Source organism: Suricata suricatta, chromosome 15 (genome assembly GCF_006229205.1).
Source record: "Suricata suricatta isolate VVHF042 chromosome 15, meerkat_22Aug2017_6uvM2_HiC, whole genome shotgun sequence".
Lineage (NCBI taxonomy): Eukaryota > Metazoa > Chordata > Mammalia > Carnivora > Herpestidae > Suricata > Suricata suricatta.
Genome location: NC_043714.1, coordinates 8,629,052 through 8,701,140, shown reverse-complemented (window position 1 = coordinate 8,701,140; position 72,089 = coordinate 8,629,052). Strand labels below are relative to the sequence as shown.

The window sequence follows — 72,089 nt, the reverse complement described above, 5'->3', positions numbered from 1 at the left end:
GCTTTGGATTTAATCTTTTTCCCTGCTTTTGACAACAGTAAGCACTGTGCCAGGGGCTTTGGAAATGGAAGAATGAAGTAGGTAGGCACTGACCTCCAAGAGTATTCACTGAACTAAAATAAATGAGACATGGACATTAAATAAATTAAAGATGATAAATATTAGAAAAAGGGGTAGTCATATAATCAGTAGTTCATAGGAAGGTGGATTGTATCCAACTGGGAGGGCCTCATGGAGAGAGAGTGCGATTCCGATGGACCCGCATTTTGGGAAGAAAGACCAGCTTTGGTCAGTTCATGGAGGCACTTTGTTACAGGCAGGGCTCCCCTGAGAATAGACCCTGAGATGGGGACTTGTGTGCTTTATTTGACATTTACTGGGGCAACGCTCTCTGAGGGAGGGAAGGAGTGGGAGGATCAGAACTGGTGGAAGATATTGTTGAATTGATACTGATGCAGCTACAACAAAGGTCACCCCAGCATTTCAGGGTCAAATGGAGAAATACGAGGAACAGAGAAGGGCAAGAGACGCAGAACAAGAGAGCATCCCTTAAGCCAGTGGAGAGGTTTTCTAGAGGCACGCGTGGTTGCTCCACAGATATTTGTTAGATAAATGGACCAGTGAATAAAATGACCAAATAAACAAGCACCAAGAGTTTCGGTCACAAGCTCTTTGTTTTCTAAAGGCCCACATATCTCAGTTTATTTACCCCACAGGTTAGCTCACTGACAACAAAGCAGTAGAGTTTTCATAGGGCCGAATTCCAAAGAATGGAATTCTCTACCTATCTGTCCTCCTCAGATAAAAGTTGAAGTGGGAACTCTATCTAGCTCTCTGTCAGAATGCACGAAATATCGAGAAGCCTACCGAAGCTACAATGGTCTGGTTCAATCTTCTGGGTGTAGGTGGTAGGAGAAGGTGGTTTTGCTGGAAGGATCCAGGCCCCAGCTGATGTTTGGGATGTTTGCTGAGAGGTGGGTGCCTAAGAGCCCCTGTGTTACTTTATGAGGTGCCCCCAGCCTTTGGGTTTCCTGAGGACAAGAACCATACTTTATCTGATGCTTGAAGACCCAGAGCTGTGCAGGCACATGACACAAAATGAATCCCTCCCCACCTGTGCCCTGCCATCTATGGTATATGGGACACTCCATATCAGATAAACAAGTTACTCTAAGGCATCAGCTACACTCACTAGCCTCTACAGTTTTAGGACATTTCAGCCTAGACCTGGAACTTCAGGGAAGCTATGGAATTTTATCATGTAAATAATGACTTCATGATTTTAGACAATAGGATGAAGAAAGTTACCTCAGACTGGGGTGGCCCCCTTGAGAGACCAGCCAGAACAGATAGATGTGGCCTTTGCACACTGTCAGAATCTCTGAGTTAGTCTTCTTCCATAAACCTGGAATTCTGGAAAATATAGTAATTACTACGCCAATCATACTTAATGAACTAGAGAATTAACATAGCTCTTGAGAATTTAGTGGAGGAGGCTATGATTGATTGAATTTCCTTTTCATCCCTGTCCCTCTCAAGAAATCAATATTCTCTATATGGTCCCCATGAAGGTATTTGAAAAAATCATCCCAATGTGTAGGTGCAATTTGTTCACTCTCTCTATTTCATCCTGGCTGGGGCCTGAGAAGGAACTGACTGGGAAGCAGTTATAAATGTCGGCTCTTCATTTGACTAATTTTATATAAAGTTGTGAGTATCTTTCTTAGAAGACCTGTCTAAAGGTAGTGGGAAGTAAGGTTCAATAGAGGATAATGACTTTAAGATGGTATTATTAACTGCTCTTTTCTTTGTAATTTGTGTAGAATGGACCTAACTAATTTGATCAACAGTCTCATTTTAAGGTAGATTTTGGTATAGAGGTAGGTATTTCCTCTTATCTTTCTACATATCCAACCCATTTCCCTTATGGTCAAAGAAGCAATAAGTCCTTGTCAAAGAGTGGCTTTCTATATGGCCTGAGAGAGTCTAGTCATCAGTTTAAAAAGTAGGAGAATCTACATGAAAATCTCATTCTTAGTTTCTCTTAAAAGATGAGGTCTAGGGGCACCTCGGTGGCTCAGTCGGTTAAGTGTCTGACTCTTGATTTTGGCTCAGGTTGGGATCTCATGGTCGTGAAATTGAGCCCCGCGTCAGGCTCCATGGTCCGAAGCATGGAACCTGCTTGAGATTCTCTCTCTTCCTCTCCCTATTCTCTGCCCTTCCCCAACTTGTGCTCTCTCACTCTCTCACTCTTTCTGTCTCTCTCTCAATTAAAAAATAAAAAGACCAAATCTAGAAACTGCCGAATTCCTTTGTGAGTAAGAGCTGAGTAAATGGCTTCTCCCTTGGCTGGTTTGTTACAGTTTCCATAGCTGATGTTTCTCTCATTCCAAGTTCTCAAGCATGTGTGAAGTCAGCCCAGCCTGTGTACAATCCCTGGCTCACTGGGAATTCAGGAGGCAGGCACTTGTCATGTCGACTGTTATTCCACTTTCTCTGTGTGACTTTTTACTGTGAATCTTATCTGTATTAAGGCTATATGTATTACAGTACCAATCTTTTATTCAAGTTGGTCTCCTAGATAATTTTCTGTTTTTCACTTGGAGTGCTCACAGCCTTTCTCAACAATGGGCTTTTTCATCAGGTCCGATTATGTTGGTGGATATTCCAAAGCCATGGTCAGAACAAAAGTCTCAACAATGCTTGTTTGAAGGCTATGTGAAACTTTGAGCTACAACACAAAAGCATTAAATCATAGAGAGTGTTGAAGTGTAAGCACAGGGACAGGAAATATGATCATTTTGTGCACGACTGCCAAAATTGTGTTCCATAGCGCAATTGGCTTTTCAATCTGGAAAGAGATGCAAGTTGAGGTACATACTTCAGGAAACAGTCTATGCTGGGTTCAAGTTGTACTTTTATCTCCTGGATGAGGGATTTGCTCTTCATGGGTCAAGTCTCAGTCCTCCTCCAGGGGTGACTGCATGATTGGACGCTTAGGGAAGTGAAATTTTTCCCATATCTGCTTGCCATGCTTTAGTCTAAAGAAACACTTTTTGTACTTTTCCCATGTCTCCATTGTTATCTTTTTCTCATCCCTCTAGGCTCCCCCCGACAAGGACTCTCACTCTTCTGGAAGCCTCTGGACCCACTAAGGTGAGAGGAAGTGCTCTGCTATGTCCACCCATAGAACTCTACGTGTGCTTCTAAAATGACATTTTCACACTGTTTATTATACCTGCTTCCTTTCCCATCTGTCTTCATCGCACACATGAGATTCTTGAGGACAAGAGCCTTGTTCTTCAATACTAGTCCTATTATGATTTGATAAGTAAGACACAAATTATTCCTTAGGTGTGAGATTCGATAACCTTCATCATATTTTTACATCAAAATAGAATTCTTTGACTTTTGCCATTTTAAAATTAGGTCAAGTACATAACAATATTTTGTTAAATAAGTCTTCAGAATGGGAAACAGTGAAACTATTTTCATTTTTGCTATTACTTATAATATTTGTTGTGGCTCCTAATACATCTACCCATTATTACTCCTTTGGGAAGCTATTGTAAAACTTTAGTATGTGTTCTTCTGTGTCATTTAAAATTGGATCAGGTTCTGTGGGGCACAATCATAAATAACTCTAGTTGTTACAAACTCTAAAAATTATAGTGTCCTAAAGGAAATAGAATGAGTGTTTCTCCTTCACATAAAATGAATCTGGAGGTAGTCACTGAGGACTGGAAATGCAACTATTGAGGGTTCTACAATTTTCAGAGGCTTGGGATGCTTCTACTCCAGTTAGCTCTAATGCAATCATATCCCCTTTATTCCAGCCAACAGGGTGAAGAAAGGTGAGAGGAAGATCCCATGACTTCCATATTAAGCAACCCACTTACCACCTCCCAACATTGTTGCTCGTACCTCATTGGCCAGAACTTGGCCAATGGCTGTACATATCAACAGGGGAGACAGGGAAATGTGCATTTAGCTCAATGACAATGTGCCTTGAAAATAAATACAGTGTTCTATCTGCTTGTTTCCATTTTTATTTTGTTTTGTTTTTTCTTTAAAACATTTTTTAATGTTTTTTAAAAAAATTTTTTTGACAGATAGAGAGAAACAGAGCATGAGCAGAGGAGAGGCAGAGAGAGATGGAAACACAGAATCTGAAGCAGGCTCCAGGCTCTGAGCTGTCAGCACAGAGCCTGATGCAAGCTTGAATTCGTGAACCACAAGATCATGACCTGAGCCAAAGTCAGCCAGTTAATCAACTGAGCCACCAAGGTGCCGCCTTGTTTTGTTTTTTTCTAAAGAAAAAGAGCAAAGGGGAGAGTTGATGCCATAAGGTAACACTCCCTGTCATACCTCTTCCAATTATTTTATAGTAAGATATTAATGGTAAGAAAGTTAATACTAATAAATATTTAAAGACATTCATGTTGAAATATATTGATTTCACACAATTAGGTCATGTGATTTATATTGTTTGATTCTAATGTTAGCGTATTAAAAAATCTCTAACTGAATAATTTTCCGCAGTAAGCAGTTACCATTACTCAGTTAATCATTTGTATCTTTTTTGTTTGTTATCTGTTTGCCCTTTTGGGGTTAACAGCTGCGGTTTATCTCTGGGAATCTACGAATGGTTCCAATAGAGAAAACTCACCTTTCCATCTTCCAGCTCGATATTCAGAGTGTAAGGAATTGAATTGTGACTGATAAGGGCCTTGGTTTCCCCTGGCCTCAGTGGTGGACTGGAGAATGGGTGTGTCACAATCAAAGTCAAGGTGAATGATGATGAGATATTTGCTGGAGCTTTTAGAACTGAGAGGCGTACATCCTTTTCCTTTGCAGTGTCCCTGGGAACATGTCACTGTCACAGTGTCTCTGGTCACACATGAAGTACAAGAGAATGAGACCCCGTACGAAGGGACAGGCATGAAAGACAGAAGACACCAGGCCTTAACAATTTCACTGAGGTCCTGCTCAAACCCCGTGTGCATTTAGCCCTTTCTCTGGAATTTTCAGGTATGAGACATAATTAACTTCATTTTGATGAGCCAATTTGGTTGGGGTATTCTAGTGCTTATGACATTTCATGGGAAGGGATAGATTCAAAGTTATTATGAGAAGTGGACAGTGAGGTGACTAATAATACCTTCCCTTACATTTCTGGGTATATCTCTTTTCTTGCAAAACCTACACATTCCTATGAATGTGCTCCCTGATACAGAGAAGCACACTTTTAGCTGAGGTGAAATAATCAGGAATTCCTTAAGTAATAAAAAGAAAGGGGTGCAGGGGGGAGGAAAATATGGGTGATGGGCTTTGAGGAGGGCACTTGTTGGGATGAGCACTGGTTGTTGTGTGTAGGGATGAATCATGGGAATCTACCCCCCAAACCAAGAGCACACTGTACACAATGTATGTTAGCCAAGTTGACAATAAATTATATTTTTAAAAAAATAAGAAGAAAAATAGTAATAGTGTTGGCAATGTTTGCATGACTGGAATGGCTCCGTGCCACACTCTTCATGTTTTTGCAGCCCAACGGGCATCTCGGAGGTCAGGCATGAGAGGACTACAGAATCAGACATTGAAAACGACCTTCCGCCTTTTAAGAATGAGAAGTGGGCTTTCTTTCCTCGTGCTCTGCTCCCTCCGTCCCCCAGAGAAATACTCTTATTTTCATTACAGGCAGTGTCAGGGGCTTGGCTTTCGTCACACTCTGACAGGTTTTTGTTTATCTTGAGTGAGAAATGGACAAAAGGAAACACGAAACAGATGAATGGGCAAAAGTATGAATAAACAACTCGGGCGGCCGAGCAGCTGATGGTCGTGGGGCCTCCATCACTAAACAAGCTGCGTGGTTTCTGGAAGGAGATACCTGCTAATGTTTTTCTCAGCAAAAGTTGCAGTGATAGAACAAAAATGACCTCATCGCCGACTGTAGCCTTCTATAAACAACAAAAGCAAGAAAAGGTTTCAGAGAAGCAAATAAAGGCCCTGTTGTTTAAGGCACCCCTTCTTTTCTCATTTATATCACATCTCCAACAAACCTCTGGTACCTGGGGTGCCTACAACAAACCGACTCCCCCATCAACCCCATCTCCTTTTCCCCCTGTAAAAAAAGTGTTCCTAGAGGAGTTGAGAATGTCTCGCCAACACATACATGATAATGCACACTGCAAGAATTCCACGGTGAAGGTATGCAACAATTTCATGGCAAATGGACTAGAATAAATGCAGACAGACCCAGAGTGCCCAGAAGCCTCTGTCGTTTGAGCATGCAGTTCTTGATTTCAGCTCAGGGCATGATTTCAGGATCATGAGATCCTGAGCCATGGGGCTCTGCACTAAGTGTAGACCCTGCTTAAGAGTCTCTTTCTCCCTCTCTCTGTCCCTCCCCAGCTCATGCTCTGTCTCAAAAATTAAAAAAAAAAAAAGCAGATAGGCTTGACTTTGAATCTTGAGTGGCTCTGCTATGGCTTCCTTAGCTTCTCAGAGCTTCCATTTTTTTTCTTGCAGACTTAAAATACTAATACTTCTCCCTTTATCTACTCAGCCAACATTTATTAAAAGCAGTCTCTGGCCCTCAGACACATGGGGTGGAATGAGAGGGCAGATGAAGGAGCACATCCTTAAGGCATCACCTTTTCTCAGGGACTGTGCTGAGGATGCCTCAGGGGTATCCTAGGAGGGCAACTGTGCTTGGAGCCTATGCACCGTGGAGCCAGATTCCTGCCTGAAAATTGCAGCTCTGAGCTGTGTGACCTTAGACAAGTTACTTAATTTCTCTGGGCCTCTGATTCCTCCTTTGAAAGAGGGGGCTGATCCACAATCTTACTGGGTTATTATGAGAATTAAATGACCTAATAACACACATAGAGACCTTGGCATAGGTCCTGGCATCTAGTAAACCCTAAAAGACGGGGAGTGTTACAAAAGTACCATAAGATAACATGCAAAGCACAGAGGGAGGGTCTCTACTCATAAGAAAAACACTGTCTAGTATATTTTACTTCTGGTAAAACAAATAAGCCCAGCACATGTTAAGTGTTAAAACAACTCATAAGGAAGGCTTTTGATGAGAGAGTAGGCTAAATATCAGTTAAAAAGGCCTCACCTTGAATTTGATCGTTGTAATGTCGAATGCAATAATTGGGCTAGAAAATCTAACAGGCTTTTTCATTTTAATTAAATTTAAAGCCATTTAATTAATTAATTAATTGATCACTGCTATTCATTAATTCATAATTTTCTTGTCCGGCCAACTGATGTCACCCCAGCCTCTGATATTGTCTGCCTGGATTGTGCAAAGGGACACCCCATGTCCCTCTGGACTTAGGAAAGCAGCTAACTGGGATCGAATGGCGGGGGGCTCCATGTGCTGTGAGTCACCCAGCACAAGTCAGCAGGCCCTCCACACTTCCAGGAAACCCTCTGCCCTGGCTGTTGAGATCCTGGAGAGAGGCACAGGCTGTCTTTAAGGCACCCATTTTGCCAAACCCACAGAATGAGCAGCCTTGCTCTCTTTTCCTCGTTTTTCAAAAGATCCTTGTCACTTGGGTGGAGGGCATGTTCAGGCACCTGCAGGTCCATGTCCAGATTCAAGGGCATCCCCAGTCACTTGCAGGGTGCTAGGAAAGAGAGGCTTGGTAAGGCACCACTGGCCTGGTTGGTGTCTCCTGCCCCATTGCACCCAAGCCTGGGGAGCACCCTGTGCCCAGGGAGCACCGCAGGGCTGAGACGTGCAGGCTGAGCTCCCACAGCCCAGAAGTGCCCCCTTCCTGCCTGACAGTCTCCGCTTTGGCTTCAATGGCATGGGAAAGATCTCACAGAAGCGGTGACTGGGACTCATGCTTGGTGGTTCGAAATCCTTTTGATACTGTCCTTCATTTGTCAGGTCTTTTGAAGAAAGGGAGCTCTTTTAAGAATCGAAGAAGGCACTAGGGTGGCCAGTCACCTCTGTGCCCTTTGCCGGGAACTCAGCATTGTGTTAGAGAAAGGCCAACCTTGTATTTGCCACTCAGTGCCATGAAGTAGCCCTTTGTGGTGGCACCTGACCCCAAAGGGTCTAACGCACAACTAGGATAAAGCTGGAGAGTGTGAGTTCCTTTGCCAAGAGCACTGAATTAGCCCTGAACCTGGAGTCCCAAATTCCTTCTGACCCAGCTGTGCACCCTCGTGATCACGGGCTCCGGAAGGGCATCCTCTCTGCCCCTTGCCACCTGGAGAGGAAATGACCTATGACACCCGGCTACCTGGGCTGCGACCATGCTGACTGCCTGGAGAGGACCTGCGGGAGCAACAGGTATTATCAGCCGTGCTTTTTTCTCATGTTCTTGTCCCTACAAAACTCTGAAACCTTGTTCACTGTCCCCCCAATTTTTTTTAGATCAGGAAACCTAAGAAGACCACCTGTGGTCCAAAGCCACCTGGCTGGTAAAGGGTGAAGTTGAAGTTCTGAGGCCAGACCCATGCTGTTGGCTTTGACATGGACACACGCGCACCTGTGACTTTCTGTCACCTTGAATGTGCTGTCGGCAGCCCAGACCAGGTGAGGTACGCACAAAGGTGTTTTAAGGTATGTAATTTATTCCAAAATCAGTTTCAGCTTTTTACTTAGTATTATTATGATTGTTATTCATTCTTGTTTTTTAATATCTGGCTTAACCAAGGATCAAAGGAAAGGGTCCACTAAAACCCCCACCTCCCAGCCGGTGCCATGACCCCATGTCCTTATGCGCTACAAGAATGGCCCACAGGAGAGGACCTGGAGCGTGCCGCCCTTTGCTCAGAGAGGTCACAGTCACGACGACTGACGGTGGCACGTAGATTTGGGTGCCTCTCTTGCGTGGCAGCTTCTGGTCTCACATGTGTTTTAAATTGACAATGGTGACAGCAGCAATAAGAGTGACCCCTGCCAGTGCCCTTTGGTGAAGAAAAGTGACCTTTTCTTGCCCACGAAGCACCTCCCGCCTGGTCTCTGGGACAGCGCGGGAGACACTGATCCCGGCAAACAAAAGTTAAAAATGCCATAGTGCTATTATCAAGAGCCTCCTTTACCTGTGGGCACAGACTCTGATTTGAAGAGTGTCCCCTGTATCTTAGGTTTGCATCTTAGAGGTACTGAGGATGAATGAGAGGAGGGTTTTTTCCCACCTGAATCAGGCAAGTGGATTAATCCAGTTTCTACGAAATTTTGCTAAAATGGACTGTACTCTTGGGTGCAGAGGATGATCTTAACAACACACCTCTGTATTTTTGGTGACTTAGGGTGTCACTGCCCTTTTAGTCTAAAGAGCCTGCTTGATCCTCCCCCTTCTCTTAGTGGGTGGAGAGGGTTGGGGGGAGATTTCCCTTAGAAGGTTTAGAAGGAGCTTTACTAGAAATGGGACAGATTCTATCAGAATTCAGCCATATGGCCACATCTAAATGCAAGGGAGGGTAGAAAAATAAATAAATAAACTAGATGGATACCCCACAAGGAAAGGAGACTCGAGTAATGGTGTTCATTAGAGACTCTGATGTGGAATTATGTTCACAGATCAGAGTCCTGACAATTTCCCTGTTTTAAAAGGGTGAAAGTTGACATTGGCTGAGGCCTCCACAGTTAGTTATGGACAAAATTATCTCCCTTATTCCCTCTTAACAGAGGCCCATTTTGTTTGTTGGGCCTGGTCCTAGGTGACAAGCTATTCGTGTTCTAAGATTACCATGATGGTTCTGATTCTATTTGGCTGACTCAGATTCTCAGCTTTTCTTGCAGCTAATGATGGCCATGAGCTCTCCGTAGATACCTAATGAGGGCTTCTAAGAAGATCGTTTCTTTCTGAGAGAGGGGCAGGCCTGGAAAGCAAGCTTGCTATCATGTTCTCTCCACCTGGCTTCTTGCACTCGAATGTGGTGATAGGAACAATGGTGGGAACTGTGGCAGCCATTTTTAGACCGTGCAGTCACAGCATGAGAAAAAAATATGTAACTGTATGCAGTGGTTTACCTATGACAGTCCCAGGTGAGTCCTGCTGTCTCAATGTATGTACTGAGAATGCCCCTTTCCTACGCAACGGGGTCCTGAATTAGACGATTCATGGTCAGTCCTGGAATAATCTCCAGATGCTGAAGCTGATAGGGAACGGAGATGACGTCAACGTGGTAGAGTGCCTGGCCCGGCTCTGGAAGCTTTACCTCCTGCTTTTAAGTTAATAGCAGCTGTCTCACATATTTACCCAGTTTCCTGTTACTTTTAACTAAAAGCTTTCTTTCCCGATATACTTATCTTCAACTTGGCGATTTTGGAGTGCTGGTAGAGCTTGACCACTGATTTCAAAATTACAGTCTTTTAACGTTCTGAAGTTTCAGGGTAAGTTTCTCTTTCTGTAATCCCTGAATTGGCATGATAATTACTGAAGTGCTGCACAGAAGGCTTATTTTGTGGCATTTCCAATAGGAACCAGAAGTGGAAGTGTCAAAACTCTCACCAGAAAGCTTGTTATGTGCTGTTCTACCCAGGCTGGCAACCTCAGGTGGCTTGTAAAGTACAAATAAAAGGTATAAAAAGCCTTCCTCGATTCATCTGATTTTCCAACTCTTTGGGGCTCAACTTCTCCAAGCAGACAGTATGCTTCTCATCAATCCCTAAGGGTTTATAGTATAACCTTTTCCTTGATTTTGTCTCAAATACAGAATGAATGGTCAAAGAACTGAGGACTAGATCCTGGGGGGAAATGTGGCTCATTGCTGTTAAATCTGAAAAGACTTACTGGTCAGACAGTGATGAGAAAGAAATGCCAGGTAACTGGGAGAAATTAAACTTCAAGAGAGGCAAAAGTGAGTCACTCAAAGCATTGAAAGGGTAAGTGACAAATCTGTAGAGTTAGTTCCATGGTGCGTTTTATGTATGCAGTGCAGTGTCATGTTAGGCTGCAGAGAGGTCCTCCCGCCTCCGCTGCCTCCCCCTCCCCCGCCACAGGACAGCAGGACCACAGGACCATGTGGTTATGACCGTAGTTCATTAGCACTAATTGCTGACTTACAGACAACTTGCATCTGTTTGTAATAATTTGGTGCAACTTGAGATACATTTCTAATATGGCTGATAGGTATTTCTTTAAAATATTTTCCTCATAGATTTCACTTGCTAAATAGTCATTCTCTTCATTTCATCCCACATGTTGCTCCTCTTGATAATCAGCATCACCATGAAGATCGGAACACGTTTGATAAACATTCAGGTCTTTTCCTTCACATTGCTTTTCTTTGGAGCTCATTTGACATGCAGTTGTTAGTCTGTTATGCTAATTAATGGGTGATTTTTTACTTTTACCCATTTAGGTCACTAATAAGATGTTCTGTCTGACCTTGCTCTAATTGATTTTCCACGCAGTTGCCAGAATGGTCTTTCTCAAATGCCAATGCAATCCCAACCAACTTCTGGTTGAAGCCCAGCAGTGTGTATTCATTCTTAGCAGGGCAAGGCCTGACCCCATTTTCCACTTAGCAAGGACAGCACATCTCTTCCTGAGCCAGCCCTCTCTTGCTTTTCTGGACTCAGACATCCCTACCCCATACTGAGTTCTTGCCCCAGCCATAAGGAACTGCTTTTAGTCCCTGATTTGGGGGAGGCTCCATGTTCCCTCTCTGCCTTCTGTGGCTGTGTGCTTGGTATTTCTCCTCTGTGGAATATTCTTCATATCCCTACAACCATAGCATCCATTGACTATGCCTACATATGCCCCCAATCTCAGCTTTACTATCACCTTCTCTGGAAAGGCTTCTCTAAGCTGGATATTTTGGCTAGGTCACCCTTCTACACACCCCTAGACTTTCCCCACCAGCACTAAACCCACTGTATGGTGACTGCCCACTGACTTGTTTAGATTCCCTACTGACCCGAAAGGCCTATTACACTGGTGGGCAGTGTGCTAACCTCCAGGGAAGTCCACCTCCTAACCATGCAAACCATGAGTATGTGATTTCTCATTGGGTTGCAGATGGAATTAAGGGGAAGAATCAGTTACTTTTAAGGTAGGGGCATTATTCCGGATTAAGGCAGGTGGGGTCAAGGTGGTCACAAGAGTCTTTATATGTAGAATGGGAGGCAGAAGAAGAAAGTCAGAGAGAGAGAGCTGTGACTTGGAAAAATGATCAGAGAGATATACCATTGCTGGCTGTGAAGATGCAACAAGGAAGCCATGAGCCAAGGAATGTGGGTAGCTTCTAGAAGCTGGAGAGGCAAGGAAATGAATTCCCCTTGAACCTCAAAAAAAAAAAATATATATATATAACCTTGCAGATACCTTGATTTTAGCCCAGCGGGGGCCATCTTGGATTTCTAACCTACAGCACTGGAAGATGATAAACGTGTGTGCTTTTGAGCAGCTGAGTATATTGGTGATTTGTTACAGCAGCAATAGAAACAAAAATATGGGAAAGAAATGTCTCTCTTGCTCATAGTGTTAGCCCAAGGTATATAAGAGTACCCGGGCTCTGGCAAACGGATTGATAGCCATTTACTGGATGAGAGAATAGACTGTTGGGCCAAAGAAGTGTCCTCTTAGGGGACACTCTTTAAGAGCCATTGTGAGTCAGTGTGACGCTCACAGCCTTCTTCCAGCCGGCCTTGCCCACGAAGGTGATTCTCCATTTCGTACTTATTTCCATATTCTCTTCTCGGCTAAAGAGGAAGAATATTCTTCTGTTTGGAAGAGGTTAGAATGATCCATACACTCAAAGTAGCGAGAGGGAAGGAAGGGGAGAACTGGGTCAGGAGAGAAGGTCTTAGTACTCAGGAGTTTAGGGCCACTGAGAGGCATGAATGCTGAGCACCGGGCTTTTGATAGATGTTACTGAGGATGATGAATGAGAGCTGCTCTAGTTGTTACTTAACCTTCTAATTTCTGTATAAGTCTAATTACATGAAACAGGAGTTGGTGTTTTGATTTTTTACTTTGCTTTTCTGTTTGGAGTGTCATTGCAACTACTGTATTGTAAATGATGGAAAATAATTGCATATGTTAAAAAATATGAAACTTTATAAAGTAAAAAAATAAATAAAAATTTTAAATTAAAAAAAATACAAAAGTCTAAAATGGGATTTTATAAAAATCTTTTTGTTTTTGAGAACAAGAGAGACAGAGTGTGAGCAAGGAAGAGGCAGAGAGAGAGGGAGACACAGAATCCGAAGCAGGCTCCAGGCTCTAGGCTGTCAGCACAGAGCCCAACGTGGGGCTCTAAATCACAAAACTCGAGTTCATGACCTGAGCTGAAGTTGGATGCTTAACCGACTGAGCCACCCTGGTGCCCTGATGTGATTCTTTTAAAATCACCTATGACTATTAAATTGTATGCTTTTGAAAGTCTTTCTTCCTACAAAAACTGGGTCATTTGGGTATTCTACATCTATTAGGGTTACACGTCTTTTGACACAACGGCACAATGATGTAAACATATTGCTGAGTCCATTTTGGGTATATGAAATTTAAGTTAATTAGGCATATACCTCTGTCAATGTAATGATATATATTATTTCCTCAGCTAATTGAGCTGCTGGAGGAAAACACATGAGTTCTTGGTCGATCGCATTCAACATAATGTACAGTAACATGCTGGGATTGATTCATCTGGGCACCAAGGGCTCCAAGGGCATCAAAACGTACCTGGAAGAATCTGGCTCCATTACTGTTATATTCACAATTATCGTATCCTTCTGTTGGTTGCTTTTCTCCTATTATAAATTTTAAATGAGAAGAAGTTTTGCTTATCTAACATAACTTTTAATAAAAGATTTCACACATTGTCTATAAGCAATTTTCTTATTTTTAATTTTTTAATGTTTACTTATTTTAGAGAGAGACAGAGAAGGAGCAGGGGAGGGGCAGAGAGAGAGGGAGACACAGAATCTGAAGCAGGCTCCAGGCTCTAAACTCAGCACAGAGCCTGATGTAGGGTTCAGACTCACAAACTGTGAGATTATGACCTGAGCAGAAGTCAGACACTTAATTGAATTAGCCATCCAGGTGCTCCTGTAAGCAATTTCCTTAAAATCAAACTATAAATAAGTTACAAAGGAAAGGGAACCCTTAAGGAAGAAGATTTCCCAGTATTTTGGAATTTGAGAAGAGTGAGGAAAATAAAGCTGTCGTGGATACTAAAGAGAAAACATTTTCGTCCCCAAATTCTTAGGTTTTAGGACAAAAATAACTTTGTATTGCAAGCATGAAGAAAATTAGTCACATCTATTTTCTGTACATTTGCTAAATAGGACAAGAACACTCCAATAATACAGATGCCAAAGGTTGATTTTTTAAGGACAAAGTTGACTGGCATCATTGTAGCCATGCTGACCAAACAATTTTATTTGTACACATGCTGTCCACAGTGCTTCTCAACAGTCACAGGCACTGATACTGATCTTTAAATGGATTCTTGAAGTTTATTTTCCAGCAAATGTTGGGCTGGGTTAATCCACGAACCCCTGAAACACAGGGATTATTATCCACATTTTAAAGTTCACAGGCCTTAGCTAAGTAGCTAAAGCCACTTTTTTCTCTTTCCAAGAGCTTAAATTTCCTGCACCAAGGAGTGGGTTAGGAGCAACTTAGTCTGCATTACACACCTTGCAGATGCTTACTTTCAAAACTGCATTTCCTTGCAAGAATAAAGTACACACAAGCTAAAAATAAATTAAAACAGCATTACAATGTAAAGGCATTCTCAAAATTATAATTATAGAGGAGTTTGGGTTTTTTTTTTTTTTTGGCTATGATTTGCTAGCGGCCGGCACTGCCACTAGACCGTTCTATCCAAGAAGGGATGGATATTATATTCAATTCCCAATAGTGACAGAACTTTCCTAGTGTCCAATGGAGAGCTTGGCATATAATGGGCTCTCAGTAAATCATTCTTGGTTGAAACATTAAAGGAAACCAAAACAATCTGATACAAGCCTGAGTACAAAAGCAACATGAACGGGGTGCAGCAGATCTAAGAAAATGAAATGAGTTGTAGCAGATTCCAGAATGAATACATGGCTGCATGACTCCTGGTTCAGGGCTCTTATTTTCACTGGCAATTGGAGTTGACATTCTTTTCCTAATCATCCCTAGAGACATTTTGTCATGACAACCAGATTACAGAGCTCCTCCACAGGCCTTTATCTCCCACTCAAAATTTAATGTATCCAAGGTGCCAGTGGCTTGTCCAAGATTTTCAGGGGTAGCAGGTAACAGATGAAGGACAGCTCCTCCATTAGAAGATGAGGGATGGGTATGTATGGCCTTGGTATCTCAAAGAAACAAAACACAAACAAAACAAAAAAAGGTGGAGCGATGTGTGTCAGGACATCGTGGATCTCCTCAGTTACGTCTCAACCCTCATTAAAAAGTGAATGCAAAGTGGAGAGCAAAAATAAAATTGCTAAATCTTAAAATGTCACATCCTGTCTGCTCTTATCCAATGGTGGGGATGCCTGGGCCACTTCTTATGAAATTGTGAAGATTAGGCAATAAAGGGCTTCACAAAACACTCCAAATTTTGGTTTTCATTACTTGCGGCAATTATAGGGGCCTTCAGTTATTAAATTTTCAGAGAGAAATTCAAGTCTGAGAAGTGAAATAAATTCTCTCAAAGAAGTGGAGAGAAACTAACATCTAGAAGGCCATTTCCCTTGATGTCTCCCCCTAACTCTGTCCCTGTCAGAAGGATCTCACAAGATGCTCCATGTGAATTGGATGTCCCCATACAGCAGCCACACCCTCAATTTTCCTCCCAGGAGGTGGAGGGTGAGGGCTTCTTCAGCATCTAAAAAGTAGAATGAGTGTTAACATGAGCCCCTCATGGATCTCAGTTTCCCATGAACCAACAGGTCAATGGGACAGGTTGAGTACCTTGGGTCTAGCCCTACATCTCCAACATTTGGAAGCCAACAGGTCTACCTCAACAGGCAAGTCAAATAGAGGTCTGTTTTGGAAATAAATGAATATTTCAGAGCAGATTCACACTGCTATGGAGTGCAATTAGCCAAGAGTCTTATCAGTGAAACCATAGAAAAGAGTGCAAAGAGGCCATCTCCATGAATTTAGATTTGCAGGATGCCAGCTCGCTTCTGAACTTGGAACTGTATGGCTGTGAGAAATTTTCTCGCATGCCCTCTGCATCCTAAATTCCCAGGGAAGCATTCATCTTCAGATTGACTCTGTTCTCAAGGAGGGGTAATTTCAACACTCACCTTACAAAATGTCAGAGATCAATAGTGTTTCTTTATCAGGGAATTCTGAAGGGGACCAATCATGGACCCCTACTTCCTCTGATGAGCATTCATACCATAGAATTTTCTATGCATAGTAACCACCTTCCCCACAGCCCCAGTGTCTTGTGATCCTCTCTGAACATCATCCCCAGAAAGATCATAAGATATTATGAATTATTAGCCACTTTTGCTGCCTTGGAATTTCATAGACCTGTCTCGAAGGCAATTTTGCCCTGATTCCTGAAAAATTATGCACAGCAGTTCCTGGAACCAAACCTTATTCTTCTGCTTCCAAAACGTATGCTGCCAGAGGGTCCAGAAAAATACAATCTGTTCTCTCCAAGATGCTTTTTGAAACATTGCCTTATTCTGCTTTGTAATTGTCCAGGCCTGGACTAACTTATGTTACAAAAATGGAGGCATGATAATTCCATTTCACCACTATTTTTTCTTTCAAAAGACGGTATGACTCTGATTGTTCTCCAGCTTCTTTTGGGCATGCTAAGCTGAATTTGTATACAAACTTACCTACATCTAAGTTAATTCTAAACTTATTCTTCTATGTGTAAGGCCAGAACCAACCAATCTTCCTGCTTTCCCACCTTCTCTCCATTTCCCTTTCCTTTGAGGTCAGTACTTAGTATCCCTAATGTATTAGCCAGAGCAGATACTATATGGTGGGAACTTCCATAGTAAGACTTAGGACACAGATGAGTTTGGGCCAAAAGTAATTCTTTGTGAAACAAATCCACCTTGCAATTGCTAGGAGACATACTGCTCCCAGATATGACTCCATCTCCAGTCTGACAATTCATCCAGGACCGGACTTCAATCTGCTATTTTTCCTGGATGGTTCCTTCTTCTGGCATGCACCATCTGTCCTGCATCTTTCCTTAAAGTCCTAATTCCATCCACTGAAGTCCTAAGCTTTGCTCAGACTCTAGGAGCAGGGAACACCCTGCCTCGTTCCCTGCTTTATGACCAGTGTCTATAACATGTCCATAGTAAGTGCTCAGTAAATATTTTCTGAAGAAGTAAATGAATAAACCCGACATCTTGAAATCCACAGCAGAGGGGCTGAAAGATTCTCAGCTTATCTTGACAGCCAGTCTTTTAAATTCTGTCCAAATTCTGTATAACCTTGAAGTGTAACTGTCTTTATTTTTAAAGTTTCCCTTCCTCCGCCCCAGGATTGATTTCCCATATCTTTTTTTAACCATTATCCTATAGTGACTTCCATCTCCAAGTTCACACTTGTAAGCTATTCGAATCTTCTAAGACTCTCCCTTTCATTGACAATTCAACATTGCTGCACTACAATCATCGTCTCGACCTAATAACAAGAGTACCATCCACTTTTCATCTTTAAAAGAATTAGTATTAGGAAATCTCCATTATGTTGCTTTATTATTTGCCTGACTTGTTCTTCCAACTCACTCCTTCCTCTAAAGATCTTGACTACGGTGATCAGGCACTTGGAATAAGTGACAATTGAAAGTAGATCTGAAAGAATAAATATTTTCACAGGTGGAATTTTGATAATGTCTTATAAATCTTGCTATGATGCCCCACGAACATGGTGTTTTATAATTTAAAAAATAAAGGAACAAACAAATGAATAAATAAATCAGGGGGATATGAGTGAGTGAAGATAAAGAAGACTGTATGATGTAAAGCAAATTGAGTTACAATTTGACCGTGACTCTAGGAAATATTTAGTGGTCTAGTTAGTAGATGGCCTTCAATGTCAGGATAAGAGGTCGAGGTTTTATTTGATGGACACGGCTTTTTGCATTGAGATGTGATAGGAGTAATGCTTTAGAGGTTTTGTATAAGATGGAGGTATGTAGAAAAGGCTAGAGAGAGAGAGATGTTGGAGGGGAGGGCTCCAGTAATCAGGCAACTATGGTAGTGCTGAAGAGAGGAGTTGAAGACATTTATTGCGCTGGTAGTATTAGCAAGTGACAGGAAGCTATGGTAAATATGTTTAAACAGAACAATGGTGCTTACAATTAATCTGATATGGTGAGGAGAGTATTGGGAATAATCAAAGTTTAAGCCTATGTGTTAAGTCTTAAACCACGGAAATAGGATTTTAATAGTAGATAGAGAGAGCAACAATTAGTTTAGGGGAGAATTTCCAAATGCCTGTGTTCATAACCCAGCGCTACTGGTTATCTTTGTGAACTTGGAAAAATTACTTATTTGTCTGTGCCTCAGTTTTCTTGTCAGTAGGATGAGGGAAATGGTAGTGCTTTCCTTTGATGGTTGTTTTACAGATTGAAAGAAGAAATGCTGTGTTAGACACTGGGAATACCAGTTGGCACATGGAAAGTCCTTAATGATTGTTAGTTCGTTAATGTAAATATCTTTGAATCCAAAATCTTAGTGGCAAATCCGGCATATTTAGGGGAAAGTTAAAAATATATGACCAGGTATCAGAAATAATTGACTAGTGGCGTGTAGGGTCTGCCGTTGGAACTGACTCTGAGAGGGAATGAGATCACCGGGGAGAGACAAGTATACTTGGAACAGAAGAGGGCTGAACAAGGAACGTTGGCAGAGGAGTAAGGTGACCAGATGAAGGAACGGTCATAGCACAGATGGTGTGTGTTTAGGGGGGTTAATATGATGGGGGTCTTTACTGTAAAAGGTTGCAGGTGACGATGAAAGCCAGGAAAACTGATTCTAGGTAGCAGCCACCAGGGGGATGTTTCAGATACATGACAGGGGCTAGAGATCAGACATCAGGGATTCAGGGATTCAGGGACTGACTTGCATGTGACCACATGGAGACAGCAGCTCTTCCTTCAGTAGCCGTTGTGGGGGAGGAGGAGCTGGTGAGGTGGCAGGAGTCCAGAAAGTTAGGTGTGGACAGAGGATTCTGAGTATGTTTGAGGAAGACACGGAATCCGAAGAAGAGGTTGTTTTTTCCCCTCTTCTCCACAGGTTCCATTTTTACTACTTTTTCCCACTCTTCAATTTAGTTCGACATTGAGTTTCTTTTCTGGATGAAGCACTCGGGACTGGGAACAAGACGGCAGCCATCACATTGACCATCCCCTGAAGTGTTCCTCCCGTGATCAGCATGACCCATTACAGGTGACCAGCTGAAGTGTGATGGGGAACTGCTGCTTTGTGCAAGAAACACAGGCTTGGAGAACACGCAAGAGATCATCTGCTGCTTTGCTTCAGGAAGAAAAGCGTTAGAAGTTTTATATTATCTTAAGAGTTATTTTTCTGTTGGTGCTTTATGCTACACAATAGAAATCTCTTCTTTCACTATACAAAGCATTGTTAATTGTTTATTTGCAACCTTAAATTTCCCTTTTCTTATAATCCTGTCAGCATGACTCCAAGCCTTCAGTTGCAGTGAATTCCAAGTTCAAAGGTCGTTGAATATCCTTTCCACAGCCTTATCCTGGGCCAGCGGATTTTGTGTTAGTTTTCTTATAGCTTTGTTAAGCCTTGCAATCTTATGCCTCTGCCCCTTAAATTAGTGAACATTATCATTGTCTGGTGTAGTGTTTTTCATTAGTCCATTGCTGCCCTGAATTGTTTCTGCCTCGAATTCTGCTCGTCCCTGTTAAATTTTTATGATCTAACATATTTTCTTTTTATTTTTAAGTATGTTTTCCTCTTTAATTTTTTTAAAAGCACTACCACAAAATACAAAAAATTTAAGCTGGAATTTGGAAGGTTTCTTCTTCCACAGAAATATCTTCCTATTGTTTTTCTCTCATTGAGGATTAACCTTTGTCAAAGGGCAGGATACAATGAATAGTTCCTGGCCGTGAGAAACAGCTCCATACAGCATTATAAATTCTTTGAGACTTTATTTATACGTTTTCTTCATTCATTGAACAAATGTTATTGAGAGGCTTCCGTGTTCAAGAATGAAGTATTCCCAAGTCTTAGTTTTACATTCACCTTCATGGCTGCAATTCTTTCCCTTCCTTAAATAATCCTCACCCTCATACTCTACCACCCCTTCCCCCTATCAAAAGCTGCTATGAAGAAATAATCTAAAAATCACTTGCACTAAGATGTGAAAGTGTAACAACAGCTTGAATTCCTAATCCATCTCACAAGTATTTTAATTGCAAAGTAAATAAAAGTTATAAGCAAAAACAAAGCCAAGACAGTACTATTTCAGAGAGTCTCAGAAGGAGGCTTTCCTTGAAAGAGGGCAAGTCTTCTCAACACAGGGAAATGATGCCATGAAGGTATCACCTGGTTTTCCAGATGTTTTAACTTCTCAGTAGATAACTTCCGGCGTGCCTCAGTGATGGAGAAATTCGACTGACTTGATGTGTACGTATCGTTCATATGGTCCGGGCCTCATGGCTTCCCCTCTGCTGCAGGCTTCTTGAACAGCATGTAAATGATAGCCCCATCAGAACGTGGGGAGAGATCAACGGAAAGATCAAGATGACCCGCCAGGATGTAATGAGGGAAGACGGAAGATGATGGATGTTCCAACTTCGCTTATATATTTAACCTCTCTCGTCGCTTCCGGGAATGCTGTGTTTCCTGTTTCATTTCTTGTCCATCGCCTACATCTCTTCTGAAGCATTAACCTCAGAGAAACCTTCCCTGTCTCTCTCCAACAGGCAGAAAGTGATTATCCTCTCTGCTCTTACTTTGGTCTCTCGAAGCACATGTCTGTCTGTGCATCTTTATTTTAGCATCCATCACACTACATACTGTCAACAACTTCCCGGTTTGCCTCTGCCATTTCAGTCTTTGTGGGTAAACACTGCCTGTTCTCTTCTGAACATTCTAGACCTTTTTTAAAAAAAGTCTCTTGAAATCTAGTCATTTAAAAATGTTGTTATTTAGTAAATACAAGGATTAAATTAGGGGAGACTTTAAGAATTACCATAAAGACGCACTCCACATCAAGTTAATTTAATCACTCCCTGCAACTGTACTTATATTCTGAATTTTGTGATTAATTCTACAAATTAGAGAGAATTTTCAAAAGATAGAAGAGTTCCTCAAAACTCATTTTCTTATGAGTGTTTTTTATTTTTACTTTTATTTATTTTTTAAAAACTTTGTAATGTTTTATTTTATTTTTGAGAGAGAGAGAAAGTATGCATGGGTGGGGAGCAGAGAGAAAGAGAGAGAGAGGGAGACACTGAATCCGAAGCAGGCTCCAGGCTCTGAACTGTCAGCACAGAGTCTGACTTGTGGCTCGAACTCACGAACCACGAGATCATGACCTGAGCTGAAGTCAGACGCTTAACCGACTGAACCACCCAGGCACCCTAAGTGTCTTCTTTTCTTTTTTTTTAATGGAAGAAACACAGAGTGAAATAAAGCTTCTTGCAAAGCTTTTGGATAATCCAGAAACCCTACATCAAACACAATTAACCTAGTAGTGCATTATAAGTAGTGCCAAAGGAGCAATGCAAAAAAATTTATTTTGTCCCTGGGAAAGTTCCTGAAAATTCTGGCAAGAGATAAATTTATTAAATAAAATATCGTGCACTTTTAGCTGTATTGACCAGGCAAATGGCTAGGCAAGCTTGAAATTAACGCTACACCCAACGTATTTCCCTGGATTCTTTAATGTAAATGATAAAATTTCTTGACAGTTTACAAAAAGCACACCTTCTGTGACCATGAAATGTGTCCAAATTGGGTCAAAAATCTTCCTATTTTCTAGGGTAAAATCAAACTGCCTTGCCTTTCAATTTATAACACACAATTTTAGAAACCATAAACTTGTGAAGACTTCAATATGAGTTTTATAGTCTCATCTTAAGAAAGCTCTAGTCTCTGAGAAATCTATCATATCTTATGCAGACTGGCCAGACTGCTCATACTTCTTCACTTCACCCATGATACCCACTCATTGTTTTTGCCCTGCATCGCTTTCCAAACATTGTCCACACTATTAAAACTTTTCTAATTCCTCCCGGATACTCCCTTGCTTCTTTTTCTTTATTCATCCTGTATTCGACTGATACTTATTTTATATGTATATGTATTCATGCATATGTATATATATGTATATACATATGTTTATATATATAATGTATTACTAGCTTTTTTTGAAGTAAAATATCTGTAGGCAAAGATTCTTAATTATAAAGATTTTGTATAAATGTCTTTTACAGAGTAGATTAGTAATGAATTTGCCAAGTGAATGAAAGAAGATTAAAAAAACTCAAGTAAACATCGTAATTTCTTTTTTCCCATGTGGCATAAGATTCAGAAGTTAAAATTTTTGGTTAAAAATATACTTGTCTAATGAAACTAAATTGACTACTATTGCCACCACCACCACACCACCAAGACATTGGCATCTCGCTTTCTTCTTCTTCTTCTCCTTCTCCTTCTCCTTCTCCTTCTCCTTCTTCTTCTTCTTCATCTTCCTCCACCTCAACCTCAGCCTCATTGTCATCATCAGAAAAATAGAACCAGTAAGATCCTGCCTTTGGACTAAAACTGAAATGCCACCTCTTCCTGGGGGTCTCAGTTCTTCTGGTTCTCAGGTCTTTAGACTCAGACTAGAATTACACCATCAAGGTTCCTGGATCTCCTGTTTGCTAACTCACCTTGCAGATATGGGGACTTGTCAACCTCTATAATCACATGAGCCAATTCCTTGCTGTCAATGTTTATAGTCCAAAGACCTGAGAACCAGGAGAATAATGATGTAGTCCTCATCTGAAAGCCAACAGTTCTGAAATCCAGGTAGAGCAAATGTTTTAGTTTCAGTCCAAAAGCAGAAAAACACCAATGTCTTAATCTGAAGGCAGACAGGTGGAATTCTGTTTTACCTGGAGGATGGTCAAAATTTTGTTCTATTCAGGCCTTCAACTGATTAGATGAGGCCCACCCACATCAGGAAGAGCAATCTGCTCTAGTCAGTCTACTGATTTAAATGCTATCTTATCCAAAAGCACCCTCACAGAAACAATCAGAAACGTATTTACCTATTATATGAGCACCCCATGGCTGAGTCAAGTTAACACATAAAAACAACCATCACAATCCTCATCATTACTTAATCATGAGTAGAAGATATCATTTATTAAATTTCTGTAGAATACATCATTGGTCTTATCACTACCAGGGAAACAAAGGATCCTCCAGTAATCATAACCTAAAATGGCATCAGTAACAAAGTAATGTTATCATCTGGGGAAAAAGCAGTTTGAAGAAAAAGTATAAAAATTTATTTGACAGGTGAGAAAATATGTTCATGCGCTAAATAATAAAATTAGCCAAATATTGATAAAAATACGATTTGAAAGAAATAGATGCAAGATGAAATCTGAAGTCTGTTGAATATTGTTTTCCAAAATCTTTATGTCAGAAAGTTCTTCCTCTGTGTCAGTTGTGATTATTTCTTTGTCTAGAAGTATGTGATATTAAATGTCATCCAAATTCCAATAGCAGAAATGCAACATTATAAAAAATAATAGTGTTTTAGTTAGAGCTGTATCATGAGGGCACATTTTGATTTAGTGAAAAGAAATGATGTTAAACCAGGAAGTAACAGTTTCTTTTAATGGTCATATTCATTTTTATTTTCCTCCCTTTGGTTTGTATCAAATGGTAGAGGAAAAACAGTGGCTTAAGAAACAAACCTTCAGAAATTAAAGCTTACTTTATAAAAGTACAGTGATTTTCCTGCAGAAGGTACAACACAGGATTCCAGAGACATAAATGACCTACTTAAAGTTAGCATTTGTGAGTGGCTTACTTATATGTAATTATTGTGCTATTTTATCCACATCAAAATATTAAAGAGAAACTACTGAGATGGACAGAATAGGATGTAAAGCCAGACTTCAATCTCTAATAGATGTGAAACTTTAGAGAAGTCATTTAAGCTCAGAGCCTCAGTTCTCCCATCTGTGAAATGGGGATGATGAAACACAGCCTTCGTAAATGTTGGAAAGGCAAGTATGGTGTCCCACGTGGCACCTTAGAGGGGCTCAGGCATCAACAGTTGTTGTTCCAGAAGACTGGATGCTGACCGAGTGCAGAGGTCACTTAATATTGTTTATCATCCAGGGGCACCTGGTGGCTCAGTTGGTTAAGTGTCCAGCTTCGGCTCAGGTCATGATCTCACGGTTCGTGGGTTCCAGCCCTGCATTGGCTTGGTGCTGACAGCTAGCTCAGAGCCTGGAACCTGTCTTCAGATTCTGTCTCCTTTTCTCTCTGACCCTCCTCTGCTCACACTGTCTCTCCCTTTCTCTCAAGATAAATAAAAGTTTTTAAAAATATTGTTTATCATCTGTCCCCAGAATCCAGCATACCATATGCATGTAGTAAACAGTTACTGTTTAAATTGATGAATACTATTCCAGACTTGTACAAGATAAAGCTAGGGAGGGAAGAACTCTTCACCAGAGACTCCTTTTAGTACAGTAGTCTTATACAGAGTTCTGGAAAGAATGACTAAGTCACGGAGGTATGAATGAGAGAGGCTCGGTTGCATTTATCTCTGAGTGAAGATTAATTCTGTCCAATGGTAACGCATTTAACATTTTATTTATTTCGTTAACATTTATTGAACATGTGGTGGTAAAATACACTTTAGTGGAGATATTTTACCTCACAAATGTGTCACTACTCTGTGTGTGTTGCTAGAAATTTAGTGAATGGACAAAAGTCAAGCTGACGATATAAGACAAAATGGATGTATTATATCAGATAGAGACAAAAACGGATGTATTTCCTTCCCTGGAAATCTCTTCAAAACAGGAGGCTGATTTGCTTTCCTGGGATCATTTTCCTTATCGGCTCAATCTTCACTAGATAAATCAGATCTTCTTTTGCCTCCGTTACCTGGCAAGTTGAAAATAAAGCTCTGTTTTATAACCTGCTCTTTCCACGAGGACTGCCGCCATTATGCAATTCTGTTGCCACAATAAAAACACAAGGACTATGTCGAATTCCACCCAGAAGCAGAGAGTCGCATTCACACATGGCTAACCGCACGCTTCTCCGGGGAGTTGGGTGCACTTCTGGTAAACGCTCTCCCAATACAACTCCGGCGCAGCTGAGGGCCACCCTTTAACGCTGCTCGTTGACATTGGGCGCATATTGAAATCCTGAGGTAGTCAGATCAAGGCGACTCCAGAAGACGCTTGCTTTAAGCTCCATAAGTTCATGGGAAATCTGCCAAAACTTCTGGCTGGTAAAGGGTAAAATAGGGTCATAAAGCTTCCCAGACCAACGTCTTTCAAAGCAGACGATTTTTTCTCTTCCATTTTATAGGCCTCATGGGTGTCTTAGTAGGGTACAATTCTCCGACTACTTATAATGGAACTATTTCATGCTGGAGAGAGAGACTGACTTAATTAGGGGGGAAACGCTGCACAGGTGGCTCCCCTACATGTGTCCCCAGAGCCGGTCACAAGTGGGCTTAATGCTCACCACCTCAGTAGTACTTTGACAAAGCAACAAAGGAAGAATGATTCAGACTCTGAAATAGGCCACAAGTTAAGCTCTTTCTGTAGGAACCAGGAGTGAGGCACATGTGTTTTTACTACGGGGGTGACATGTGTTTTGGAAGCAGCCTCTTACAGAATGAGGAGGGAGAGAGTTAGGAAGAGAGTTTTTGTGGGGGCAGACGTTAGACGCCAGTTTAGGGTTAGGAATACAAGGAAGAAAAAGAAAAGAAGGACCGAGATGGTAACGGAGGAGACCCCTGAAATCCTCCTCACTTGGATGCACCAGATGTGCTGCTCCCTACGGAATCCCTTCCTCTGAGAGCAGTCCAGAAGCTAGCTGAGTGACTTCTCCACGTCAAGCCGACGAGAGAAAATCCACACTGAAATGGGTCAGAGTGGCCGAGACACAGTCACACCGCACAGCCCACCCTCTCGCACTGCCGCACAACTGGGAAGGAAACCACAGTTCCCAGCTTCCCTTTAGGAAGTAAAGGACTACACATCCAGGGCCCCAACTTTTAGGGCCTCCGCCCAAGGGATGGGCCCCCAAAACACCTAGCCCAGATGGTAAAGGGAGCTTGTACCCATGAGGCTACTGGTCTCTCACGAAAAAAGAAACGGTTCTTAATGGGCATGTGTGTGAGCACAGAGGGAGCGGACGGAAATGCCCACTTCGCAGTCTCTCTGGAAGGAGTCTGCAGGCGTACTTGACATGCTACTGCCTGAGGGTTTAGCTTCTACTCCGCATGTAGCTGGGGGCTGGCAGTGATCTTTCCCAGAGCCTGGGAGAGCTGGCGGGCACTGTCCCTTCTCCCTCCCTCTCACTCAGATGATAAAACCAAGCTGCTAGCACCTCTCCAGAGGAGGACGTACATGCATCTACCACCCCATTTTTTGTGGTTCCACTGGAAGGATGGGTACCAGGTGGCCTGACTGGTGGCCAGTGAGTCTTGCATTCACAAGTCTCCCAAAACTGTAGCAAACAAAGAAGCCGTTTTAAATGGACACCCACACTCACACACATGCACTCACCATGGCCATCATCCCCAGGGCTCAGAGTTGAAACAAAAAGGTCAACCTCCCAGCCTTTCACTGGTAAGGGTTTGACCATATACTTTACAAGCTGCTGTTGGAGGATCCAGCTTCTAATTAACGCACATAAGTTCTGACTGTGACCTTCCCCAGACCCATGAAAGCCAGTAGGTACATCCCCCACCTTCTCCCTCTGGCTTGGCCCAACAATAAAAACAAGCTGCCAACATCTCCTTGGAAGGAGATTATGGACACATTCAGTACTCCAACTTTTATAGCTGCCATCCAGGGGACAACTCTCCTCCAAAATCAGCCAGATCTCATAGCCAAAGAGGCTTGCGTTCATTCATGAGAAAATAACAACAAAGAAAGCAGTTTTTAAATGGGTACAGGAGCACCTCCCCACAGCTATGCTGTTAGACTCAGTGTGGAGGAAATAGGTAAAAACATACATCTTCTAGTTTCTCCTTACAAAGGACTTAACTACATACTTTCCCACTTGCTGCCTAAAAATCTGGGTTCTAATCAGTCTGCATCTAAGAGCTGACTGTCGTCTTCCCTTTGGGACACAGATAGGCCTTGGACCTGTCTCAACTATAGGGAGCCACTAAGAACAAATACGGTGACATAAACAACTACAGATATTTGAGAAACAACCAGGAGCTTGGGCCATGCTGATAGATGAGGTTCATTTTCTACACAAGACCAGTATGTAAACACCGGAAGAGGCTGCTGTTTTATCTAATGTGTGGAAATTAACATAGAGAGTCAAGAAAAATAAAGAAAGAGGAGAATGTTCCAATCAAAAGAGCAAGATACATCTCTAGAAATGGAGATAAGGGATTTACCAAAGAAGAGAGTTCAAAACAAAGGTTATAAAAATGCTCACCAAGATCAGGAGAACAATGTACACCAAAGTGAAAATTTCAACAAAAATAAATGATCAAAAATACAAAATCATAGAGCTAAAGAGTACAATAATTAAACTGAAAAAGTCAGTCGAGGGACTCAAAGGCAGACTGGCTCAAGTGATCAGAGCCTCAGCAAATTCAAAAGCAGGGCAGTGGAATTCATCCAATCAGGGGAACAAAAAAGGAAAATAAATAAACAACAGTAAAGATAGCTTAAGAGACTTACGGACATCATGAAATAAATCCATATGTATACTGCGGGGTCCCAGAAAGAGCTAGAGAAAGAGGGAAAAGCCTGTTCAAAAAAAAATAATGGAGGAAAGCTTGCCTAACCTGGGGAAAGAAACAAGCACCCAGAGCTAAAAAGCACAAAGTACAAAATAAAATGACTCTAAAGAAACCTACACAGAGATCTATTAATTGTCAAAAGTTAAAAACAAGGGAAGAATCTTAAAAGCAGTAAGACAAAAGCAACTTCCTATGTACAAGGGAATTTCCCTAAGATTGTCAGCATATTTATCAGTAAAACATTTTGCAGGCTACAGGGTCTGGCATGGCATATTCAAAGTGCTGGGGAAAAGACTCTGCCCATTAAGAATATTCTACCCAGCGAAGTTGTGCTTCAGAATCGAAGGAGAGATAAAGAGTTTTCTACGAGATAAAAAAGCTGGAGGCCACTAGACTGGCCTTACAAGAAATTTTACAGGGAGTTTTTAAGCTTAAACAAAATGGTGCTAACTAGGAACATGGCAACATATGAAAGTATAAAACTCTCTGGTAAAGGTAATATGTAGTTAAATTTAGAATACTCTGATATTGAAATGATGATAGGGAAATCATTTATAATTCTAGTATAAAGGTTAAAAATCAAATGTATAAAAAATAACTGTAACCAAACTAATTTGTTAATGGATACACAGCACAAAATGCTGTTACTGGGAAATGTGGGAGGGAGTGTAGTACTGTAGAGCTTTTGCATTTATTTAAAATTAAGTTATCAGCTTAAAAAGACTGTTATAACTAAAAGGTGTTTACATAAGTTTCATGGTAACTACAAAGCATAAATTTATTGTTTCTTTTTAAAAAATTTATTTATTTTGAGAGAGAGAGAGAGAGAATGGGAGTGAGTAAGGGAGAAGCCAAAAGAGAGAGAATCTCAAGCAGGCTCTGTGCTGTCAGTGTGAAGCCTGATGTGGGACTTAATCCCACAAATCCATGAGATCATGACCTGAGCCAAAATAAATAGCTGGACACTTAACTGACTGAGCGACCCAGTTGCCCCCTTATTTTTTCTATAGTGGAGTCCCAAAAGATAAAAAGAAAGCCTACCATTACAGAAAATCATCAAACCATCAAAGAAGTAGGTGAAAAAGGAATAAAGGATAAAAGAAAGTACAAGAGAATGAGTAAACAATTAACAAAACAACACTAGTAAGTCCATACCTATTGATAATTACTTGACATGCAAATAGACTAAATTCTTCAATTAAAAGGTATGCAGTGACGGCATGGGTTAAAAAACAGAACTCAACTACATGTTCTCTATAAGAGTCTTACTTCAGCCTTACGGACACAAATAGAAAGTGAAATGATACAAAAAGGTATTCCCTGCAAGTGGACACCAACAAAAAATATGGGTAGCTATACTGATAGCAGAGAAAATGGGATTTAAGACAAAAACTGTAATATAGACAAATAAAGGCAATATCTAATCATGGAAAGATCAATGCATCAAGAGAATATAACTATTATAAATACTTCAGTGCCCAGAATTGGAGGACTAAATACATGACATAAATATTACTGACCTGAAAAAGAAATAGATAACACTGTAATAATAGTAGGGGCTTCAATACCTCACTTTCAAAAATGAATAGATCATCCAGATAGAAATTTAATAAGGAACTATGACTTGACCTACATATTAAACCGGATAAACCTAACAGAGATACATAGAATGTTTCATCCAACAGAGGCAAAATACACTTTTTTCTTCAGCACACATGGTACATTCCCCAGGATAGATTATATGTTAGACCACAAACTAGTCTTAAATTTAAGAAGATGGAAATTATATCAAGCATCCTTTCTGATCACAGTGGTGTCAAACGTGAAATCAATTACAAGAAAGAAACAGGAAAAATCACAAATCTATGGAGATTAAACAACATGCTCCCAAATGACCAACTGGTCAAATAAGAAATCAGAAGGCAAATTGAAAAATTATGAGACAAACAGAAATGGAAACACAATCTACCAAAACTCACAGGATGTAACAAAAACAGTTCTACTAGGGAATTTCATAACAATAGATGCCTATATTGAGAACAATGGAAGCTCTCAAGCAACCAAACTTTACACCTAAAGGAACTAAAAGAAGAGCAAATGAAGCCCAAAGTCAATAGAAGGAAGGAAATAACAAAGATCTGAGTGGAAATAAATAATATAAAGATTAAAAAGATAATAGAAAAGATAAATGAAACCAACAGCTGGTTTTTTTGAGCATGTAAACAAAATAGATAAACCTTTAGCTAGACTTAGAATAAAAGAAAAATAAAATAAAAAAGATTCAAATAAATAAAAGAGATAAAAGAAAAGAGATTCAAATAAATAAAATCAGAAATGAAAGAAGAAACATTACAATTGATGCCATAAAAATACTAAGAATGACAAGAAACTACTATGAAAAATTATATATAGCAACCAATTAGATAACCTAGAAGAAATGGATAAATTCCTAGACCCATACAACCTACAAAGATAAATCATGGAGAAAGTGAAAATGTAAGTAGGTCAATTACTCAAAAGAGATTGAATTAGTAGTCAAAACCTCCCAACAAACAAGTCCAGGACCAGATGGCTTCACTTGTGGATTCCATCAAGCATTTAAAGAAGAATTAATACCAATTCTTTTTCAAACTCTTCCAAAAAACTGAAGAAGAGACACACTTCCAAACTCATTTTACAATGCCAGCATTACCTTGATTTCAAAGCCAGACAAGAACACTGCAAAAGAGAAAATTACAGGCTAATATCCTTGATAAACATAAATGCTAAAACCCTCAATAAATATTGGCTAGCCGAATTCAAAAGTACATAAAGAGAACCATATGTCATGATCAAGTGGGATTTATTCCAGGGATTCAAGGATGGTTCAACATCTGCAAATCAATCAAAGTGACACACCACATTAACAGAATGGAGGATAAAATCATAGTACTATTACAAGAGATGCAGAAAAATCATTTCACTTTATTCAACATCCTTTCATGATAAAAACCCTCAAAAATCTGACCATAGTAGAAATGTGTTTCAACATAAAAAGACCATACATGACAAGCCTATTGCTAACATCATACTTCACAGTAAAATGCTGAAAGCATTTCACTAAGATTAAGAACAAGACAAAGATGTTTATTGTCATCACTTTTATTCAACATAGTACTGGACATTCTAACCAGAGCGATTAGGCAAGGGAAAAGAAATCAAAGGCATGAAGATCAGAAAGGAGAAAATAAAAGTGTCTCTGTTTGCAGATAACATGATATCATGCAGAGAAAACCCTAAAGACTTTCCTCCAAAACTGTGAGAATTAGTAAATAAAATTCAGGAAAGTTGTGGGACATAAAATCAATATATATCAAACAGTTGCCTTTCATTTAAAATTTCTTATTTTTAAGAAAGAGAGAGAGAGAGAGACATAGCATGAGAAGGGGAGGGGTAGAGAGAGAGGGAGACACAGAATCCAAAGCAGGCTCCAGGCTCCTAGCTGTCAGCACTGAGCCTGACACGGGGCGTGAACCCACGAACATCAAGATCATGACCTGAGCCGAAGTCGACGTTTAACCAACTGAGCCACCCAGGCGCCGAAAACAGTTGCATTTCACACACTAACAATAAACTGTCAAAAGGAAGTAAGAAAAACATCTCATTCAGACTAGGTAAAATAAGCCAGAAACAGAGAGAGACAAATATTATGTCATATCATTTATATATGTGGGATCTAAAAAAAAAAACGCTGAATTCATAGAAACAGTAGAATATTAGTTATTCAGTGCTGGATGGGAAAAAATGGAAAAAGGCTGATAATTGGTACAAATTAGCCATTATAAGTACAAGAGAAATAAGGTCTGAAGATCTAATATATAGCATGGTGACTATAGTTAATAACACTATACGGTATAGTTAGAATTTGCAGGGCGTCTGGGTGGCTCAGTCAGTTAAGCTTCCAACTTCGGTTCAGGTCATGATCTCATGGTTGGTGAGCTCCAGGCCCGCCTCAGCTTGCTGCTGTCAGCTCAGAGCCCCCTTTGGATCCTGTCCCCCTCTCTCTCTGCCCCTCCCCCACTTCCACTCTCCCACTCTGTCTCTCAAAAGTGAATAAACATAAAAAAAACACCCAATTTGCTAAGAGAGTAGAACTTAAGGGTTCTCATCAAAACATAAAAGGCGAATATGTGAAGTGATGGAAATGTTAATTAACTCAGTGTTGGAAATTGCAGGTGTATATCAAATCATCACTGTACACTTTTAACTTATTATGATTTATTTGTCAATTATATCTCAATAAAGCTAACAGAACAGCAAAAGTTCTAGTGTAAGAGGTAGAAAGGGGAGAGAAGAGGTAAAAATAAAGATAACCAAGGTAATATTCCTAGTTGCTGTTTGAAAGTCATTATAGTTGCTGAAGCAATTAATAAAGGTGTGAGTATATTATTTGAAGCTACAAAGATCATCTCAAAGATACAAAAGTAGTGGCCAAAAATATATATTGGCAGGCGCAGCAGTAGCATTAAACAAGCTAAATCTGTGGAGTGATTTTTTATTTTTTTTAATGTTTATTTATCTTTGAGTCAGAGAGAAGGGGAGGGTAGAGAGAAAAGGAGACACAGAATCGAAAGCTCCAGCTCCCAGCTGTCAGCACAGAGCCTGATGTGAGGGTCAAACCTACAAACTGTGAGTTCATGACCTGAGCCGAAGTCAGATGCTCAACTGCCTCAGTCACCCAGGTGCCCCTATAGTGTGATTTTTTAAATCACAGATGTGTGTTCCATTATAAAGGTGTTTAAATATACTCTTGGAAATAAATTTTACTAAACATTAAAAAAGGGGGGGGGTAGAAAAGGGAGAGCCTGAAAGTTACAGGAAAAGTAAGAGAACGCACTTCCGTCTTAGGAGTGTCCAGAGACAATTCTTCCAGGTGGGAAGGAGAGGCCAGGCTCAGCTTATTTTTAAAAATCTTTGTCTTTTAGTCATTCACTTATACACACTACATACTTAAAAGTTTTGTTAAAATGGGTTTTAAGTAATAATATGTATAATGCCTAATTTTAGAAAGTTTTTCTCATGCCCACGACCCCGGTAATGACGGAAACCTGCTCAGGTGCATTCTGTTCTCTGAAAGAGACCAGGCTCCCAGCGTTGGGAAACGGCGGGTTAGAGCCACTGCGGTCTGCCCACTACCGCCTCCAGGGGGCGCGATCGTGTTAACACTAAATGAGAACAACAGACTCTTTGGCATCACGAAGAAACTGGGGATTTTTTCCCAAGCATTGCCTCTTTGTCTAGACATGTTTTCAATCTTCATTTATGTCAGGGACCTCCACCTTCCATTGACCCCTTCATTCACAAACTAACAGGCTTTAACAACACTCAGTTATGTGCGGATAGATAGAATTTAACATCGCCAATAAAAACACAAAACACATCAACGAACACAATTCAATCAATATATGGAAGCAATTTTTATTGTGCAAAACCAGCTGTGTAAGGTTCTGCAGGCCGTTCCTCTGGGCTGAACCGCACATCTGATGCTTCCCCAGAAGGACATGCAGGCAGCCAGCAGCCTTGGTCACCTTGACCCTGGACCCCTCCAACCCCGCTGCGTATCAGGAAGTTGACCTAGTGGACAGAATTCTGATGAAGAGTAAGAAAATCAGTCCCACAAGTTTTGTCTTTGCTTTAGTAGCCAAGATGACAAGTCTTTCTGGAGTGTGGCTTCTATAGGCTGCCTGCCTCATTCAAAAAAGACCGACTTATTCTTCCACTGGTTTCAAAATGTGTGCATTTCTGGTGACCCTTCCGGGATCTATTTACCGTGGACAATTCTGATCTGAATCAAGCTTCTAGTTTGGAAACGATAAGCTATTTATACTGCTCTTGGTGAATAGTAATGTAATAGGATCCACTTTTTTGAGAATAGGTATACGTAAGAATGAAATCTGTATCTTATAGGCAGCTAATATAAGTAATTTGATTGCCTGACTCAGTAAACCGATCATCAAGGCTTTCTTTGTGTCTGCAAAAGATCCAAGATTCTACATAGGTGTTAATTAATTCTTCAGTTCTTCCCTGAACTACTGGACACCAAGTGATATTGGTCAATTGTCCCTTTTCTTCTGAGTTGATTTGGTTAATGGAACCTCATTTTAAATCAAAGTCTATCTGAGGCTAATAAGAATTATTAGCAAGTATGGGCAAAGAAAGTTCTAAGCTAAAGATTTGTATAGAGGAAAAGGTGTTATCATGTATGTATCTGCATTCAAACTTAATTCATTGTGTTTATTTTTAATCCAGTGCAAAAACAGTGATTCACTGTAGTTACTGTCTGACTTGTGAATTTCCAGATGAGAGGAGGGAAGTGACAAATCCAGCTCAATATTATTTTCCTAACTGTATTCCCTTTTAAGGAAGAAAAAGTTCTGTTTAGAAGAAATCATCTCAAGATAAAGTTAACCAAAACCTTAGAGATACAAAACAAAGCATTTCATGTTTGTCACCAGAAAATAATACTGTTGAAAATCAATTGCTTTGACTAATTGTGTGTATATAAGTATTACTAAAACTAGTAATTTATGTTTATAGTGGAATTTAGATGTCAGTGTTAAGTTTTATGTTAATTATAGAAAAATGTGACAAAAAACTATGTTCATGGATCTTGGTTGTACTTATGTAACATTTACATGCATTTATATAACAGAACACCATAAAGTTGTAAAGAGTGCTGTGGTGGACTGATTGATATATTGACAGGATATCTGGATATATTGTTGATGGATATGTCTGGATACATCACACCCATTAGATACAGGGCATGATACAGAACAACTGAATTTAGGGCAGCATGGATACGAGGCAATATGCTTTTCTAAAGAAGATGTGGCCAATGAGTACAAAGTGAGAATGCAACATGTCAGTGGGGAAGGAGAGAGGTGAAATGTTCCATTCTAGAACACTCCAAAACAATTCCATCTCCCAGGGCAGCAGTACTTTAGGCTGCAAAACAGTAAGACTTATCTCAATTCATGCTGTGTCTTTGGCTCTGGATTTCAGAGTTGTGAGCAGTCTCCTTTTGAGATGTGTCTTTGCGTTTTCCCCTTTATCGGTTAAAGGATAAAAGTGGGGTAAGTCTATCTTTATAAAAAAATATTCTCTCAAAAAAATATAAAATCTTTCCCTTCACTGAAGTGTTTATCTGCATGAACACAATTATGTTTGTTAAATCAAAATGAGTGACTCTAATTAAGAAAGTTCCTTTGGAATTTTATATATCTTCATATGCACCTGTTGGGAGATCCTTCCTCATGGGTCTTTTGAGTGTCTGCATGTCTTGGAAGAAAACATACTGACTTTTGAATTGTATACTGAGCAGAATATAGAGATCATGTCTCCCTTCAGGCAAAGAGCAAGTTTCGTTACTATCCTCTGTAAGAAAGATGGTGGCCCTCCCGAGTCAGGTACAGACAGGCTTACTGCCCATTATAAAAGATTCCCCCATTAGATACCCCACAGCATGTGCAGGATGAAGACACGAAGCCTTCTTTCTAGGGGGGAAATCATGAAAATGCCGATACGTTGTCTCTTGCTAGTACCCAGGGAATGACTTTTGTCTCTGAATCAGGAGTCTCACGTCATCTGCCAGCATCCATGAAACTGGAAGGCTACCCTCTTAGCTGGAAAGTCGGGTAAACTTTCACACCCTTCACAGTTATTGACTGGACCCTGTCACGACTCAAAGTTATCCAAGTTACAAGTGTCTCTATTAGGACACTTAATCACATGATTTGAAGTAAGATTTATTTACTGCCAAACACTGACCTTGGATGTATTGATTTCTGACATTTCTTCTTAAAGTAATTTTGATTGACTTGATCATGAACTGGTTTAAGATAACTTATCATAGTATAAAATAGCTTGAAAAATATATTAGGAAACAACTGTCCTTTAAAAGTTATTTCACTTATAATGACTGATAATATCCCCAAATAGTGTTCTGACAAATCAGTAGAAACAGAGACTCTATATTGATCGATTTACTATGGTTCATATTACCAATGGATTCAAAGCAATTTAAATAAGAAAGAGAAGAGAATTGGGTCAATATCAGTGGTCGAGTTAGATTGCATTCTACAAGCAATGAAACGTCTTTGGCTTGTTTTCAAGTAAATAATCAGTAGTCAGAAACAGTATTCCTTACAAAATGTCTCAGGCATGAATGGACTTTTCGTTAATAATCTTATTTTCTTCCTTATGAACTTTCCTATAACAATGATAAATCATTTTTTCTGTGATCCCACAGTAAGTACTTCAATCAGTTACTTATGTTTGTATCTAATGCCAGGCTTGGGAAGAAGTTTGACCCGTCTCCATTCAAGTGCCTTGCGTCACAGATTTAACACAGAAGGAAGAAGCCATAACCACAGTAGGGGCAAGGGGGTGGGGGAAGATACTCAAACCTGGTGGGTAAGGAGCTGGAATGTCTGGGAAGTCTTTCTGGAAAAGGTAAGACTTAACCTAAACAGGGGTCTATTAAGCAACTTCATTAAGCGAGAAGTGGATCAAAGCCTGTTTAAAGAAGTGAGGTCACAAAACTGTGGAATCTGGAACAGAGCAAGTGTTGTCAAGGACACGAGGGAGGCAGGTGATGGCTGAGGGTGTGGAGCTTTCGTGGTTTATCTAGTTTGAAAGATGACTGGTCAAGTTCAGTCTAGAAATGAGTAATTGGGGGAATGTTTTCGTTGAGAAGATATTTGAAACAAAGGAGTGGAGGAGATCACCAAAGGAGAGAGCATGGAGTGTAAATGAGAGATATCTTAACTTTAAAGAAAGCCCATGAAGGAAGAAGAACCACCTAGGAGACCAGGAAGACCCCAACTGCACAAGCGCGTAACTTACCCACAGACACACAGTAGTTGTGGGAGCGTCAGAGCGCAATTCAGCCTGTCTTGAAACCACTGTGTGGCCTCAGCCAAACTCAACCTCAGTCTCCTCAACTGTCCACTGAAGAATGAAGGACTCTCTGGGGCCCACCATGCTTCTTGCCATCCCTGAATTCCTAATTTTATTTCCCGTTAGTAGTGACTACAGAATCTGATGCAAGATCACTGACTGGGCAGTATATTAAGGAATTGTGAGCGTGAAGACAGGCATTTACAAACCCGTGTCCTCATGCAAGTCTTTTTGTCCGTGTGTTTATTCCAGCGATGTCAAGTTGACATAGAGGCACAGCCTTAGATCTCTCCCCAGATTAAGTGTTGGCACTGTTCAAAAAAGAATGGTAGCTATTGTGACTCAGTAGAAGTATCAAGGCACAATCTATAGTCGTAGGCTGTATTTTACATGACGTTTGAAGTTCATTTGCATGTTTCTGTGGCAGATCCTCTCCCGGCATGCACAGTAGAAGCTCCAGTGCCCTTGGTACCAATGGCATTCCCGCTAATAATGTCAACAGGAGAAATGACAGTTGGAGACATGTAACACGGTATGAGAAATCCAATTTGCATCCAACTGAAATCCGTTAATTCATGTGTTCTAGAGTTAAGATAATAATAGGCTAGAGAATTTAAAGTTTGCTTTGATAGATGAAACATTTGCTGGAATGGTTTTAAAAAATTCAGAGCCTATGTCTTTGTGCCAGGCAGGATCTCTCACATTATAAAAACAAAGTTTATGCCAAACTGTCTTGTTCCTGGAAGTAAAGCGAACTAAAAATCCAACAATGGCAATATCTTAATTAAGGAGGAAGTATAACACAGTTCAGGCTGTTTTCCAAGATGATCTAATATTTTTATCCATACACTTAGAAAACATCCTTATGGTTTAAGGCCTGGGTTTATGTATTTATCAGTAATCTATTCTTTGGGATATTTTATATCTTTAAAAAATATTATAGCCAATAGGAAGTATTTTTCCCTTAAGCAAATTAATTTTAGGGAGGAAATGCATGCACTGAGGGTTGGCTATGAGCCAGGCACTGTGGTAGATGCATTGTAAAGCTCAGCTGATTTAGTCTTCACAGCAGGCCTGTAAGGAAGGCCTGAAAAAATTAAGGATAAAAATTGTAAGCATATCACCAAGTTATTTAGCAGTAAAATTTAGAGAATTTAATGTTTATTTTTGAGAGAGAGGGGAACCCCAGAGCTTGAGTAGAGAAGGGGCAGAGAGAGACACACACACAATCAGAAGCAGGTTGCAGGCTCTGAGCTGTCAGCACACTGTCTGATGCAGGGCTTGAACCTATAAATCATGAGGTCATGACTGAGCTGAAGTCAGCCACTCAACTGACTGAGCCACCTGGGCGCCCCTATTAACGGTAACACTGGAGTCTTGTTGTCTTTGACACAAAGGAAATCACTCTCTTTTAGGGGATAGCACCTGAACAAAACATACATAAGTTTCAAGTGACTTCACCTTTTCTGATAGTGTATTAAAAAAAAAAAGGCCCTCCTCTTTGCAATCATAAGATGATAGTAGACAGAGTACAGGACGGGGACATAGGGAACCTAGCTCTGGCTTCCAGCTCAGTTAGACCAGCTTCCCAACCTAACTGGGCTTCTGCATACACCTGCCTTCTATGATTCTCATTGTTTCATTTGTTTCTAAATTTACTTGGCAATTTAAATGCTAACACCTTTCCCCCCCCAATGATGATAATTATTAAAAGAAGGAGATTTTTCTTCTTTTTCCTTTCCTTCCCTTCCCTTCCCTTCCCTTCCCTTCCCTTCCCTTCCCTTCCCCCCACCCTTCTCTTTCTCTTTGTTAATTAAAAATTTTTAAATTACAACTAGTGGGCTGGATCCATAGGTAATAAGTTCAGGATCCTGACTCAGTTTTAATTTATCAACCTGATTACTTCAAAATTGTTGGATATTACCACTTCAGTTGTGAAGTTAGACATCTGTGAGAGTCAAATGCAGCTTCCTCGGTACCCTTCTGCTGGCTACGGGCTGCCATGACCTAAGTGTGCATCTCATTTCTGATGTGGGCAAGGCTCCACCACTCTTTTTGTTTTTTTAATCCATAACAACTACTGAATTTGCATGCATTCACATTTCTTGGATGCCACAGTTGAGTTTCTTTCCAATTCCTATAAAGATTAGTGGAATAAGAATTGCAAATGTGTGAAGTCCTACCAGTTTAAATTAGCTGTAATGAAGCTGGCCTTCTCCAGGGTAAAATTATGAGATTTTGGTAGCCAGTCTTAAAGTTTCTCAAAGGCAATCCCAGATGGGATATAATTAGCTGAAGGCAGGAATTATTATTTTTCTATATTTAATCAAAGTTACACCACTATCAATGGTCCAAATATTTTCATAATTAGAATTCGATACAATTGAGTTCTGTGAAGAATAGGTCTGAAATGAAGCAGAGCTGGGCCAGCAGGGATTGGCCTCTTGATAAGATGCCACATGGCCATGCCCTTAGTGGGGAGGTCCTGCCTGGTGTGCCCTGCTTACAGACTTACGTTGCCTCACCCAGCATCTGTGAAAACCTGACTTCCAAATCATTGCAGTTGCTACTCATCTTTTCAAGCATTCTGTCTTCTCATAAATCTCTGTCCATCCCCTGGAAGTGACTTCCTTTTCCTTTTCACTTTTGCTTGAATTCATCCTAGCCTCCCATTTGTCCAAAATGGAAACTATGGGACACACGGTTTTATTCGCTATATGTGTAGTGCTCTTGGTTGATTTGGCCCCTGCCCCCTCTCAGGTCCAAGTTCTCACCACACCGAGGAGCCGAAGAATGTGGTCAGTGCTCCTTCTTCAATGATGGCCTCCCTCACTGTGTAACCAACGCTGTATGGTCAGTTCCCACAGTTGGCAGAGAATAGTGTGCTTGAGGAATGTACTCCTCGTGGTTTTCAGTGACGGGTGTGGGCTACTATCCATTACTCAAGGAATTAAAAAAAGCAGAACAGCAATGGCTTTATTTAAGTTATAGATTAAATCATTAGCACAGCAGTTGTTTTTACTGCCTTTTGATTTACACTAATTCACATGAGTATGTCAACCAGCTACCACTCCCGACCATTTCAGTCCGAGAAGTGCATTCTGCACCACCAAATTAGTGAAAAATAAGGCTTATGACTAAATTTCTGAAGATTCTATCATTCAGTGGCTTTCATGTAGGCAGAGCTGAGATGAACTTTTATTGTTTAAAGCCTGCACTGACATCAGTATAATCATATCACTGATGGAAGTGAAAGCTCCAAGTGAGACCCATCCATCCTAAAGATCACAAAGCCTTTGCCAACACCACGCCATCCCTATCCCTTGCAGGGATGTTTTTAAAGTAGGCACAGGTTCACGGGCTCGACTGGACAGGCTCAGTATGTGAAACACATACTTGTTTTCTAAGTGGTTAAGATAAACAAAATGACTTTGATGAAGAGCCTTACTTAAGCAAAAATTGTTCGGGGAAGGGGTTAGGAAAGACGTGCAGGTAAATGAGGAGGGCGTGTAGAGGTGAGCGGCATTGACTTGCACAGGGCACGGGGTTGGCTGGTGTGGAGGGAGACTGACATGGTACAACTGGAGGTGGAGAAAGCGGTCAGGAAGTAGCCCTAGAAACATCTCAACAAGCAGACACCAGTAACAGTCGAGTCGATGCTACAGTCATAGTATTTTGATGAGTACTTGTTGAGTGTGGAAGCATAGACAGTTTGAGGTAATGGAGATTTCAAGAAAAGAACAGACAGCATGCTGTATTTCAGATACCCACACACGGAAAACTGTATGAATTATAAGGTGTGTAGGAGGCTTATAGGCATATGCATCGCTATGGCAAATACTTCATCTCGAGATATCTATTTAAACTCATTAAAAAAGGAATCAGCAATATTGTCAGAGCACATATAAATAAGACTTGCATTGAGAAGGCTGGATGGAATCATTTGTGTAAGAGTGGGAGGTACTCAGAGTTTGAGCAGTGAATCAGCTTCACAGAACCCAGTATTTGCTTGTCATCAGAGTATCAAGAAGGCTGCATGGCATGAGGAATGTTCCATGGTACAAGTGGCCTATGGTAAAGCAGCACACTCGGGGGTATGAGGCCTCTCACTCCCTTCCCTGGGGTGCTCCAGCCCAGGGCAGGACTTGGCGCCTGAGGCTTCGACAGCATGAACTTATCCTGGGTCTGTGGGAAGCATGAAATAGCCAGGTACTAGGTTTCCAGGTAACAAACTGGGTCTTAGGTAGAACAAAGTCAAATAGGTATCTGTGTTGTGTCTTGACTTGGGTAGTAAATGCCTTTTTTTAAAATAATTTTTTTAATGCTTATTTATTTTTGAGAGAGAGAGAGACAGAGCACAAGTAGGAGAGGGGCAGAGAGAGAGAGGAAGACACAGAATCTGAAGCAGGCTCCAGGCTCCAAGCTGTCAGCACAGAGCCCAATGTGGGGCTTGAACCCACACACTGTGAGATCGTGACCTAAGCCGAAGTTGGACGTTTAACCGACTGAGCTACCCACAGGCACCACAAAATGGTTTTTAGAGAGATACATTGATTAAGAAACTGTCATCCTGCTTCTGAGTGATTGGCAACTTCTAGGAGCAGTGATTCATTGCTGATGGGTGGTGAGAGGGGTGGTGCTAACTATACCAGATCAGCCTGCTGCCAAAATAGTTTGGGCCACAGCTACTGTGAAGAGTGCTTCTAAGGCTATTCAACTTGCTGAATATTCTCTATATAAACTTGCATGGAGTTTGCCAGCACAAAACACTAAAATACTTCCCAAAAGGTATCTTGTGGAACCCGTAAGTGACTCCTAAAATAAAAGATTTATTAATTCAGTCAATTTGGGAAGCAAGACGTATTAACATCCATTCTTTCCCATTCATTGACTTGCACCTTGAACATAATTATATGCAAACCTCAGAAAGTTGATGTGGCAAAGCAATCTGCTTAAGCAGGAATTCCTTGTTTATTAAAAATGCAGAAGCATTTTTAATAGCATCTGCAACTGATTCTTCTTGGCTTATCTATTGAGCCTAATTCTCTCAATATCATGAAATATGCCCTGAAACCCTGGAGTAGGCTTCCAACAGCCATGTTTATTCAGTAGAGCTAAGGAATTTGTTGGCAAGACAGATGAGGAGACAATGCTGAAATTTAGAAGTATGTGCTTAAAGCCCATAGTTACAACCCGCTTTTCCAACCTCTGCTCCCTGTGCCCTTCCAGTATCCCTTACTAATCAGCTAGATAGGGAGAAAGGAAGTCAGAGTTAACTTCCTGACAGCTATTTGCCAAACACGGAAAGACGAGATATGATCGCTCTTTGTTCCCTGACCCATTCCTTTTAGGACCTCTCTGTCCACAGGATGGAGCTGGGCACACTGGCAAGCCTAACTTTTAGATCCAGACTCTCCCAGATTCTAGATTCTCGGTTCTCCCCCTTACCTCCTCTGCCAGGAGATGCTACTATATAGGAATAACATGAACATTCACTTTCCCCAGCGTGCAGAGCCTCCCCTCCGTCTCCACTGGCTTCAAGGTTCTTTGCAAAAACTGCGGGCATTCTGCCACTACAGAAGTGAACCAGGCTCATGCAAACTCAAAGGATACTCTTAATACGATGTCAAGGAAACTTCAGAGCTGAGAGATACCAAATTCTTTGAGACATGTCTATCGAAAGGAGAAAGCTGGCCCACAGACAGAGGAGGGAAAGAAGGTGTTCAAGGAACAGAGAGAGGATCCCAGAGCTTGGCTCCAGATCTTTCCTGAAATCACTTTCACATACTTGGGCTCCTGGGAGCCTAGTATCTTTTTTTTGTGAGTTCATACAAACTCAAGGTGGTGGTGGTTTCTTGGGCAACGGTCTTAACCAGTGCAACACCAATTAACACCATGGGGATCCAGTGGTCAATTGAAGCATACTGTGCAAACCAGAAATATTCCCAGAAAGCTTCCCAGGAATATGAGAGACAAATACAGAGATGGTAAAATCTATTCTTCGTCCATTTCACTGTACATTTAACTCTTACTATTAATCAAAATCCAGATTCAAATGATTCCATTACCTCAATAGTGACCTATTAAGCCCACAAAAAATCAGGTGATGAGATGTGAGAATATAAAGAAGTTAAGACTTGATTTTAAAGGTAAGGGGTGCACAGCTTTGGATGAAGAAGGACTAGATAAGTAAAGAATGAAATCAGCAGGGAGTGCATAAGAGAAGGACAACAGTCCAAGAGGGTCAGAGCCAGAATGCAGTGCCTGACTTTAAAATATTTTTTGGTCCATTGTTTTTCCTAAATCTGGGTGGTACAAATGATTTAACAAAACAGAACAGGATACTAGGTCTATAAAAACAGACTGTGCTTTCCACAACAGTACCTCCTATTCTGTGCAGTCACAGCCCTTCACCAGTTTGAGCTCTTGTACAAGAAATAAATGGCTATTGATGCTGCAGTGATCTTCCTGGACAATGTTAGTCTCAGCCTCTGGTGACAGACATAGACAAGAGAGTAGCAACCAGGCGATTCAGAGAAGGCACAGACCAAAATCAATCATTGCTGAGGGGATTAACTTCAGAAGAAACTTGTAGAACAGACAGAGCCAGAAAGCAAAAATTTTCAGTACCAGGTTAATAGAAATCTGAACAGATTCCTTTTTTAAAAAAAAACAAAAAAAACAAAAAAAAACCAACCGTATTCAATTATTCTTGTTGTCTCTCTAGCAAGGACCTGAGTGGATAAGGCACAATGTAAGGCAGAGAAGTACCATTAAATGCCATTTGATTCAAATTCCATTGTATTTCCATGTGTTAAACTTGCCACAGTTTTCACTGATGCAGTTATATACTGCTGCAGAACAAACCACCCTCCAATGGTGAATTGAGCAAAAAGAGTTATTATTACTATTGTTATTATTATTATTATTATTATTATTATCCTCAAGGCAGCTCACACCATTGTAGTTAGATGGTGGTTGAGGCAGTAGTCAATCTACAAGCTTCCTCACTCACATGTCTGGTACCATGGCTGAAAGAAAGGGGTAGCTGGGCTCTTCTGAGAGAAACTTCCAGAAACTGCATGGCCTTTTCTAGTCCAGTCCTGAAAGTCATGCGGTGTCACTTCCTCCAAATTATATTTTATAGAATCACCAAATCCCATTCAGGCTCATGGAGAGGGGACAGACACACTTCGTCCCTTAATGGGGAAGAGTTTCATTAAATCAGCAGCCATGTTTTAAAGTTATCACATGTCTGCTGTCTGAGAAATACTTACTCTATGGAATGTTCTTTTTTTTTTTTTAAAGAAGTATTTTATAACCATTAAGTGTTTTGGAGTGGTTTTAAGTTTGCTTAAACCTGTTCTTTCACATATGTCTAGTTGCATGAATAAAAGAAATTTACGCAACTTTTCTGAGACTGTTTCTTGGCACCAAAATAGGGATAATTTTTAGGAATGTTAGGAGAACTGAACAAATAATCCAAATAAAGGGCTTAGTATAACACACGTCTTATAGTGGGTGTTAAGTCAAGTAATAATAAAAAACTCAATTTCAAGCATTCTAATTCAAGTCGTCCTTTCTTGCTTTCTTGCTTCCTTTAAGCTACCTTGATTCCAACAGTTGATATATGACTCATGATTCTATCACTTTTTTGCTTAGGTGTTTATACATGCATAGAATGGCACAATGTGGAAAACTGAGGCACTTCCTGGAGGGCAAAAGTTGAGGGAAAAGAAAGACTTGCTTATCACTTTTTGTCATCATGGACACATAAAATTTTAAGCTATTAAGCCAATTTTTATTGATGTTAACCTACTTTACTACCTACTCTATAAAGCAAGTAGAGGTGCCTGGGTGGCTCCAGTCAGTTAAGTGTCCGATTTCAGCTTAGGTCATGATCTCATGGTTTGTGGGTTCGAGCCCTGCTCAGGCTCTGTGCTAACAGAGTCTGGAGCCTCCTTCTGATTCTGTGTGTCCCCTTCTTTCTGCCCCTCCCCCTCTCGCACTCTGTCTCTCTCTCTCAAAAATAAATAAACACTAAAGAATTTTTTTAACTCCAAAAATATATTTACAAAATTTTAAATTGCAAAAAAAAAAAAAATCCCCAGATTTGCCTCATTAATAAGGTAGGAATCCTTCTTGTGTGACCATACCTTTAATTTCAGTAAAAATAAGTGATATCATACTGATTATTGCTTACACTGTAGGCTATTCAAACTATAATTTTATAAAGTTTTCTTTCCCCTTTACAATTGACTCATCTTTTAATCAACAGTTACTTCTTTATAATTATTTACATTTAGCCTCAATTATTCTAGCCAGTTCCTTATACCCTTTCCAGGGAAATACAATTGCAGAAAATAAGGCTTCTTAGAATTCTGAGACTTCCCTTACTAGGCCATCCATCCCTTGTTGATCTCTACAGGTAAATTGTATGGATTTCCCATTAGGAGACTTTTTTATTACCATGAAAATAGAAGCTGATCAATAAAGTGATTTAAACTATCTGTGTCTTGTTGTTTGAATTTCAATAAAACCTTTGCTATTAACTCAATTCATTCACATATCAAGTAATTTCTCATGGTAGGAGTAGCTTTAGAACATGGTAAGAACCTTTTACAGAAGCCTTACTTTACCATGCCGGGGAAGAATTCTCTCTCCTGGCTCAACTGTAGGCTGGCATCGATCCCTGCCCTCAAGCCTGGGACTTACACTATCAGTTCTTCTGATAGTGAAGGTCTTAGACCTTCACACTCTGACCAGAACTACACCACTGGCTTGGCCTCCAGCTTGCTGATGGCAGATTGTGGGATTTCTCAGCTCCATAATCACACGAGTCAATTCCTCATAATATAACTCCTCCCTCCACCTGGTTCTGGAGAGCACTGACTAACACACTTCTCTTACACACCTTGATTTGTCAATTACCCTCTATCTCCCCTCCAGATATACTGGTCTAGCCTGAAAAGATCTGTTACCTCCATGTTTTGCATTTAATTACCATTTTGTAGTTAGCACTTTTTCTCTTTCCAGGGCCTTCTAAGATTACCAAGTTTCTATATGTGAGAGGCTTCTTTCCACACTTGGGCAGCATAACTTGTCTTTGTATAAAAATTCGTGTTCCCCTTCCCCAAAGAATTTTTCTTAAAGAATTTCCAAATCTATCCCTTGGAAAAACATTTCTATTTCCCAATTCAAGGACTCTTTTAGTATCCCTATTTCCTGTGGAATTTCTTACACAAATTTACTCCAGGGTGAATGAGTTTTGGCATTAACTTCAATCTTTGAGGGACTGTCTTCAGAGGATGAATCTTCCAAAGGAATTTAGTCTAAAAGCATTTTTTAGTCACAAATGTTTTAGCCGTTGTGTCTGGATTAATCCAAAAAACTCTCAAAATTTAAATATATCCCCTTCTTCCTGCATTTTCACATTCACTTTAACATAATTTTATTCTGTTTTATAGTTACAATTTATATGCTTACCAAGAGCCTCAAAATATACTCATTTCCAGGGTACTGTCAAATTAAATATTGGACAATAAGAAGTCTTTGATTATCTCTTACTGACCCAATCTTGGAAACAAAATTCAATTTCAAACATTGATTGATCTCATTATTCAGTAGTTCTTATGAATGAAGGCATACATTGTGTCACATGTGAGTCAGCTTTAGCTCCTTTGAAAATTAATTGCACAAGGTCAAAGTCAACAACAACCACCAAAAATATCAGAAGTCCCTAGGAAGTGTCTAATAAAAGATGAAAATGATTATATCTATTTGCCAACTGCTTTGGCGAATTCAATTCTGACACTGGAGAAATATTCTCTGCTCTGTCCATCTGTTACTTGAGTTGTAGTAAAGTAGTTTCAGGAGGTCTCTTTTGTATTGTTCATATTTCTGGAGGTGCCTTGGTCTCAATTTACACTGGTAACTGAACAATAAAAAATAACATTGATAAAATTGAATATAAAAAGAAATAAACAGATGGCAAGTGAGAGAGTATATTTTTAAGTTTGTGTATTTATTTTGAGAAGAGGGAGGGGCAGAAAGAGAGGGAGAGAGCGAATCCCAAGTAGGCTCCACACTATTAGCACAGAGTCTGACTTGGGGCTTGATCCTATGAACCATGAAATCACGACCTGAGCTGAAATCAAGAGTCTGTTGCTTAATTAACTGAGCCTCTCAGGTGAGCCCCCTTTTTTTGAAGGCTTTTTTTTTTGAAGTTAATTTATTGGGAAAGGTTTATAGGTAATACCAACTCAACTATGTCCCCCTAGGTGGAAGTAGCCAGTTCTGGGAAAATATCAACTATTAAATAGGACTCCTCCTATGTAATACACAAGAGGTCCCCTCCCTCCATGTCTTTTCCATTTCCCCCTTCTCTCTCAATGCTGTGACAACAGTCTGCTCATTTATGGCTGGAAAATTCCTACTTCACCTCACATTACTCCTCTAGTCTCAATGGCCAAGGACCCCCAACAACTTGATGAAGCATTAGCTTTACTTCTCTGTTTCACTACCTAATCACTAGCCTGAGAATCAAAATTCTTCTACTATTCTTCTTCCTTTTCTCTGTTCCTTTCAAAGAAATGAACCACTTTATTGGTTTTTAAGAGTGGGTAAGATGCGTATAAGACCACCTTCCTCAGTAGAGCAGCACTTAGCAACTTTCCTTGGCTAGCAGGGAAAATAAGGCAATGAATGTAGGCCAAAGTGAGCTCCAGGCCACATTACAAAGGCCTGAGTTCCAGGCCTACCCAGTTACATAAATTAAAACCTGTATATTAAAAACTAGATGGATTGGGGAAAAAAGAAGAAAAAAAATGGATGGAGTAGAAGCATTTCCAAAATGGTGGAGTAAGGGTCTTTGAAAATCTACTTCTTCATAAAAACCATTACACTGACAAAAACAAGCAAATGAACAACAAAAAAAACAACAACAAATACTTATTTAAAACTCCAGAAATTGATGAAATGCTTGCAAAAACCTAAGGAGAATTTTTTTTTTGAGTTTTACTTATTTTGAGAAAAAGAGAGTGCAAGCAAGGGAGGAGCAGAGAGAGAAAGGGAGAGAGAATCCCAAGCAGGCTCTGCATTGTTAGCACAGAGCCTGATGTGGGGCTCCAACTCATGAACCATGAGAGCATGACCTGAGCCAAAATCAAGAGTCAGGCATTTAACTGACTGAGTCACCCAGGCACCCTCCCTAAGGAGACTTTTTAATGAAAAATGGCTGAACCATGCTTAGAACAAGAAGTTTATGGTATTTTAACATTTCCTATTCCCTCTTCCTCTTTGAAGCCAAGGGCCTCACAACCATGGTGACTTTGAAAATTAGCAGTCTAGCAGCCCCTGGAAAGAGTGGGGATATATTGAGCTCCCCCGCCCCACAAAGCTCTACTTCAAGATAATTGCTTCTGTTTGTTCCTACAAAGTAATAGTAATCAAGACGCTGTAGATCTGGCATAAGGCTAGACATTCAGATCAATAGTATAGATTGAAGCACCCAGAAGTAAGCCTGTACATCTATGGCCAATGGATGGGGCCAAGACCATCCAAGAGAAAAAGAATAGTCTTGTCAACAAATTTGCGACAACTGCATAACCACGTGAAAAGAAATGAATTTGGATCTCTCCCTCACACCATATATAAAATTATCTCAGAATGAATCAATGACTTAAATATAAATGCCCAACTTATAAAACTCTAAGAAAAAATACAGGAGTAAATCTTTGTTGTCATGGATTAGCAATGCTTTATTAGATATGACTTCGAAAACACAAGTGACCAAATTAGATATATATTTTTTAATTAAAATTTTTTATTACATTTTAAAAATTTATTTTTGAGAGACAGAGAGAGACAAAGCATGAACAGGGAAGGGGCAGAGAGAGAAAGAGACACAGAATCTGGAGCAGTCTCCAGGTTCTGAGCTAGTAGTCAGCACAGAGCCTGATGCAGGGCTCAAACCCACAAACCGTGAGATCATGACCAGAGCCAAAGTTGGATGCTCAATCGACTGAGCCACCCAGGCACCCCCAAATTAGATATATTAAACTTCATTAAAATGTCATAGTTTTGTGCTTCAAAGGGTACCAGTAAGAATGAAAAGACAACGTGCAGAATGCATGAAAATATTTGAAATCATATATTTTATAAGAGACTTGTATCCAGAATATATAAAGAACACATTTAAATCAACAATAAAAAGAAATAATTCAATTGAAAATTGGGCAAAAGATCAGAATAGACATTTCTCTAAAGAATACATGCAAATGACCTCTAAGCATATGAAAAGATGTTCACCATCATTAATCATTAGAAAATGCAAATCGAAACCACAAGAGGCCACCACATACCTACTAGAGGGACTAGAATCCAAAAGACAGAAATAACAAATGTTTACAAACATGTGGAGAGGTTGGAACCTCCATATATTGCTGTAGGAGTGAAACAGGGTTCAGATGCTATGGAAAACAGTCCAGAAGTTTCTCGAAATGTTAAATATAGTTACCCATATAACTCCAAAATTTCACTTTCAGGCCTGCACCCAAGAGAACTGAAAACATATGTCCATGAAAAAATGTATTCATCAATGTTCATAGCTGCATCCTTCATAATAGCCAAGAGGTGGAAGCAACCCGAATGTCCATCAACTGATGAATGGGCAATGGTATACAATAGAATATTAACCAATGAAAAATAGATGAAGCTTGAAAACTTTGTGCTTAGTGAAAGAAGCCAAAATTTCTAAACAATGTCTAGAATGGGTAAATCCATGCAAAGTAGATGAGTGGTTGCCAGAGGGGAATGAGAAGTGGCTGCTAATTGGTATAGGGTTTCCTTTTGGGGTGAAGGAAAATGTTCTAAGACTAGACCATTGTCATCATTGTACAATGATTTGATTATATCAAAAAATGACAGAGTTTTACATCTTATAAGGGTACATTTTATGGTATGTGAATGATGTCTCAATAAAATACTTTTAAAAGGAAGCATATTCATGGGGTGCCTGGATGGCTCAGTAGGTTAAGCGACCAACTCTTGATTTCAGCTCAGATCATGATCTCACAGTTCATAGGTTCAAGCCCTGTGTTGGGCTCTACACTGGTAGTGCAGAGCCTGATTGGGATTCTCTGTCTCCCTCTCTCTCTCTCTCTCTCTCTGCCCCTCCCCTGCTCATGTGCACTCTCTGTCTCTTAATAAATAAATAAAATTTAAATAAAAAATAAAATAAGATTTTTTTATTAAATAAAGAGAAGCATATTTATGAATAAGGCTTAAAAATGTGGATTGATAGGTTATCATGCATTTTATGTTATTCAGAAGAAAAGATGAATCTCTTTGTAGAAGAGTTTTCTTGTTACTTTTTTGGACTTGCATAAAATTTGGCTTTATTTGTAGGATACACTGCCTCACATGGGTATACATACAAATTTATCTGCCAACCAGTGTGTATTGGAATTCTATTCTGTTTTCAAAACTAAACGGAGGCCATTTTTACTTTCTGAAGAGCCCAAAGTGTACAGGCTACGGTGGTAAATGTAAATCCTCTTGAGAATAACACTTTCCCTGCAGAGCCTAGAAGACAAATTGGCTTTACAAATGGAAGATTTATCAACAAATGGAGATTAAAGTCAGTGTTTCTTTTATTTTTTCAATATTAAGCAGTACATGTACAAGATAATTTTTTTGGTGGAGCTGGGAATAAAAATACTGGATTCCTTAAGGTCCTATCTGCCCAAAGCTCTGGAAGACTGTAAAATAGACATTGATATTACTACCATACTACTGAGATTTTGCAAAGATGTTACATTTATAATAACATTCACCTGTTTAAAAACAGAACAAAACAAAACAATTGCTTGCCCTTTGGTCGCAAAATAAGCAAGAAACAAATTGATACTTAATACTAGCTCGTGTGATGGTCATTGTTATAAAGACAAAGCAGAGTAAGAGGGAGAAAGTCCTGGAAGGGAAAGTCCTGATAGAATGGAAAGAAGTCCTTCCAATGAATTACCATTCCAGTTAAGATCTACTTTAAGTGAGGGAGACAGTCATCTACAAATATTTCCTAAAGGGAAGAAGAAGTGCAAAGGCCCTGAGGCAAGATTGTGCTTGACATGTCTGTGGTATATTAAGGACTTTATTGTAGCTGGAGTTCCAAGATCAAAGTGGATCATGGACAGAAATGAGGTCAGAGAAAAACCAGGAGCACCATCATGTCAGGCCCTGGTAAGAGCATTGAATTTTATCCTAATATCAACCGAGAAGATAAAAGCTATTTGTTTTCTTTATTCTTCTGTGTCTCTGATGCTCATGAAATGAATCAAAAGTTCAGTTTTAGAAGATGTGCTGTCCCGTATTTTCCAAATTTCAGATAAACTCCAATTTCTCATTTCTTTAACACTTGCATATACTAAAAAAAAAAAAAGGATGAAAATTTGAAATGCCAAAAGTTTTCTTTCCAAATTACATCACCACTCAGATCTCAGACTAACAATCCTGCGAAAAAATTGTGTAATATGTGAGAGAGTACTTGCAGCGACAGAGCACATAACCAGGAGGGAAGGCGGCATTTGGAGCGGGTTTGGAGCAACCTGCTCATCTACCCCCTTGGACGGAACACAGGTGTGTGGAACAATTCAGGGGTGTCTTCCTGACCTGAAAACAATCGTTTCATCAAGCAAATAAACAAAGGCAGCTGACAAAACCACTCGTTAATTTATCAGTGCTTTTGCTTTTTCGTTGATTGCTTTATTGTTTTTGATACAAATTAGAGTTTTGGAAATAAGGAATTCAATTAGTAATTCTCGGTCTGGAAAATTATCTTCTTCATGGAACGAGACAGAGAATTAAAGGTAAGTTGTATAAATAGGTATTTACTTTCTTCCTTGATTTGGGGGCAAAAAAACCAGTGGCCTATATAGTGGGGGCTCAGAAACTATCCCCTTTCATCCCACACCATTTCAGTGCAGCAGCGTCTCTCTCTCTCTCTCTCTCTCTCTCTCACACACACACACACACACACACACACATACACACACACACACATTCCTTTTAGAGATTACTCTCATTTGTATGACTAAAACTTATGTTTATAATGTTTATTTTCTAATGCTTTATAACGTCTTTTTATAACAATATTAAGAAAGAACACCTTTGTATTCAAAATTCTTTTTCCTATATTGCATAGAGAACAAAGTTCTAACCTTGCGTGGAATGTAGATAGATCGTTTTTACAGTAAATTAAATTTTTGTTCCAGAAAACTAATTACTAAGGATAATTTCTTTACTCAGAGTTGCCAAAATTGGTCTTTATTACATTGAGTGTGTTGATTTTTTTCCTCTATTAATAAAGTCCAATGGATAAAACAATATTTTAAGTTTGTTAACTTAGATAAAACTTAGTTTCTGCTATTCCCATCTGAAGACTTAAGCAGTTGTTTTACTGACCTGAACTCTACCTTGGGACACACTGACTTATGGCCCAGACCTTGTCTATCAGAAAGGCAAAAAAGATCTGGGAGAAGGCAGAGTGTGCAGCAATAGATAGTGGCCTCCCTTTGCAAAAGAATGTCACCTCAAGGACAATGGATTATGAGAAGGACAGGAAATCTTTGGGTTAAATTATGAATTTGCAGTGAGGAAATTTGGCAACTCCCTTGTTTTTCTTTAAATGATCTCAGGAGTCCAGGGTGTCACTGAAGATAGAAACACACCGTCTACTCTGCAGGCCAGTTAAATGACCTTAATGACACAGTAGAAGCTTCCAGAAGAAGTAAATGTCATCCTGGAAAGCAATTTGAGAAAATTAGTGCAATGCTTTGAATGGAAGCATTCCACATTTTATTCTCGCCCAAACCAAAATTAGAACAAGTGTGATGATGAGCAGTGCATGGAGGGTTGGAACGAAGGGTAGAGAATAGTAATTTCAGAATCTGAGGCCTCATGGAAATGGGAGCCAGCTCGGTTGAGCAGAATAGAAAAGGAACAGTCACATGACATCTGAGTGGAGCTAGGAAAGCTATGTTCTTTCTTGTTTTCCTCTAGAAAATGGGGTTGGGGTACTGACACCCCCATTACTGACCTCAGGAAAAGAAATGCAAATGTTTGAGGGTTTCGTCTGCAAGCCAGCATAATGTGGTCTGTTCCTTTTTTACATTTGTGTAAGGAAGAAAGACAGAAAATGGCTTTTTGTGACTCTCCTCGATAAATGTCTAGGGTAGCATGAATAGGGATTGATTTGGGCCTCACTGAAGACTGGTTAGGTAAAACGATATTTATTATTACTAATGATACCCCAGAAATGAGCCGTGAGTAAAGTAATAACTAGCATGAATAATTATTTTGGCAGATGATAAGCACAGGGCAATGTTGTGTCATTGAGAGAGTTGTGTTCTCATGTATTTTGAGAGAAAATCAGAATAGAGTCCAGTTAGGTAATTACATGATGAATCATTAAGTCTTTAGGGTGGACAGAAATCATCTAACTATTACAGATGCATCACACAAACTGAAGGGCCTGAAGGGAGATGCAGAATGACTTGAGTGTATTAACATCAGTCCTAATGGCCATGTTCTTTTCCCATGCATGACCTTCTCTCCTCCACTCTCATCTGACTTCCAGCTGCTGGTTTAATATAAATCTTGGCTGATCCCATTGGTCTACTGGCTGAGATTTAGCTAAAGAGAATATGAAGAGTAATTGCATTAGACTGATTTGATTTTGGTTTTCTTTTTTAATCAATATTTCGGGGTCCCCTTTTGGGTACCATGTGTTGTGGCAGATGCTGGAGAGTCAACACGAGCATCCGTGCCTTTGTCCTGACAGGATCATCTGGGCCATCATTTGGGGCTCTCACAAGTACTCATGACTTGGGCTCTACATCCAGGGTAGGTCAGCTTGGTGGTGAGAGACAGCTTATGAACTTCCATGTGCTTTTTATATTCTAGAATTGGTAAATTTTGGTGCAGATTGGAGTGGCTTCTTCTAATCTTAAGGTCTTTTTAAGTATGACATAGAAATCTTTAGTTGTCTTTGAAATCTACCTTTAAGCTTTCTAGGAGATGATTCGGCCATATTGGGTTAGTCATCCAATAGGCAGAACTCTGAGAAAAACTTGAAGCTGGTAGAAGAAGCCACGGAAAACATCTTCAGATGGTCTTTGAGATAGTAGTTCCTGGGTCTCCTAAGTCATAAGTTCAGGGACTATACTCTCCTCTTCAATCTTTCTTTCAAAATCCTACCATTCTTCAAGATGCATCCTTCCAGTTCCCACCGTCCTTCACATGGCTCTTTTCAATGAAATCCTTCTGTATCACTCTAGACGAAAGAGCATCTCTTTTTCTCTTAAGTCATGTAAGACTCGACTGCCTTTACCTATTATTGGATACTTACCCTAAAGTTTTCTTCATCTATTTGATTACCCATCTCCTTCTTTAAACTGGAAGCACCTAAGGGTAAAATAATCAACTTGTTAAAAGTACACATCTTGACTTTTTTTTTAGTGGAAAAGTATTTTAGGTGGCTCCTTTGGTTAAGCATCCAACTTTGGCTCAGTTCATGATCTCAAGGTTCTTGAGTTCGAGTCCCGCACACCCTATCCTCCGACAGCATGGAGCCCACTTCAGATTCTCTGTCCCCCTCTCCCTTTTCCCCTCCCCTACTTGTTCCTCCTCATCAAAATAAACAAAATTTTAAAAGAAGAAAAGTTTTTGTAGTGCCCTTGCCATTAAGAAATACTAAATGAAGAAATTAATAATGTCAAGGTATATTAAGGGGTTACAACTTAGAGAGTCTACCTTCAGTCTTTATTCTGAGATCAGAGATGATGGTTTAATTTTTAGACAATGAGTTAACTTCCCACTAAAGCATAGCCATTAGGACTCACTCCAAACTGGTTAGTTTTCTCCTTGACTGACTTCACTCATACTCAGGCGATGACGCTCAATACCAAAGCAATTTGTCACACCAGGGAGTTTTACTACCTCTCACCTGGACATAGTCAAAGTTCCTTGCCAAATGTCAAAGCTGTAAATACTAATAGATTGTGTAGATGGTCTTTTGGAATTTAAGACTGAACTGTGCCCTCTCTTTGTAAGGAAAACTTCTGAGTCTTCTGTTTTTCCAACTACGAAGTGCACTGTCTCCAGCAAGGAGGTGATGGTCCGCTGGGACAGACTTGAGGGAATCTGAGTATTCTTTCATTAGCCTCCAGCATACATTGTTAAAGCAAGTGATTTTATAATCCTTCAAATTACCTCTTTCTTCCCTCTTCTGGTCTAGCTGGTTCATGAAATTCTAACTGGCAGAATCGTGTCATCCACTGAATTAAACTCTTGTTCCCAGAGTGCCTAAATAAAGGTACACATAATGTATATGGAATAGGTAAGATTCACAGAGATTAATTCCTCAGACTAAACTGCTGTTGTGGAGACACACTCAGTCCTGAAGGAATTAGCCACATAGTAGAAAATGTTTGTATTCTGAATAGTGTCTCACAAGGCAGCCTCATGTATTTGGTCCAGGAAGTTGAAGACAGGTGGAGTCCTTGACGGGCTTTGCCCCCAGGGGTGACTGGCCCAAACTCAATTCTCATCTGGTCACTTTGAGGCCAGGAGAATGATGCAAATATTAATAACGCTTCTTGAGAAGATTTTAGATAGCTAAGGGCATGATGTCAGAGTGACAAGAACAAAGGATTTGAAAGGGAAAATTTGCATCCCAGCCAGTGGCTCTTTCCTTAACTAGCTACTGATTACTTGAGACCATGTCTTTATTGTAGCAGGATGATAATTTGTTCTCTTGGCCTGTGGTTCCTCCTTCTGTGTTTCCTGATATCCCAGCCTTATTCACAGTCAAGCAATAGAGTTTCTGTACTAATTTCCCTAAGCTGTTGACTTTTAAACTAGACTTTTGCAACCAACAACTGAGAAAATGGTTTGAGAAAAACGTTTATGGGTCTAAAAAGCCTGTGTTTTGATCATCAAAATTCAGACGTAGAAGGGTGCTGAGTGTGGTGTTTGAGCCATAGGACTAGCTAGCTATGTGGGTTTCCCAAAAGTGGGAGAAGGAACCAGTGGAGAGGATGGGTATTGTGGGTAACGCCATAAGAAAAGTGTGGGCATTAGCAGATTTGCGTGCTCTGCTTTCTTCTGGAGACGTGGAAGGTGGGTAGCCAAGATTCCCTTGCACTACCATGAAAAGCTGGGAGTAGGGTGGATGGGACATAGTGTATTTGTTTCAACAGGGGACCTGAGACAGCACCCCAAGTTTCACCAGAAGGACATGAGAAATAGGATGACGATGTCAAAGGCCCTTTGGGAGAGAATGGCAGTAGCTGACACATTTAGTGGACCTGTAAAAAACCTCATACTTGGGAAGAGTGAGTTCAAATGGTAGCAGCATGAACAACAACAAAAAAATGTTTCAGCATTTGCCAACATCAAAGGATAACAACTACCCATAACTGATGATGTACATGTTAGTGGATACTCTTTGGTATAGACACATAATGACGGAGAAGCAAATCCTGCACTCCACCCCTCCCACTTACTTTGCTGGTACATAACCATCCCATCTCTGCCCCCATAACGCTGGAAGAGGGAGAAGAGGAAAATTCTAAGCTGACAAATAAAACTTTAAATTAACTGAGTCCTACATGCATATACAATTAGCTTTTCTACCTCAGTTAAAAATGACTCATTTTTTTGCTAACTCTATACGTGTGTTGGTATACCGGACAGGATTTGTTATGTACTGGGAAACGTCCACTCCTCTTCTTCATTCCTTCCTAAGAGATGCCTACATTTGTTCAGGTATTTGGCCGCTTCTATCAGGGGGAGGACGGCCTCAGATTGTGAATCATGATTGGCTAAACCCAACCACAGTGGGCCCTTCCCTTTGTGATGATTGGTTTCTGTGTGAACCAATTGTGGCCAATAAGATGTGAGCATAAACCTGCTGATGGGCTTGTAGGAAAGGTTTCCGTTGTCAATGAAACTTTGGAGAGAACGTTTAATGTTTTGCCTCAGAATGTTGCCATGCAGGCGTGCTATCTGTAAAATGATTTAACATAATGATATTAGAATGGAAAGATGAAGGTTGTTGACATTATGTATAACCCAGCACCAGAGATAGATGATCTCCAGAAGTTGTGTTTTGAACTGTTGTATTTAAAAACATGGTGAGTCATGGATTTCTGTTACCTGGAGCTGAAATCATACTAGCTTTTAGTTTTAATATCATGTTTAGGGCACCAAATAATGTCTCTTGAGTGAGTCTTCTCTGGTCTTAAAATTCAGTTTAAGACAGCTATCTTATGGTCTGGCTAGCAGTGTTGGCTTCAGTTAGATGAAAATAAATAAATAAATAAATAAATAAATAAAAATAAATCAAGACACAAAACCTTACTTTATTATCTGGGATGTATTCATTCAACCTTACCCTTAGAGGTCTGGGAACAATTTCCCAACATGCCCAAAGAAAATAGTCTCAGCCTCAGACACAGATAGGAAAATTTCAAAGCTATTAAGTTGAGTTGGTCTCCTTTTTTATTTCTGCCTGAGGGAAATTAGTCAATTGAGGGAAACATTTCAGAAAGTACACAGTTTTAAACCAAAATGTCACTGTTAATGATTTTCTATCATCGTTGTAACCTGTTACTCCTACAGTAATTGCCATTCTCTGACCTACTGGTCAAGTGGTATTTTTCAGTTAGGAAAAATTATGTTTCTGTCATGTATTAATAAAGCATAGCGCTGTGTTCTTCAACTCACTATTCACAGTTACAGATCTGTATCCAGAGATAAGCCACAAGAACAAAATGCTATCAAAATTCACTGTGCATATAAAGTCATATTCATATTCATTGCTCTGTTCTCAATAATGTTACATAAGAAAATGAGAAAGGAAATGACAACAGTGTCAAATGTATAACACCGTTGAACTGGTCTCTAACACCTGACCAACTGACAAAATGAGATTTGACACTTTAAAGTTATCAGACAGGTGGAAGATCTTTGCTAATTCGCACTCAACTGTTGAAAGCCAAATGCAAATGGCACGGGCTAGGTGATAGATAGTAAATGAAAAGAGGTCCCCTGGCGTCAGACTTGGGTAAAGGCTAACTCCTGACAGAACCAATGGAATTCCTTTGGCCAGACATGTTTATTTAAAAGTTTTTCAATTCTTGTTCACTCAAGGGTGTTTCACAAGTTGGAGCTTTACCATCCAGAACAAGTAACTTAAGGCAACTATAGCTTAAATCCTCTAAAAGGAATTAAGTGCAGAATCTTTTCTGTCATGTCTGCATTTGGAAAATCCTGTAAATACTCTGAAAGCAAGAAGTCCTATGAAAGATAAAGAATTGAAGGTAATTACATCTTTATCAACAGTCACTTAAGGTGATTCAATAAACTACGGTCTATAAAAATAAAAAAATGATTGGAATACATTATTTTAACCTTTTTCAAGTTTATTTATTTTAATAGAGAGAGAGACAGAGTGTGTGTGTATGTGTGTGTGTGTGTGTGTGTGTGTGCACACAAGTTGGAGAGGATCAGAGAGAGAGAAAAACCTCAGGCAGACTTCATACTGTCAGCACAGAGCCCAATATGGGATTCAAACCCACAAACCATGATACCATGACCTGAGCTGAAATCAAGAGTAGGATTCTCCACTGACTGAGTCACCCAGGTGCCCCAGAAAAGGTTATTTTTATGAGTCATTGATAATATGCAGTCATCCCGCTGATGCTTTGGGTCTATAGCAAATCTGCTTAGCCAAAAAGTATCATGTGAGTCATTCTGAAATTATGCCTAGAGAAACTGCTTAATTACTCATCATTGAAGGTTTCCAAGCTTCCATATTTTGCTTTATCCCAAACTCTTTGTCCATATCTGCTTCCTTTTCAAGGCAATTGATCAGGAGATTTTCATGCTATAAAATATTTCCCCTAGAAGTCAAGAATTTGTTTGGGCACACAGGTAAGTCCAAATGGCCAAAGAGCATTTGTGGGCAACAAAATCTTTGGAAGGAGTACACGCATCAGAAGCCCCAGGAGCTAGTCTCAGTTTGCTGTTTAGGAGCTTGGCTGGGTCCTTAGGTATATTTGTTCATCTCTTTCTGGGCCTCAGAATTCTTATGGAACACCTGAAGAACTATTCTACATTCCTAATGATAATACTGAACATCCTTCCTTGACTCAACTGCCCTTAGTTTATTCATGAAACTCTCAAAAGTGTGTCTGTTCTCCCAACTAATATCCCTACTATGCTATGTTGTTTCAAAGTTCACCACACACACACACACACACACACACACACACACACACACAAAAGTAGGTTGGCCTCTTGATAATTTATCCAGTATTGTTATTATTAGGCAATACTGAGTTAAAATAAGTTCTGCAACAATAATTGCTTCATTTCACAGAAACAAATGTTAAAGATATGTCATAAACCTATAAATGTAGAGAAATATATATTTACATATAGAAGGAAATAATTTTATTGGATAGCACAATAAATGCTGCATTTATGCAATGTTTTATGTGGATTGAAAAAAATTGCCTGGTCCACATAAAACTACTTGAATGAACAAAAAGTTTCTAAGTATTAGGAGTGCCAACTTCTCACAGTGGTATAAGTTTAATGGATTAAGAACCAATAACAAGAGGTCTATAAAATGCAAGATCCTTCAGGGAAGAAAATGTTCTTACTCATTGCTCTTTCTAGCAGAAACATGATTACTTTTGTCTAAATTAAGTACAATTTCTGTTTAATTTATTACTTTGTATTGTACTTGGAAATACACTAAGCATGAAATCATCATAAATATAAATTTCCTTCTACTCCAATGATACTGATGTGACAGTGTGGAATAATGTTGAGTAGTTTTCCTGAAGATATTAAAAGATGGGAAATGAATTGAGAGTTGGCCGTTAGTTTGTTTCTAAACGACAGACTTGTCTATTTTCATAGTTTACGGATATGAGAGTTAGTTCATTCTGAGCTAATCTTAGATGAAGGACCTTCTTTTTACTTTGATTTGCAGGACTGGTAAGTTTCCAGAAGTTTTCTAGAGCTTCTTGCTCATTTATAACCTTTGGTATTCTGTAATCAATTCATATTGTGATTTAAGGTTTTAATATTTGGACACAAATATTTACTAATCTTCCTTTAAAAGAGTTAAATGATCCAAGAATGAGAACTTGAGCATGAAATGCCAACATAACTGAGAGGTTCTTTTGATTAAACAACTCCAAAGTTAGGTAATGCTAGTTAAGTTGTTTCTTCTTGTGTCTCAATATTCTTATCAACAAGATGAAGTTAAAGCCTGTTCCCTGTCTGTTCCTCAGGAATATTGGACAGAAACGATATTAATTTTTAAAAAAATAGATTTATTATCACTTGCAGGTACAGCTGCAGAGACAAGCAACCGACAAAGAAGAACTTGAACTTGAATGAAATGACAGTAGCGTGTTTTTAGAATTACAGGTAGAGAAATATACGACGGGAGTGCAGAATTAAATCCGGCAGTAAATAGTTTCATTGAATATCTTTTCAGGTGATGAAAGAACTCATGTAGGGATTGTCAGAATCTGTTGAAATAAAGCAGCGAAAAGTGAGGAAATAAGTAAAAGTACAGCTTGAACTAAGGGCAATGTGGGTGGCCGAGCTTAGTCATGTGAAGAGTTTGGTCTTGAGTCACATGTCCGGCTGTTGACCTGTATAGAAACACACTGTACAAAGTATTCATATTCTTTATAATCCTTGCTTTCATCATTTCATTGCAATACAATCTAAGTTTATTTTGGGAGTGTTTGCAATAGAAACACACTGTTGGCATATAGCTTGGGTCTTATATCTGCTTTCAGGTCTCTGAGAAATATAAAACCATATCTGTGGCTATATATGTTACCTTGGCTCTCTTAAGATGATAAAGTAGGTTTCTTGGGCTCACATCTTGGTCCATTAGGCAACTCTAGGTAGATGTAAGACTCAACTCTGATGGTAAATCTGATCCCATTAATGGGGTAAACATTTCAGTCTGGAAAGACATGGGTGAACATTGAAATGATGAAAGCAAGGATTAGAAAGAATATGAATACTTTGTATCACGTTTAATATAATAAGTGTGTTTTTAATGTTTCTTATAATTTAGGTCTTTAGGGAATTTTATTTAATTTTAAAGCTATGGCTTTAAGTTAATAAGCATAAGAAATTCAACTATAGTCATAAACATTTTGAAAAAGGAACTTGATAGTCACTGTATGTGTTTGATGACTTTTGGCTTACAAGGATGGTTTAAGTACTTGGAAAGATGTTTTTGTTGTTGTTAGGTCCATAAACTTGCATTGTCAAGCACTTGAAATGCACAAAAAGGAAATCAAATCTATTAGATTGACACATGAATTTAGAATTTTAATGAATCTTACTTACATTAAAAGTGTTAAACATTTTTTTCTATACAATATGAGTGAATCAAATATTAATCAAGGAAAGGGGAATAGTACTTATTTTACTAAGTTTATGAATACATAATATATATAATGAACTTAAAGAATTAAGGAAAATATGTATGGGATTTATAGCTTTTTAATACATTAAATAGTAATTTAAAGTACAGTAACTCTATAAGTTCTTTCTGTGCCTTTCTACCCTGAGAGATATACAGAGCCAATAACCAACTCTAGCTATGGAGAACGACCTGGTGGTTGCCAGAGGGGAGGTACATGGGGGTTGGGGGAAAGAAGAGAAGAAGGTTAAGGGTACACTTATCACAATGAACACTGAATAATGTATAGAATTATTGAATCACTGTGTTGTACACCTGAAACTAATATAACATTGTATATTAACTATATTAAATTAAAAAAATTTTAATGTTTATTTTTAAAAGAGATATAGACAATGTATGAGCAGGAAGGGGCATAGAAAGAGAGAGAGAGAGAGCGAGAGAGAGAGAGAGAGAGAGAATCCGAAGCAGGCTCCAGGCTCTGAGCTGTCAGCTCAAACCCACAAACCGAGAGATTATGACCTGAGCCAAAGTCAGATGCTTATCCAACTGATCCACCCAGGTACCCCTGGAATTAAAATTAAAGAAAACATTTTAAAATAGAAAAAATTAAAATATACATATACGACCACGTGGCTCCATTATTTAAGAACTTCTAATGGCTTCTAGTCTATTTCAAAGCAAAAGGCAAAGGCTTTGTAATGATCTCCAGGGACCTGCATTATCTCACTTGCCTCTGTTATAGGCTTATGGAATGTAAAGGGTTAACTTACTTATGGAATGTAATGAATAATTTGTTGCAAACTGCTCCCCCACCCCTTTTCTACGGTTGCTAAGATCCAGCCAAGACCAAGCCTCCAGAAAATTTGCTTAGTCACTGTCAGTTAACTATGATCGGTCATCTTAAAGAACAAAGAACTAAATTGATAGGTTCCCGCCAAAAACTAGTGTCTGTGTATTAGAATGTAATTGGCTATCATGGAATCCTGTGAATGTCTATATAATCTCACTGTAGCCTTTGTTCAGGGCCATTCTCTGCACTTTCTCCCTACCATCAGGAGATCAGGTTTGGCCCCGAGGTGAATAAAACTTTGACTCGCTTCAATTCAGCATTTGGTGGTCTTTTCATCATCACCCTGCAACAGCTTCATGTACTACTGATTTCTCCAGCCAACTAGCCTGAGCACACCAAGCACTATTTTGCTGCCATATCTTTATATTGACTGTCCTTTCTACCTGGAAAGCTTTCTTTTCTTTTTCTTTTTTTTCTTCAGCTAGCCCATGGCTACCTTTTCAATTTCTTTGAGACATTTACTTAGAAGTCACCTTCCTGGGAGGCCTTCCAAGCCCATGGTTACGATCTAACATTTACACTAAATCCCCTGTAATATTTCATATTCTACTTCTCTGCTCCTGATTTTACTTTTTCTCCTGTCGATGGGGTTTTGGGGTGATTGTGGGGCTTGGAGCTGGTGGCCAAGAAAGAATTCCTGAAGACATCATTGGTGCAAAATGGTGGTGATTTTATTAAAGCACAGGGACAAGGACTTGTGGGCAGAAAGAGCTGCTCTGGGATTGTGACAGTAACGGATATACCCTCAGCTGGAGAGGGGGTCAGGGATAGAGTGAGTCTCTAAGATATTTTGGAAGCAAGGTTTCCACGACCTTTAGGGATTAGATGTTGTTAGGAAAACGCCACTGATTACAGTTTAGTAACATCTCAGTCATGAGACCCTTCAGATGTGTATCAGAGAGCCATAAGCCTACAGCATGATTGCCAGCACCTACCTTGGGGGTATTCAGATAAAGGAAGTTTCTAAAGGATTGTTTATATGTTAAAGTAGACTTATAGGATCCTGGGGGGATCAGAATAACGTTAAACCAAATTTTTTTTTCCCTAGCAAAGTGTCCTTAATGAGGCAGTGGAGCTCCTAGAGGAAGGTCACTCTGGCTATTTCAAGGACCTGTCAATGGCTTTAGGCAATAGGGAATTTAATTTTTAATTTGCCTTTGTTTCCTACATCACCATGGCAAGCACTTAAATACCTTCCTTGTTTGGGTAGCCAGGCGTGTTTGAGGAATATCACACATATTCCACCTTGGGGTGTGTGGGAGGAAGGGGGTGCTAGCTCGAACTTTGCCCACAGCTTGCCTTATGCTCCTTCATCACTGATGACTCACCCTTCTTATTTGTTTGTTTATTGATTTCCCCTAATCCAATGTAAACTCTGTGGCATCAGTGTTTATTTTGGGAGGCAGTGATTTATTTTGCTTACAAACATGTAAGTAAGATGCCTGGCACAGAGTAGGATTCAGTCAATAATTGTTCAATTGATGAGAACACGAATGCACATAGATCAGCTTCACAGTTGGAAGATATAAAATTACTTAGCTAGACTACGGCATCTGGAATCATCTTTCTTTCAGTTATTCGTTTTGCTTGCTTGTTTCTTAACTTTCTCGTCGTCTCATTTTAGAGGTCACCAAGAAGTTTATCCTGACTTTCCCAACAAAAAATAGCACCCTCTGAACTGCTCTGTTTTCCTCTCTCCTTTTAGTTTTTCCTCTACAGACTTTTTCCCACCTGACAGGATATTGTATATTTATTTGTATTCTGACTCCTCTAAAATGTAAGAATGATGAAGACAAAGCCTTTCTTTCTCTCTGCTCATAAATATCTACTCCACATCTAGAACCCAATACACACCTGGTTGATATTTATTAAAGGAAGGATTGAATGAATGAATGAATGAATGAATAAAGCCATGACCTGCCTTTTGCATTCCAGACACACATTTCTAAGGACCTAGTAAATACCACTGTAGAAATGTTTTACCTCAAAGATATCAGGTTTTAAACTAAGTTTATTGATTTCTGCCTTCCCGTTCTTTGATTTTGTTGTAAGTATCCCTTAGACTAGAAATCACACATCATTTTGGCTTCTCCTGCTCACCTAATTTCCAATCCATAGACGCCCCAAGTCTTGCGGGCATAGTCTCTCACTTCTGCTAAATCCCCACTGACATTGCTAATTTTAAAAGTCACAGAAGTGTTAGTACTTGTCTCTTTTTAAGCTCTTTGTAATTCAAAGTTAGATTCCTAAACTTCGACCCTCAGTTTTCCCTAAAGTCTCCACTGACTCTTAACTGAGTTTTACTTTGTGAGACAGACATTCTAAGCTCTTCACAATCTACTCCCAAGCAAATTTCTAGTCTGGACTTCATTTTGTGCCTTCTATCATCTACATTCAGTCCAGGACTTTTCAGATTTGCATCAGGGCCACCGACATCAGAATCACCTGGAACACTAGTCCTCGGACCCCAATCCAGACCTATTGATCAGACTCTCCAGACAAGCAGCCCTGGGAATCTCCATTAAAAAATTTTTTTTAATGTTTTATTTTTGAGAGACAGCCAGAGAGCGTGCGAGCAGGAGAGGATCAGAGAAAGAGGGGGAGACACAGATTCTGAAGACAGTCTCCAAGCTCTGAACTAGCTGTCAGCACAGAGCCTTACACGGGGCTTGAACCCACGAACTGTGAGATCATGACCTGATCCGAAGCCAGACACTCAACCGACTGAGTCACCCAGGTGTCCCATGGGAATCTCTGTTTTTAAAAAACTGTCCAGGCCATTTTTAGACACACAAATATTATAATCACACAGTGGATTATAAACTGTTCAAGAGAGCTCTGTGCTCTACGTGGCAACACTTTTTTTTTTTTTTTGCCTAGAATGCTTTCCTATTCCGCAGACCTAGATTATTATATTTCTTCCTCCATTTCCCCTACTTTCACTTATAGCTTCCCCTTTGGGGTATTCGTTCATTCTTTCTCTATGTTTCTGTTGACTCATATCCTGTTCATGCACATAGCTTCATCCCTCGTATGTTATTTTTCACCTAACAGGTCTTCAATCAATGTTTGTGCAATTGAATTTTTTAAGTGCTCCAAGGTAGTTGAAAGCTAAGACACTGTTAAATCACAGGAGAACATGAGATTAATTCACGCTGAGTGTGTCTGGCAATGATTTCACTGGTTTGCCTTTATCATTTTTGTGTTGCTAGATAACAGAGAAGTCTCTAGGTGCAATTAGCAAGCACCTTTTCCTTAGGTAACGAATATGAATGTAGATAACCACAGACTTCAGAAAATCGAAAGTCAACTTCAACATAATAGTTTCCATATTTTCTCTTTTAAAAAATTCGTATCTCTATGTGCATTGCAAGCATTTTGTTTGATCAAAACTATATGAGCTTTTACATTTTGTTAAAGATTATTTTCAGTAAATTTGCCCTGAGCTAGGCATTGAAGAATGAGAAGGGTTTCAAAGACAGAAATCATGATTATGCAGCCTAGACAGAGGGAACACCAAACCAAACCATACCATATGAAACAAAACAAAACAAAACAAAACAAAACAAAACAAAAACAACTCTGGGGAAACAGTGAGTAGCTATAAATCCATACTTAAAGAAATAATTTAGATAAGAGCTGGCTGGTGAATAACTATAGTTATTCTTCCAAGGGACTGTCTGGCTTCTGTATGCTTTGCCAGTGACGGAAAATTTTGGTACCATTAAGGTGAAAAGTACCCCCCCACCCCCACTGCTTTGGCTATCAAAATGGCCTTCACTATGACTGGCCAAATGGCATTTGTTCCTGGGTCTGGCTTACATTTTGGGGAATGCAGTTGGGAATGAATCTGAAGAAGTGAAGAACAGCAATACTTCCTTTCTATTGGCTCAGGGAAGCTCAAACTGGTATTGAGAAAGAAAGCAAGTCTCATTTTCATGGTAATCACATCTGCAAACGAAAGAGAATTTTTCACAATCTCCTTGAAATAGACTCTAAAAATGTCATTTATGATCTATGCACTTGTTTTAAATGGTAGATTTGAAAGTTTTCCATTGGAGGGCACTTGGGTAGCTGACTTCAGCTCAGGTCATGATCTCACAATTCCTGAGTTCCAGCCCCACCTTGATCGGATCACTGCCGTTGCTTCAGATTCTCTCTCTCTCTGTACAACCCTCCACCCCACTTGCTCTCTCTCTCTTTCTCTCAAAAATAAATAAAATTTAGAAAAAAGAAAGTTTTGCGTTAGAGAAATAAATTATATTATACACATACAAATTAGATATAATGAAAGTAGATATTCCCAAATATTTTACTTTATTTCAAAGGCCAAATCTATCAAAATTCAATCTATGTAAACTTTGGGGAAGAGAAGAATATACTTTTAATCCCCCAACTATAGTCTAATTGCTGTGGCTTCTGTGACCATAATATTTATACATATGTGGCAAGGATAATTTTATTTAACATGTATCATGTTCGTAAATGTGGAAGGGAGCAAAACCATCTTTTTTCAAGAAAAAATAAGCAACATAAAGGGGAGATGATACTAATTAGTATTATTATATTTGGGATCAACATATGACATAGAAGATAGGAATTCCACGGCTATGTTAAGGAAAAATTATTTACAACATTTGTAAAATAATGGTAAGGCAGACTGTATTTAAGGACGACCACTGTGGTAACTATAGGGATCACTGCAATGGGGGTTTGCAGGGTGGGAGAAAGACTGGGTTCAATTCCAAAATCAACAAGGAAGAGTGAGAATTTATAGCCAAGGAGCAGTGTAGGGAGTCAGTGGATGGAAAATTCAAAGAGAAAACATCAGCGGTTAAGAGTGATTCTGGCTAACCCAACCTAACAGGATTCTTCCAGAAACAGGCAAGTGGGGACAGGGGGTGTGAATGAGGAGATGGGGAGAGAAGAGATGATGAAGAACCCAAATCAGTATCAAGATCATCAGATGGGAAGGAAAGGGGATTCTAGGCAAACTGATGTAGAGAGACTCTTGCTGAAAATGGACAATGCAAAGATGAGCATGAAAACTCAATAATTCAGGACCTAGTTGAGAAGAAAGTTCATAGAAGCCTGACGAGAGGTTGGTCAAGGACAAAATTCTTCATCAGTTAAAAAATAACAATTGTTGGAAACTTTAAAAGTTTTATCCCAGTTTTCCATAGAACCCTTATTTTTTTCTACCTCAACTTTGCAAACGTTTTCTTGTGAAGGAGAAAAAATAGGATTAAATTGGTAATTATGTAAAATGTTAGAAGCCATAGCCTTTTAAAAATTTTAATTGTAATTAGTTAACATACAGTGCAATATTGGTTTCAGGAGAATTCAGTGATTCATCACTTACATACAACACCCAGTGCTCATCCCAACAAGTGTCCTCCTTAATTCCCCTCACCCATGTAAGCCATCTCCCACCGACCATCCTCCATCAACCCACAGTTTGTTCTCTGTCATTAAATGTGTCTTGTGATTTGTTTCTCTCTCTTCTCTTCTGCCCCCACCCTGGCCCTCACCCAACTACCCAGCAATTTCCCTTTAAAACTATCTTTCCGTCAGTGACCACCAACCAAAATGCTGAGGGCTGATGCTAAAATACTGCTAAGTATTTCTCACAAAGAAGACTTCATTTTCAAACTACTCTACCTTATTCTGTGGAAAATGATTTCATAGTTTTCTGCCCATGTTTTTGTTTAAAAAAACATTCCATTATTTAAACTAAGAATAAATATAGCAATGTCCAAAAATATTAAAAGAAACAAATAAAGCCCTTCACATCCAAGAAATGAATTTGATCAGAATTAGTTAACAAATTTTCTTCTTTCACTGACTGATGGATTTATTCAACAAATATATTTTTGAGAACTTAATTTTGTGTCAGGCACCATTCTAGGTCCTAAAATCACAAGACTAAAGAGATACTGGAGCTAATATTACTATGTTTATATTCTACTAGGAAAAAACAGTACATTTTTAGATCATTATGATACAGCATGATCTATCGTAGTAAGAGAAACATGTGCAAAGCCAAGATGCCCCAATGGTAGTTCGTAATTTCCTGAAGATTCATGGGGGTTTAAGCAATCATGTCTTTTTTTTTAATAGACTAATACATAAACTAGTATTTTCCCTTTAAAAAGAATGCAGTTTGATAGTATCTGAGAGGATCTGGTGAGCTTCTGCAGGGATTCATAGAAAGTACATAATGTACTGATAAGTAATTGTTTTGTTGTTTGTTTTGTTTTTAGTTGCTCAGCTCAGGGTAAGTTTGACTATTATATAATCTTAAGCTATTTTTATTCATTGTTGACTAGATTTTTAATAAATATTGAAGGATAACATATGCAATAAAATGCATCCATTTTAAATACATGGTTCAGTACATTCTGACAAATAGATGCGACATGCTCACAGTCAAGATGTAGAATCTTCAATCACCTTGGATACCATTCTCGTGCCCTTTTGAAGTCTGTGAGCCCCCCTCCCCACTTCAGATAATTAGTGATCTGGCTTCAATCACTATAGATTAATATTCTAAAATTTCATAGAAAGGAATCGTTCATTGTGTATTCTTTTTGACTTCTTTCATTCAACATAGTGATTTTGAAATTCTTGCATCTTGTTGTATATATCTGCAATTGCTCTGAATTGCTGTGTATAATTTCATTACCCTATCACACTTGAGTCTTATTAAAAGGGTCTTATGAAGTTATCAAATGTGTTTTATAGATGTCAGGTAGGTCTATTTGATGGTGTTGTGTAAACATATCTCTGTATCTTTATTTTTTCTACATTTTCTTTAAATTACTAAGAGAAGGCTTTAAAAATATAGCTGATTATAAATTTGAATATTTCTCCCTTTTTTTGCTTTATGAATTTTGAAACTTTTTATTGGTTGCACATACTTTTATAATTACTGTATCTTCTTAATGATCATTTCATTATTGCAAAATATCCCTCTTTATCCCTGGTAATATTTTTTTCTCAAAATCCACTATTTTGATGTAACCATGTCTGCTTTCTTAAATTCAGTGTGTACTATCTTTTCATACTCTTTAACTTTTAACTTGTTTGTGTATTTATATTTAATATTTTTCTTGTAGAAAACATAGGGTTAGTTCTTTCTGTTTTTATCAATTTTAACAATTTCCACCATTTAATCGGGTGACTTATTTAATTGATATTTAAACTCATTATTGATTTGGTAGAGTTTAAATATTTGTCCTCTGGTTTTATCGTTGTTCTGTTATTGTTTTATTGCCTTCTGGGGTTAATCAAATCTTTTTAGCACTCCATTTTATTTCCTCTATTGGCTTCTTAGTCATACCTTGTTTGTTTGTTTTTGATAGTTGCTGTAGGAATAAAAATAGTCCTCCTTAACTTACATCATGTTTAAAATTAATATAGTGTCAGTTTGTGCTCCATACCTGATAATTATACTTTTATTTCTCCTCATCATACTTTTCACATTCATATTAAGGGAATAACAAACATTTTTACATTTTGTGTAGTTCAGATCATTGATGCCAAATTCATTTAGCTTTTGTTTATCCAAAACTTTTTTTATTATCCACATTTTTATAGGGAATTTTTATTGAAGATAGAATTCTGGTTTGGCTGTTTTTCCCCCTTTTTAACACTTTAGTGATGCTATTCTATTGTTTTCTTCCTCCATTGTTTATTATAAGAAATTAACCATGATTTTTATCTTTGTTTTCCTGTATGTAATGTGCCTCCACTACCCTCTCTTAGATCTCTTCAGAGATCTTTTATTCTTTTTTTCAGCTGTTTGATTCTTATGTGCCTAGCTGTGTAATTCTTGGTTGTGTTTTGGATTTTTAAGTTGATAGTCTTCATCAAACTTGAGAAAATTTTGGTCATTATATATCAAGTATATATTCTGCCTGATTCTCACTCTTCAGGTATTCTAGATCTGTTGGATCATTTATATTATCATTTTTGTCCACGAGGATCTGTTCTCTTTCTTAAATCTTTTCTTCCCTCTGTTGAGACTTGATCAATTGTATTGAGCCTTCTATAATTTAGTGTCTCTTGTTTGCGCTAATCCCAAACTGCTTTGAGGATCATTGAGTGAAATTTTGTTTTATTTCTGCCACTGTAATTTTGGTCCTATCATATACACTTGATTTTTTTCCTTAAAGTTTCCATTTCTTTTCTGAGATTCCTTATTAGTTCATTCATTATGGCTATAATTTTTGAATATATATCTCTTAAATTGTTTGTACATTTAAATAATAACTACTTAAAACCTTTATTCTACTAAATATAACATTGGGGAAAACTTAGATTAACTTTCTATTTGTCTGTTTTTTCCTTGGGTATGAATCAAATTTTCCTGTTTCTTTGCATGACTAGCAATTTTTGTTGTTGTTTCTTGAACATGGTAGTGACATATTTTACAGATTCTAGTTTCTATAACTTTCTTCTGAAGAGAGTTGAGGTTTGTTCTGATAGGCAATTCCATTACTGGCTGATTTAGGTCAATTTTGGTAGCCTTAGCTTTATATATTTCGGGTATGGTGTTGTGGAAAGCCCTCTACCATTTTTGTTTAGCAGAATTTGACTTCCCAACAGTTTTCTGTGGATTTTATTGGTGTTTGGTTTCAATCTTTTTAGAGTAAATCTAGAGTAGAACTTCTTCTAGGTCATGATTTTTACTCCTATAGTTCTTCTTCTTCTTCTTCTTCTTCTTCTTCTTCTTCTTCTTCTTCTTCTTTTTGATGTCTTTCCTGTTTAAAAATTGGTTAAAAGAGACAACTTAGGTAATACAAACATTATATATGCCTCATAATGTGGAGAGTCTCCTTTCTGAGAACTGCAAAATGGGGCTGGAATCAAGAAGCTGTTATAAGATAAAGAATAAAGCATAAGGAAGAGACAAATAACAAATATATAATTGTCTGGGGCCACGTTGCCAACTTTGTTTTGGGTGAGAAGCCAACTTTGCTTTGGTTTGGCATTTGGAGACTGGGCTAATTAGATACACTGTGTTTTTGCTCAAGTGAAACATTTATAGGGCCATGTGGTTATCTAAGTTTTGGTTTCCTGATGTTGCATCTTGGGTAAGAGTGGCTCTATCTTGAGCCAAGAACTTTATTTCGACAGTTGGATGGCTTGTGTTAATAAAGTCTTAACATGTCTCTCCAGTCTGGAATTCCAGTGCCCCCCGCACCAACTGATCAGTGGTAGATGTGCTTGACTCTCAAGCCTGTTGCTATTACTTCCTGGGGAACTTTAATGGGCATATGTCAAACACAGCCCTTGGACAAGGCCTCATGGAGATCTCCACTTGGATTTTTGGAAATTTCTCTTAAATAAATATCTCCCTATTCTCTGGTGCCTTCCTTCATTGATTGAAGCTAGGTTAGCTGTTGTAGACCATGATTTCTGTATCCTCAGCTTAGTGGGGCCATTGCACTTCACATGCTATATTTAAGTCAGAAAACTGTTTCAAGTATTCTATAGAGTCCTGTGGCTGCTTATGGTAGGAGGTTTAGGTTAATGTAAGATATCTGATCATAGCCCATAATAGATGGCTGGTTAAATTGAATAAAAATTACATTAGGTGTGAATTTCAACATCTTTACTTAAAATTCTGGATACGAATTTATAACACAGTTTTGCTGCAAAACTACTTTTACACTAAGAACAAAGCACTGGCAGGAGATATTTTTCCTGACTACCCATTTAAACATACAGTACTGAATAAACACACCTCTACTTCTCCAGAGAATAGTGAGAAAGAGGTAAGAAAGAGAAAGAATCCATAAGATTTTAAAAAAATGTATCTGATACAAGAAGGATAGAGACTCCTCCCATGGGACAT

The 72,089-nt window shown here is 39.2% G+C and overlaps 2 long non-coding RNA genes across 4 annotated transcripts; one reads left to right on the top strand and one right to left on the bottom strand.

The window, feature by feature from the left end:
* Positions 1-34,932: 34,932 nt before the first annotated feature.
* Positions 34,933-58,270, top strand: LOC115279182. 3 transcript variants are annotated; one of them, XR_003903269.1, is made up of 4 exons: positions 34,933-35,023; positions 36,241-36,401; positions 37,276-37,380; positions 58,059-58,270. It is a non-coding gene; the product is annotated as an uncharacterized LOC115279182 (long non-coding RNA). The 3 variants fall into 3 exon arrangements; XR_003903270.1 differs by lacking the exon at positions 58,059-58,270 and adding an exon at positions 39,609-39,812; XR_003903268.1 differs by lacking the exon at positions 58,059-58,270 and having other exon boundaries at positions 37,276-37,565.
* Positions 58,271-60,320: 2,050 nt separating this feature from the next.
* Positions 60,321-66,197, bottom strand: LOC115279477. Its single transcript, XR_003903460.1, has 3 exons — positions 66,050-66,197; positions 60,778-60,906; positions 60,321-60,457 (listed from the first exon to the last, which is right to left on the bottom strand). It is a non-coding gene; the product is annotated as an uncharacterized LOC115279477 (long non-coding RNA).
* Between the last annotated feature and the right edge of the window lie 5,892 nt (positions 66,198-72,089).